General features: G+C 44.6%; 1 protein-coding gene and 3 pseudogenes across 1 annotated transcript; 1 reads left to right on the top strand and 3 right to left on the bottom strand.

Moving 5' to 3' along the window:
- Nucleotides 1–10937: 10937 nt before the first annotated feature.
- LOC148534823 (5S ribosomal RNA) lies at nt 10938–11056 on the bottom strand (annotated as a pseudogene).
- Nucleotides 11057–18681: 7625 nt separating this feature from the next.
- On the top strand, nt 18682–18800 carry LOC148534822 (5S ribosomal RNA; annotated as a pseudogene).
- An 8967-nt stretch (nt 18801–27767) lies between these two features.
- LOC148534821 (taste receptor type 2 member 4-like) lies at nt 27768–28948 on the bottom strand. The gene is made up of 2 exons (XM_088465684.1): nt 28881–28948; nt 27768–28662 (listed from the first exon to the last, which is right to left on the bottom strand). The coding sequence occupies exons 1-2, from the start codon at nt 28946–28948 to the stop codon at nt 27768–27770; spliced, it is 963 nt and encodes a 320-aa protein (XP_088321810.1).
- Nucleotides 28949–52096: 23148 nt separating this feature from the next.
- LOC148534820 (taste receptor type 2 member 40-like) lies at nt 52097–52990 on the bottom strand (annotated as a pseudogene).
- Nucleotides 52991–71397: the final 18407 nt, after the last annotated feature.

The raw sequence follows: 71397 nt of genomic DNA, 5'->3' as shown, positions 1-71397 counted from the left end.
TCCCTTTCTCCCTCCCTCCCTCCCTTCCTCTCTCCCTCCCTCTCTCTCTGCCTCTCTCTCTCTCTCTCTCACCCTCTCCCTTACTCTGACTCTCTCGTGTGTTTTCAGGGAAAATTACATGTTTTTTCCCCACAGTTCCAGAGACCGTACCCCCAGCTGGCCCCAACGAGAGTCTGCGTAAGTACAGAACTGTACACTACAGTACATTGTTCTCTCTCTCTCTCTTTCTTTCTCTGTCTCTTTCTCTCTTTTTTTCTCTCTATCTCCCTTTCTTTCTCTCCCTTTCTCTTTCCCTCTCTCTCCCTCTATCTTTCTCTTTCTCTCTCTCTCACTCCATCTCTCTCTTTGTTTCTCTCTCTCCCTCCATCTCCCCCCTCTCTCTCTTTTTCTCTCTCTTTTTCTCTCTCTTTTTTTCTCTCTTTCTCACTCTCTTTTTCTCTCTCTTTTTTTATCTCTTTCTCTCTCTTTTTCTCTCTCTCTCTTTTTTCTCTCTCTTTCTCTCTTTCTTTCTCTCCCTCCCTCTCTCCCCCTCTGTCTCTCAACCTCTCTCTCTCTCTCTCTCTATCTCCTTTTCTCTCTCTTTTTCTCTCTCTCTCTCTTTCTCTCTCTCACTCCCTCTCCACCTCTCTATTTTTTTATCTCTCTCTCTCTTTCTCTGCCTTTCTTACTCCCCCTTTCTCTCTCTTTCTCTATCCCTCTCTCCCCCTCTATCGTTCTCTTTTTCTCTCTCTCTCCCTCTCTCTATTTGTTTCTCTCCCTCCCTCTAGCCCCCCTCTACCCCCATCTGCCCCCGCTCTCCCCTCTCTCTCTCTTTTTCTCTCTCTTTTTTTCTCTCTCTTTCAGTCTCTCTCTTTCTCGCTCTCTCTTTTTTTATCTCTTTCTCTATCTCTTTTTCTCTCTTTCTTTTTTTCTCTCTCCCTCTCTCCCTCTATTTCTTTGTTTCTCCCTTTTTTCTCTCCCTCACTCTCCCTTTCTCTCTCTCCCTCCCTCTCCCCCCCTCTCTCTCTCTTTTTCAATCTCTCTCTCTCTATCTTTTTCTCTCTCTCTTTTTTTCTCTCTCTCCCTCCCTCCCTCTCCCACTCTATCTTTCTCTCTCTCTCTCTCTCTCTCTCTCTTTTTCTCTCTCTCTCCCTTTTTCTCCCTCCCTCCCTCTCTCCCTCTCTCTCTCTCCCCCTCCCTCTCTCTCTCACACCTCCCTCTTTCTCCCTCCCTCTCTCTCTGTCTTTCTCCCCCTCTCTCTGTCCCTCACTCTCCCCCTCTCTCTCTCTTCCTCCCTCTCTTCCTCTCTCTCTTTTTCTCTCTCTCTCTCTCTTTCTCTCTCTCTCTCTCCCTTTCTCTCTCTTTTTCTCCCTCTCTCCCTCCCTCCTCCCTCCCTCTCTCCATCCCTCTCTCCCTCTCTCCCTCCCTCTCTCCCTCCCTCCCACCCTCTCTCTCTCTCCCTCCCTCTCCCCCTCTCTCTTTTTCTCTCTCTCTCTTTTTCTCTCTCTCTCCCTTTCTCTCTCTTTTTCTTCCCCCCTCTCTCCCTCTCTGTCTCTCCCTCTCTCTCTCCCTCGTACCCTCCCTCTTTCTCCCTCCCTCTCTCTCTGTCTTTCTCCCCCTCTCTCTGTCCTTCCCTCTCCCCTTCTCTCTCTCCCTCCCTCTCCCCCTCTCACTCTTTTTCTCTCTCTCTCTCTTCCTTTGTCTCCCTTTCGCTCTCTTTTTCTCCCTCTCTCCCTCTCTCCCTCTCTCCCTCCCTCCCTCCCTCTCTCCCTCTCTCTCTCTCCCTCTCTCTTTCCCTCTCTCTCCCTCCCTCTCTTTCTCCCTCTCTCTTTCTCTCACTCTCTCATGTGTTTTTAGGCAAAATTACATGTTTTTTTCACCACAGTTCCAGAGACCGTATCCCCAGCCGGCCCCAGCGAGAGTCTGCGTAAGTACAGAACTGTACACTACAGTACATTGTTCTCGCTCTGTTTTTCTTTCTCTGTCTCTTTCTCTTTTTTTCCTCTCTCCCTTTCTCTCTCTCTCTCTTTGTTTCTCTCTCCCTCCCTCTCCCCCCTCTCTCTCCCTGTCTCTTTCTCTCTCTCTTTTTTTTCTCTCTCCCCCCTCTCTCTTTCTCTTTTTCTCTCTCTCTCTCCCTCTCTCTTTCTCTTTTCTCTCTCTCTCTCTCTCTTTCTTTTTCTCCCTCTTTTTGTGTTTGTTTTTGTTGTTATGGAGGCTCTGGTCAAGGTTTATACAGTTTATTTGTTTCCAAATGGTTTTGATGGAAACTGTTCTTTTTCCACAGTCCCACAATCTCCACCACCCGGCCCAGTGGCCTCTCCATGCCACATAAGTACAATACACCACATTGTTTTCTACAGCACTGTATCTCTCTCCTTTTTGTCCCTTGTCAATCTCTCTCTCAACCTCTCTCTTTATCTCTCTCCCTCTTGTTTTTTCTCTCTCTCTCTCTTTCTTTTTCTCCCTCTTTTTGTATTTGTTTTTGTTGTTATGGAGGCTCTGGTAAAGGTTTATACAGTTTATTTGTTTCCAAATGGTTTTGATGGAAACTGTTCTTTTTCCACAGTCCCACAATCACCACCACCTGGCCCCAGTGGCCTCTCTATGCCGCGTAAGTACAGTACACCACATTGTTTTCTACAGCACTGTATCTCTCTCCTTTTTGTCCCTTGTAAGTCTCTCTCCGTTCTTCTCTCTTTCTTTCTCTCTCCCTCTCTCTTTTTCTCTCTTTTGCTCTCCCTCTTTTTCTCTCTCCCTCTTTGTTTCTCTCTCTTTTTATCCCTCTCTCTCTGTACTTGTGTAACAGTAAGTAACTTAATTTTTTTCTCAACAGCATCACCAACTGAAGGGCCCCAGCCTTTTGATAATTTCAAAAGGTGGCTTGCCGCCCTGAGTAAGTACCATGCACTACTGTACTGTACATTGTGTTCTACTGTATTGCTCTCCTTTTACAGTGTCTCTCTCTTCCTCCTGTACTCCAAAGACCCATCTCCAACCTCTTCTCCTTACACCCTAATTCTTTCTGTACTTGTGTAACAGGAATATTGTTTTTTTTTCCCACAGTGCAGGAACATGGAAGGCCCCCCACTGCCCAGGAGCCAGAACCCAGGCCAAGCAGGCCTCACAGGCCGTGTAAGTACTGTACCCTACACAACTGTACATTGTCTTCTACTGTACTGTCTCTCTCTCCTTTTTTTTAATTTTCACAGTGTCTCTTTCTCTTCTGTACTACAAAGATGCATCTCCAACCTCTTCTCCTTACACACTTTGTGTTTTTATTTTTAAGAAAGGACATCACTCTAAAGGTGCCCATCCACTTAAAGATATGAAAACCACTGCACAATTACGACATTGTAATCGTGCAGTCGTTTGTCAGTATGGGATGAGCCTACTCTGAACAAGCAGTTGTTCAGTGCAGGGTCATCAATCATCTGCAAACATGCTTTGCACATATTGTACAGTAATAGTCATTAAATTGTGGGAGGTAACTGTACTGTATCTACTCCACACCTAAAGTATCCCTCTGTCTGCCAGCCTGAAGCTTCAGTCAGTATAATGACCTTTAGTGTAACAATGTTTAGACTGTACAGTACTTTTCCTGCATTGTACTGTAGCCATTGTACTGTTTTGTTTGTTTATGTACTGTACAGTACTTTGTTAGGAGCTACAGTGGCCAAACTATGTACAGTAGCACCATACTGTATAAAGGTAAATACAGCACTGTTAATGTGAATATATATTTTTTTCCAATACAGTCTTCCATCAGGGACCCCAATGGAGGCAGGGACCACACCTGACTCGAGGTACAGTAGAGTACAGTATTTACAGTAGTGTCAAGATTGTACAATATTGTATATTAGTGTTGTAATGCTGTACCCTTTTTTTTCTCCCTACAGAACAAATAATTTTTTTTTAGGCCTCTATCACCAGATGGCCCACCACTTGGTGGATTTATGTTTTAATTTTTTGTTTACTTTATTTTTGTTTATTTTTGACTTTTATTAAAATGTTTATTTATATACAGTACAACGTGTTTTGTCTTTTCTTGGTTCTGTGCATAAAGTACAGTATACTGTATTTAAATGTATTGATACTGTAGGAACAATATGGTAAGAAAATACAGTACAGTAAGTTACCAATACAGTACTTTTATTAATTGCACACAACTCTGAAGGGGTGAATTAATAAAGCTTGGAGAGAGATAAAATTGGAGAAACTGTAAATACAGTAGCACCAACCAATTACCGTAGCTACCATACTATAGTAACTGTCATTTTTCAAACACAGCCTGTAAAGTGACAGTTAGGATCTGATTGGTTGGTGCTATATATATCTACAATTTGATCTCTGTCTAAGCTTTAACTAAATAAATACATGACAACAGTAAAAATAAGAAAAAAGATGCCACAGGCAAATTTATGAATAAAAATGTATACTGTACATTATACAGTACTGCAGGGTTTCCCAGCCACGGTCCTCAAGGCACACTAACAGTCCATGTTTTAAGAATAGCCATACTTGAGCCTAGGTGACTTAATTAGTACCTCTCTTACTTTGATTGAATCATCTGTGCTTAAGCATGGATATCACTAATAACAGGACTGTTGGTGTGCCTTGAGGACCGCGGTTGGGAATCAGTGCAGTACTGTACATACATTACTCAGGGCCACAACTAGGGGGGGTGGCTAGATGTGCACCCGGAGCCAGAATGCAGGGGGTGAAAAAGGGATGACTCACGGTGGCTTGGGGGCTGGAGAGTCAGAAAACAGCCATCCAAAAATGGCCGCTGCCAAGGAGGAAACAGATGCTAGAGGTCCTTACTGGACCTCTAGTGTCTGTTAGGCCAGCAGAAGTGCTGGGAGAAGATGCTGAAAGCTGCATCTTCTCCCGTGAAACCCACTGGCAACGAGCATGAAATCCCCCTGGCAATGAGCAGGTAATTTTAAAGTAATTAGAAGGCTTACTGTGGGGCATACAATGGTGTCGGGCAAATACGGTATGTACAGTAAGTGGCACTTTGGTAATAGGCATTAGAGTGTGTGGCATAATGTGTAATGGGCATTATTGTGTGTGGAATAAGGTAAGTCACTATACCAGGGACGTTTGACTAGTGCACTGCCTTTTGGAGGAGCAAGAACAAAATCCAGGTACAGGAAGGGAAGGGGCGCAAAATTGCTACAGTACCTTGCACCGGGTGACAGATATCCTAGTTTCGGCCATGCATTATTTTTATTTTTTTTACAAAGTCTTTATTCAACAACTGTATTACACTATGACATTATTAGTGCATTTCTAAGAGGGGTGTGGTGCCTGCTGCCATGCAGGTGTACTTCCATAGCATGCATCTCACCATCAGCCCATATGTTGCTCATATCGCCTGGAATTCCAAGCTGGACATGGACATGACTACTGTACAGTACCTAGGAGGAAGGAGATGACGTGAGAACAGTCCTTCCTCAATGCCAACCGATATGCCCTACCGGACCGAGTACTACACAAAAAGATTAGTCTTTTAAGTTAAAATCATCACTGGCACTTTTGGCCTCAGATCCAGAGTTTCACCTATACCAGGTGCAGACTCTACCTCACACCAAAGTGCCAGGTCCACTGTACGCCCTGAAGAAAGGAGGATAGGCAGAGATGAACAGACAGTAAAAGACAGACACAGGTTCTCACTGGAGATGCTCTTGTTCTTCATCCTGCTCGATCCCACACACCCTGTACTGTAGGAGAGAGAATACACTGTGCAGGGCCCTTTCCTGCTCTAACAGTGTCACACTAATCCACTTCTCCACATTAATATATGCCCTAACTAACCAGCCTAACAAATTTATTAATAACGAATTTGTATTATAATTAAGCCTGGTGGTGAAATACTGTAAACAGTGCCCCTAGGCCCACAGCCCATATAACGATAAAAAAAATACATGAAACAAGATGGGATTTGGGTGCCCCAGATGGAGGTGAATGTCACCTGTCATTTTGAGGTCAAAAGTGAAAATAACTCCAAACCCCCCCTACTGTAGCAGCAGGTGGCCCTGGGTTTCCCAAAGAACAAACTGGCAGGGAGCTAGAAGTATCAGAAGATTCATCTGAATATGATAACAGAGCACTAACATTAGCAAAAATGCTTTTCTCACCTGATCCTGATGTCAAAGGGACTGCCGCTCCAACCATAGATGTACAGTAGAAGCCTGTCTCTCAATGCACGGTGCACTCACTACTGTACAGTACTGTATGTCTGCAACTATGGATGTGGATGTTGAAGCAGCCACTACTACTGTACTGTATATGAACCAAAGGAACCTGAAAACTTGAAAATCTGCATTACAAACAGCACATCAAGCACAGTAGCAGAAACTGGCAGCTGCAGCACGATATGTGATGATGCCAATGCATGCCTTGGAACAGGGGGCAATGTACTGTAAAGTAGGTGTACTGTAGGAGCCAGTGGAAAGGGTGGTTGAACCATTAGCTGCAGTCTTGCACACTGACTAGGCACATACTGTACAGTATTGAACCTGCTGTGCATAAGGGTTAAACAGTGTAGGGGCAGTGACATAATGCTGTGAGATTTGTCCTGGGCCATAAGGAAAGGAGGGGGTGCAAAACTGCTGATTAATCCCCACTAATTGTGGTTGCAATGACTGTTAGAGGTCTTGTGGTTTTGACCAAGTGGCGGGGAGGGGGAGCAGTGCGGTGGTGACGGGGCATGGCTTGGGAATAGGGTTAAATACTGTATGAACAGAGGTGTGTGACAGCAGAAATGCAAGGACAGGGGAGGGGAAGAGAGAAATTAATGAAATTAAAGAATGAAAGGAAAAGAGGAAAAGTATGAAGTACAGTAAATGAGGTACAGTAAAGGAATGGTATTGTAAATAAAGAGCTTATAAAAGAAATTAGGAGAATACTGTATACTGTATAATGTAGGGACAGAAAGCACAACCACAATACTGTACATACAGTACAGTATGGACACAGTGTACAGTACTTAGCAGTCTGGATCACAAACTGAAAAGAGGATGTTAAACCCCTCCTCCACATTACTAATTATATACAGTACAGTATAAGCTACATAGCAGTTGCTTGACCGTTTCTTTCGATGACAACTGGTAAGACACTATGGAGATGATCAATATAATTGTTACACTGGGCACGTGCCAATACTGTTCTCCAAAACTTCATTATCCCATCCAAAAGTTCCTGTTTAGTTGTTGGTTTCACATCAGACCTGATAAACCTCTTCAACTGGGCCCAGACCAATTCAATGGGATTCATGTCCGGTGACCTACAGGAAAGTAAAAAAAATCAAATATTCAGTCACAGTACTGTACTGTACTTTAATAAAAAGTGTACTAGAATAATTACTGCTCGGTACTGTACATACTTTATTGTACAATAAACAGTTAATACAGTACTATAGGACAATACTCACTCTGGTGGTGTGCGTTGCCAATTTATCCCTCTCTCTTCCATGAATTTCGCTGAAGCCGAATGTTTTGGATCATTATCCTGGTATAATCGATGTCCTGATGGAAAGCATTTTCTCACAAATGGCACCATACAGCAATCTACTATTTTTTCTTAGAAGAAGGTCTTATCCAAGATGCCTAAAGAGATGAGAAATTATTGTCAGTAACAAGCGTACACTGTACAGGACTGTAATTAATTTTTTCAACAAATATTACTGTACTGTACCTTCAAAAATATAGATCGGTCCTGCACCCCAACGAGATATACCTCCCCATACATGGACCTTTAACGGATGCTTCGGATGTGGTTTAAGTGAGTGATGTGCACGGTTCCGGAAGGACAGTCTTGAGAACCTCTCGAGAGAAACCGAAGTTTCATCTGTGAAAATTACGTCATTAAAATTCTCTCCACTCTCTATCCACCGTCGTGCTTGTTCAACTCTCTTTACTTTATTAACATCCCTTATCATGGGATTTATACTGTGGAATAAAAACAAGTTTTAGTTTACAGTTATGTAAAATCAGTGCATTATTAATGACAGTGTACTGAATAAAATAGTGCACTGTAGAGTGCATTTGTGCGTTTTTGTACACTATAGTATTTTATATACAGTACCTTGTAGGGCCAAAAGTCCATCCCAGTTCCTTACACATCCGTTTGATGCTGGAACAGGAGATGTCCAGGTCAAATTCTGCTTTTAGAATATGTTTTATTTGTAAAGCTGTACGCTCATCATCCTCACAAGTCAATTTGTGCACAATCTTTTTGACGCTCCAATGGTAGAACACATACAGAGCATATAGCAATTATTGGACAGTTAGTGTTGAAATTGGAACACAATACAGTAGCAATCTAGCAACATACAGTATAATAAAAAAAAGGTTGCTGTAAAGTACATACCATGTGCATTTAGAAGGAAATCTATATCTGGTCCGTGTTCTATCAAATGCATGATAGCGCACAGTCTGTAAACTAACAAGAACACCATACTCTTTCAGACAGGCCTGGATCTGTCGTGTTGTTTTGTGTTCTTTTTTCATGTTTGCAATTATCTTGCTGATGGCTTTGCTGATTTTTGCCATGTTTGATGACAAAATCTGTGGAGAGAACAAGAGAAATACGGTACAGTACTGTTACTGAGTATACCAACTGAGTACAATATACAGTACTTAATTTAATGTTCATTATCTTAAAAAATATATACTGTATAACACAGTACTGTACAGTCTTTTAGAACACAAGGGGGTATTACATTCTTACTGTACATCTGCCGTAACATACTGTACTATACTTTTTTAAACAAATATACTGTATACAGTAGTACTGTACAGTACTGTACTGTATATTGAGAAGTACCTGTACAATGTACTGTACAGTAAACTGGATACACAAATATGCGTCTAGGGCCGGGGACATTGTAGCAGCACATACTGTGTTAATGAGTTAATGGGTCAGTATGAAACAGCAATATTGTGACTCACAAGATGGGCGCTAACCATACACAAGATGGTTGCGAGGCAGTGGGGGGCTATGGAGTGTTCATCGGTATACAGGGTATGTGAAATGTGGCCTGCTAGTGTAGATACCCTGTAGAAACTCAGGGGTCCATTTACTAAGCAGTGTTAGGAGACATTGAAAAGTGATAAGGTAACAACCAATCAGCTCCCAACTGTAATTTTTCAAGCACAACCTTGAAAAATTACAGTTGGAAGGTGATTATTTGGTACAGTATGGTACCTACTCTCTTCACTGCCTCCGAACACTGCTTAGCGTACAGTGTGTATATAATATATATATATACACACATATATATATATATATATATATTAAGAAAGGGAGTTTATTGACTGTGGGCGACCAACCTGCTAGTAATGCATAGTGATATAAATAAATATATACAAAGTGCTAAGTGCAAACGTGCTTAAAAATCAACCTGAGCAAAGAATTAAAATCATAAAGTGCTTTATGCTTCAAGCAGCCTAAACAAATGAAGTGCTTAGTGCAATATATTTGCTTTTAACAGCATAAACCAATACAGTGAAAAGAGAAGGCTAATAGCATAAAAATAAATTTAATAGAATTTGACAAAAATAAAATGTACACAATAAAAATAGACACTGTGGTTCCTAATCAGGAGTGACCACCAGAGGCAATAAATAAGCGATAAAAAATAAAATCAATTTCAGAGGTAAAAGAAGAGTTTTAGCTTATCTGAAAAAATGGATTTGAGAGGGTCTGGATGTAAGTCTCAAGGGCAAATAGTAAGTCCCAACGCGTTTCGTCCGTTGACTTCTTCCTGGGGATGAAAGTTGAGGAATGGTGATCACCTATTTATACACCTTCTCCTCCTTCTATTGGGGACTAAGAACTTCCGGATCACAGTTCAAATGTGCATCCGGGTTAAATTACACGAGCTATAAACTGGCTCAGAACTTTAAAGGGGCACCTAATACCTAGGCGTCTTTAATATATAATAGCCATGGTGCTTAAAACCGCTTCCTAAAAGCCTTTTATTTCAGCCATTATGTTTTGGAATGGTTATATGCTCCGTCCTATCATACGTCTGCTTCCGCCAGGCTCTTGACATCATGTCCGGGCAGATGTCCCTCTCCGGGATTGGCTGGTGTGCGCGTCCTATCCTCCATTGGCCCTGCGTTATAACCGGTCATGTGCCTTGCCGCCAAGTGTCATCGCGCTACCGTCCTCCCGCTTGCATGATTGCATCATACGTCCATGTGACGTGGTCACGTGTACGGCTCCACACTTCCTCCGACCATGCTTCTTTATTGTGCAGTTCAATTCCTGCACATTCGCCAACACCTGTGGGAAAAAAAAGATAACTTCCGCCCTTAGTTGCCGTCACTCATGACCATTCAGTTTTGGTGCCTTTCAGTCATATTGGGACGGGTCTGGAAAAAAATAATAAAGGCAATGATAAATAAGCGGATCCATACACTTATGCATGGAGCTGTCCACCACTAATAAGAAATTTTTTATACTTATTGCAAATCATCATATATTATGAATCATTATTCTATATTCAAGCCATAAAGAATTAGATATGCAAGTTTAAAAAAGAACATTAGTAATTAGTAAAGCTGAAATACAGCCAATAGACGCCTAACAGTAGATTAAACTGAAACAGTTGATAATTTTAACCCTTCTTGTTTCAATTGGGAGGAGAATTAAACTAATGATAATAGGGTCAAGAAGTACATGTAAAGGCTAAAAGGGAAAGCTCCTCTTGTTAGAATTCACACGGTGTTTAATTTTCCAAGTATATAGAAAGATAAGTCTTTCTTTCTGGAATAAAGGTTTCTGATTAGTTGCTACATAAAGTCCTTTCTTTGCTTCTTCTTCTTTCTATTTTCTCACTCTTCTTCTCTTTTAGTCTGTTTCATTTTTTCATTTTCATGTGAGACTGGACTACGGTTTTCAGGTAAGTGCCTTCATGTGCTGGTAGAAGGAAAGCCTGGGAACTGTTAATACTACAACACCTGGCATTCTCAGGTGGTCCCCCATCCCGGTACTAACCAAGCCCAGTTGTGTATAGCTTCCAAGATCAGACGAGATTGGGCACATGCACACTGGTATGGTAGTAGATATTTACCCGGCTCCTCACCGTTACATCTTCACATAAAATGAAGGAAAACACACATCTACTACACCGGGTATTCCTTGGGGGTCTCCCTCCCAAGTACTAACCAGGCACAATTCAAATTACCCCATTTGGGCACCCATCTGCAGATGGGAAATGATGTTATAGTAGTAGAAGAAACCGATTTGGTACATCTCAGGACTTCTTCTTAGAGGAATGGTGCAATCTCATAGTAGTCATTGAAACCTTTGGGGACCATTGTATCAAGAGTGAAAATCCAGTACATCTCACATTTAGACAGGAGGTTTCCTAGGTCACCCCCTCTTTCACTCAACTTGACATGTTCAATGGCCTTGAAGTTCAGGTCTTCCGGATTGGAATTGTGTTTTTCAGAGAAATGTTTAGACACCGCATGGCCTTCCACTTTATTCTTGATATTCCTAATATGCTCTTGGACACGTATTTTTAATGTTCTTTTGGTTTTGCCAACATATTTTAGTCCGCAAGTGCACTCCAACAAATAGATGACAGATGTGGAATTACAGTTCATAAAACTTTTTATAGGGAACTCTTTAGAACCTGCTGAATTTAAAAAAGATTTACGCGTGGGATTTAGATATTTGCATATATTGCACCTTCCACACTTATAGCAACCCTTGCAGCTTAAAGTGCCATCCCCCCTTTGCTTATCATTTTTGCGCAAAAGGCTGGGTGCTAATATATCTTTTAAGTTTCTTGTCTTTCTAAAAACAATCTGTGGTTTCGGTGGAAGAATCTCCTTTAAAACAGGGTCCATAAGGAGAATGTTCCAGTTTTTTCTAAAAGATCTCTTTATTTTGTTGTCATGTCCATTGAACGTAGTAATGAATGGAACCATATCAGTCTTGGACTTCTTCCCCTTGTACTCCAACAAGTTGTTTCTATCCAAAGATTTGGTTTTGTTTAAGGCTTTTGCGAGGATCTCCTCAGGATAATCTTTATCTCTAAATCTGTCCGCATATTGTTCCAGTTGTTCATGGCATATTTTTTGGTCACTACAATTGCGTTTGATTCTGTAAAATTGGGAAAAGGGGATGTTCTCCTTCCAGCTATTTAGATGACAACTTTTAAAATGCAAGTAACTATTGGCATCGACATGTTTAATAAAATTCTTAGTGGAGATTTCACCTTCATCTCCTGTTAAAACCAAATCTAAAAATTCAACAGATTTATGGTTAAAATTAGAGGTGAATTTTAAATTCATGTTGTTGTTTGAAACCAGAGATAAAAACTGATTAAAAACTTCTTCTTGCCCTTGCCAAATAATTAAAATGTCATCTATATATCTTTTGTAAAAGATGATATTATCTCTGTAGGGATTGTTACTATAAATATAGTTTTTTTCCCAACATCCCATAAACAGATTCGCGAAACTAGGAGCAAAAGTAGTTCCCATTGCCGTGCCACAGATTTGTTTATAAAATTGGTCTAAAAATTTAAAATAATTATGGTTCAGTATAAAATACATGAGGTCACATAAAAACTCCTTGTGCAGGTGGTCCACATTTCCATCCATCTCTAAAAATTCTCTTGTAGCATTAATACCTTTAGTGTGTTCAATACAGGTATATAATGATTGTACATCAATTGTGACCCAATTATATTCATCTCTCCATTGTACCTCTTTCAAAGACTGTAATACATTGGTCGTGTCTTTCAAATACGAATCCAGCTCTTTCACATATTTCTGTAGAAAAATGTCAACATATTTTGAAAGGTGTGATGTGAGGGACTCTATCCCAGCTATAATCGGTCTACCCGGTGGCTTCTCCAGTGACTTATGTATTTTCGGTAGGAAATAAAAAATGGGGGTAATGGGGTTGTTTTTCATTTGGAATTGAATTTCCTTCTTAGTGATAATTTTATTGTGTAGTCCATAGACCAAGAGTGGTCTTAATTCGTCCGTATATTCTTCTACTGGATCTCTCTCTAGTTTTACATATGACACTGTATCACTAAGGAGTCTATTTGATTCCTCAATATAATAGGATTGGTCCATGATCACCAACCCCCCTCCTTTATCAGCAGGTTTAATAACAATATTTTGGTTGTTCCTCAATGCTTTCAAAGCTTTCTTCTCTTGACAATTCAAATTTTGTTTCTTAATTTTTCCTACCTCTTGCTCACTTAAGTCCTTTTTCACCATCTCATGAAATACATTGATATGACTGCCCTTAGATTCAACAGGGTAATAGGTGAACTTCCCCTTCAGCCCAGATTTTGATGCATTCTCATTCCAGTTTCAAATTGGTGCATCCTCTTTCTTTAAAAAATGTCTCTTCAGAGTTAAGTTTCGAACAAATTTATTGAGGTCTGTGAATACGTCAAACTTCTTCATAGTGGTAGTGGGTGCAAAAGACAGTCCTTTACTAAGTAAGGAAATTTCAGGTTTCTGCAAAACATGTTGTGAGAGGTTTAAGATACCTTTATCCTTTGGATCTATTGGAGGGTTCTCCTTTTTAGGTTTCTTCCTCCTGTTGCCCCGCTTTCCTCTTCTTCTCTGTACCTTCTTTTTAATGGTGACGCTGGATGAGTAATCTCTCTGAGTACAGTTTTTCTGTTGCTGGATGGGTGGTCCTGTCCCGGTGATAAAAAAAGTTCACCATCACTGTTGGAATCTGTTCGTTGGAGTGTAGAAAATCTATTCTTCAAATAACTGGTTGCCTCCAAGGGATGAGACTTCTCCTCCTGTAGTCTCCTATAGCTCTTCTTCCTTCTGGGGGGTACTGTTCGCCAGCTAGGTTTTTCCCAAGAGTCTGCTCTTGGTCCATTCCTTTCATTACTTTTAAACTTGCTCCAATTCTTAATTAGATTCATCTCATAGTCTTTCTTGTCCCTGATGAATTTCTTTTCCTTGCTCTTCATCACACCCTCTTCAACTCTTTCAATCTTTTTTAGGAGCACTTTCTCATTCTCCTTATACTCATCATTATCCTTAACTTCTTCCATTTTAACCTCCATAACTTTAATTTCTTGTTCTAAAGAGTTCAGTATGGTTTTCTTCTCTTCAATAATCAATCGCATCAAATCTATGGAACATCTATGTAGAATGTCCTCCCAATTTTTCATAAAATCTGGTTTGTCCAGACCAAAAGTGGGATTCTTTAATAATCTAAGTCCTCAAGGCACATGACCGGTTATGACGCAGGACCAATGGAGGATAGGACGCGCACACCAGCCAATCCCGGAGTGGGACATCTGACCGGACGTGATGTCAAGAGCCTGGTGGAAGCAGACGTATGATAGGACGGAGCATATAACCATTCCAAAACATAATGGCTGAAATAAAAGGCTTTAAGGAAGCGGTTTTAAGCGCCATGGCTATTATATATTAAAGACGCCTAGGTATTAGGTGCCCCTTTAAAGTTCTGAGCCAGTTTATAGCTCGTGTAATTTAACCCGGATGCACATTTGAACTGTGACCCGGAAGTTCTTAGTCCCCAATAGAAGGAGGAGAAGGTGTATAAATAGGTGATCACCATTCCTCAACTTTCATCCCCAGGAAGAAGTCAACGGACAAAACGCGTTGGGAATTACTATTTGCCCTTGAGACTTACATCCAGACCCTCTCAAATCCATTTTTTCAGATAAGCTAAAACTCTTCTTTTACCTCTGAAATTGATTTTATTTTTTATCGCTTATTTATTGCCTCTGGTGGTCACTCCTGATTAGGAACCACAGTGTCTATTTTTATTGTGTACATTTTATTTTTGTCAAATTCTATTAAATTTATTTTTATGCTATTAGCCTTCTCTTTTCACTGTATTGGTTTATGCTGTTAAAAGCAAATATATTGCACTAAGCACTTCATTTGTTTAGGCTGCTTGAAGCACAAAGCACTTTATGATTTTAATTCTTTGCTCAGGTTGATTTTTAAGCATGTTTGCACTTAGCACTTTGTATATATTTATTTATATCACTATGCATTACTAGCAGGTTGGTCGCCCACAGTCAATAAACTCCCTTTCTTAATTTGATTGGTAGTGTATTCACCAACACTACAAACTATTGACATAGGAGCTGACGCCCTAGGTTTAAGCCTTGGCTTTTACCTGCATTTGCATAATACACCAGCAGTTTATATATTGGTTTAAGGTTCTGGCGCCGAATTCATTTATTATTTGCGTAATTGTCTATTTGGTGGTCTTGAATTAAGGCTGACAGCACAAAACCAATTTATTGTATTTTTCATTGTTGTATACACACACAACAGACACCTTTTTTTTAACAATATGTTTAGAAATAGAGACTGTTTGAGCAAAAGAAGTGACTATTGTCAGAGGGTATTTAATGAAAATGTAGTTCCCAGTGAGAACTTTCCCACTAAAAATATTGATAATATGTTTTGGGACCTTGAGAAACTGATCACTAAGGAAATCAAAGCATGGTGGGACATAAAGGGACTGGAACATTATATTTCAGTAAATAGGGTCCCTAGAGGACTTAGATTATTAAAGAATCCCACTTTTGGTCTGGACAAACCAGATTTTATGAAAAATTGGGAGGACATTCTACATAGATGTTCCATAGATTTGATGCGATTGATTATTGAAGAGAAGAAAACCATACTGAACTCTTTAGAACAAGAAATTAAAGTTATGGAGGTTAAAATGGAAGAAGTTAAGGATAATGATGAGTATAAGGAGAATGAGAAAGTGCTCCTAAAAAAGATTGAAAGAGTTGAAGAGGGTGTGATGAAGAGCAAGGAAAAGAAATTCATCAGGGACAAGAAAGACTATGAGATGAATCTAATTAAGAATTGGAGCAAGTTTAAAAGGAATGAAAGGAATGGACCAAGAGCAGACTCTTGGGAAAAACCTAGCTGGCGAACAGTACCCCCCAGAAGGAGGAATAGCTATAGGAGACTACAGGAGGAGAAGTCTCATCCCTTGGAGGCAACCAGTTATATGAAGAATAGATTTTCTACACTCCAATGAACAGATTCCAACAGTGATGGTGAACTTTTTTTATCACCGGGACAGGACCACCCATCCAGCAACAGAAAAACTGTACTCAGAGAGATTACTCATCCAGCGTCACCATTAAAACGAAGGTACAGAGAAGAAGAGGAAAGCGGGGCAACAGGAGGAAGAAACCTAAAAAGGAGAACCCTCCAATAGATCCAAAGGATAAAGGTATCTTCAACCTCTCACAACATGTTTTACAGAAACCTGAAATTTCCTTACTTAGTAAAGGACTGTCTTTTGCACCCACTACCACTATGAAGAAGTTTGACGTATTCACAGACCTCAATAAATTTGTTCGAAACTTAACTCTGAAGAGACATTTTTTAAAGAAAGAGGATGCACCAATTTGAAACTGGAATGAGAATGCATCAAAATCTGGGCTGAAGGGGAAGTCCACCTATTACCCTGTTGAATCTAAGGGCAGTCATATCAATGTATTTCATGAGATAGTGAAAAAGGACTTATGTGAGCAAGAGGTAGGAAAAATTAAGAAACAAAATTTGAATTGTCAAGAGAAGAAAGCTTTGAAAGCATTGAGGAACAACCAAAATATTGTTATTAAACCTGCTGATAAAGGAGGGGGGTTGGTGATCATGGATCAATCCTATTATATTGAGGAAGCAAATAGACTCCTTAGTGATACAGTGTCTTATGTAAAACTATAGAGAGATCCAGTAGAAGAATATACAGACGAATTAAGACCACTCTTGGTCTATGGACTACACAATAAAATTATCACTAAGGAGGAATTTCAATTCCTAATGAAAAACAACCCCATTACCCCCATTTTTTATTTCCTACCGAAAATACATAAGTCACTGGAGAAGCCACCGGGTAGACCGATTATAGCTGGGATAGAGTCCCTCACATCACACCTTTCGAAATATGTTGACATTTTTCTACAGAAATATGTGAAAGAGCTGGATTCGTATTTGAAAGACACGACCAATGTATTACAGTCTTTGAAAGAGGTACAATGGAGAGATGAATATAATTGGGTCACAATTGATGTACAATCATTATATACCTGTATTGAACACACTAAAGGTATTAATGCTACAAGAGAATTTTTAGAGATGGATGGAAATGTGGACCACCTGCACAAGGAGTTTTTATGTGACCTCATGTATTTTATACTGAACCATAATTATTTTAAATTTTTAGACCAATTTTATAAACAAATCTGTGGCACGGCAATGGGAACTACTTTTGCTCCTAGTTTCGTGAATCTGTTTATGGGATGTTGGGAAAAAAACTATATTTATAGTAACAATCCCTACAGAGATAATATCATCTTTTACAAAAGATATATAGCTGACATTTTAATTATTTGGCAAGGGCAAGAAGAAGTTTTTAATCAGTTTTTATCTCTGGTTTCAAACAATAACATGAATTTAAAATTCACCTCTAATTTTAACCATAAATCTGTTGAATTTTTAGATTTGGTTTTAACAGGAGACGAAGGTGAAATCTCCACTAAGAATTTTATTAAACATGTCGATGCCAATAGTTACTTGCATTTTAAAAGTTGTCATCTAAATAGCTGGAAGGAGAACATCCCCTTTTCCCAATTTTACAGAATCAAACGCAATTGTAGTGACCAAAAAATATGCCATGAACAACTGGAACAATATGCGGACAGATTTAGAGATAAAGATTATCCTGAGGAGATCCTCGCAAAAGCCTTAAACAAAACCAAATCTTTGGATAGAAACAACTTGTTGGAGTACAAGGGGAAGAAGTCCAAGACTGATATGGTTCCATTCATTACTACATTCAATGGACATGACAACAAAATAAAGAGATCTTTTAGAAAAAACTGGAACATTCTCCTTATGGACCCTGTTTTAAAGGAGATTCTTCCACCGAAACCACAGATTGTTTTTAGAAAGACAAGAAACTTAAAAGATATATTAGCACCCAGCCTTTTGCGCAAAAATGATAAGCAAAGGGGGGATGGCACTTTAAGCTGCAAGGGTAGCTATAAGTGTGGAAGGTGCAATATATGCAAATATCTAAATCCCACGCGTAAATCTTTTTTAAATTCAGCAGGTTCTAAAGAGTTCCCCATAAAAAGTTTTATGAACTGTAATTCCACATCTGTCATCTATTTGTTGGAGTGCACTTGCGGACTAAAATATGTTGGCAAAACCAAAAGAACATTAAAAATACGTGTCCAAGAGCATATTAGGAATATCAAGAATAAAGTGGAAGGCCATGCGGTGTCTAAACATTTCTCTGAAAAACACAATTCCAATCCGGAAGACCTGAACTTCAAGGCCATTGAACACGTCAAGTTGAGTGAAAGAGGGGGTGACCTAGGAAACCTCCTGTCTAAACGTGAGATGTACTGGATTTTCACTCTTGAAACAATGGTCCCCAAAGGTTTCAATGACTACTATGAGATCGCACCATTCCTCTAAGAAGAAGTCCTGAGATGTACCAAATCGGTTTCTTCTACTAATATAACATCATTTCCCATCTGCAGATGGGTGCCCAAATGGGGTAATTTGAATTGTGCCTGGTTAGTACTTGGGAGGGGGACCCCCAAGGAATACCAGGTGTAGTAGATGTGTGTTTTCCTTCATTTTATGTGAAGATGTAACGGTGAGGAGCCGGGTAAATATCTACTACCATACCAGTGTGCATGTGCCCAATCTCGTCTGATCTTGGAAGCTATACACAACTGGGCTTGGTTAGTACCGGGATGGGGGACCACCTGAGAATACCAGGTGTTGTAGTATTAACAGTTCCCAGGCTTTCCTTCTACCAGCACATGAAGGCACTTACCTGAAAACCGTAGTCCAGTCTCACATGAAAATGAAAAGATGAAACAGACTAAAAGAGAAGAAGAGTGAGAAAATAGAAAGAAGAAGAAGCAAAGAAAGGACTTTATGTATCAACTAATCAGAAACCTTTATTCCAGAAAGAAAGTCTTATCTTTCTATATACTTGGAAAATTAAACACCATGTGAATTCTAACAAGAGGAGCTTTACCTTTTAGCCTTTACATGTACTTCTTGAACCTATTATCATTAGTTTAATTCTCCTCCCAATTGAAACAAGAAGGGTTAAAATTATCAACTGTTTCAGTTTAATCTACTGTTAGGCGTCTATTGGCTGTATTTCAGCCTTACTAATTACTAATGTTCTCTTTTAAACTTGCATATCTAATTCTTTATGGCTTGAATATAGAATAATGATTCATAATATATGATGATTTGCAATAAGTATAAAAAATTTCTTATTAGTGGTGGACAGCTCCATGCATAAGTGTATGGATCCGCTTATTTATCATTGCCTTTATTATTTTTTTCCAGACCCGTCCCAATATGACTGAAAGGCACCAAAACTGAATGGTCAGCAGTGACGGCAACTAAGGGCGGAAGTTATCTATTTTTTCCCACAGGTGTTGGAGAATGTGCAGGAATTGAACCGCACAACAAAGAAACATGGTCGGAGGAAGTGTGGAGCCGTACACGTGACCACGTCACATGGACGTATGACGCAATCACGCAAGCGGGAGGACGGTAGCGCGATGACACTTGGCGGCAAGGCACATGACCGGTTATGACGCAGGGCCAATGGAGGATAGGACGCGCACACCAGCCAATCCCGGAGTGGGACATCTGACCGGACGTGATGTCAAGAGCCTGGCGGAAGCAGACGTATGATAGGACGGAGCATATAACCATTCCAAAACATAATGGCTGAAATAAAAGGCTTTAAGGAAGCGGTTTTAAGCACCATGGCTATTATATATTAAAGACGCCTAGGTATTAGGTGCCCCTTTAAAGTTCTGAGCCAGTTTATAGCTCGTGTAATTTAACCCGGATGCACATTTGAACTGTGACCCGGAAGTTCTTAGTCCCCAATAGAAGGAGGAGACGGTGTATAAATAGGTGATCACAATTCCTCAACTTTCATCCCCAGGAAGAAGTCAACGGACGAAACGCGTTGGGACCTTACTATTTGCCCTTGAGACTTACATCCAGACCCTCTCAAATCCATTTTTTCAGATAAGCTAAAACTCTTCTTTTACCTCTGAAATTGATTTTATTTTTTATCGCTTATTTATTGCCTCTGGTGGTCACTCCTGATTAGGAACCACAGTGTCTATTTTTATTGTGTACATTTTATTTTTGTCAAATTCTATTAAATTTATTTTTATGCTATTAGCCTTCTCTTTTCACTGTATTGGTTTATGCTGTTAAAAGCAAATAAATTGCACTAAGCACTTCATTTGTTTAGGCTGCTTGAAGCATAAAGCACTTTATGATTTTAATTCTTTGCTCAGGTTGATTTTTAAGCACGTTTGCACTTAGCACTTTGTATAGATTTATTTATATCACTATGCATTACTAGCAGGTTGGTCGCCCACAGTCAATAAACTCCCTTTCTTAATTTGTTTGGTAGTGTATTCACCAACACTACAAACTATTGACATAGGAGCCGACGCCCTAGGTTTAAGCCTTGGCTTTTACCTGCATTTGCATAATACACCAGCAGTTTATATATTGGTTTACGGTTCTGGCGCTGAAATCATTTATTATTTGCATATATATATATATATATATATACACACACACACACACAGTATATAAATATATGTGAAATGTGGCCTGCTCAATGGAAATTAAGGGGCATGTACAGTATCAAAGCTTGATGTGAGATAAAATAGTGAGATACAGTATATACAGTATAACCAGCTAGTAAATTTAATTTTGCAGGCTGTGTTTAATAAATGATAGTTTTGAGCTAATTAGTGATATACAGTTTATTTCCCAATTTAATCTCACATCAAGCTTTCATACAGTACATACAGTATGCCCCTTAATATGCAAAGATGCATCTACCATATGAAGGAGACAAACAGGACAATAAACACAACAATATTGCGACAGAAACTAAGATGGCCGCTGAGCAAAACAAGATGGCGGCAGGGACAGGATGGTCACTCACGGAAGACTAAAAGGGGGCAGCGGGCGGCTAGGAATTGATCAATGGTATATGGTGTGTTTGATAGAAACTCGATACGCAAATAAGCGACTGCGGGGACGGAGCATACAGAGGCAGCGGGATATTAAACACAGCAATATTGCGGCTGAAACTAAGATGGCCGCTGAGCAAAACAAGATGGGGGGGGAATTGATCAATTCCTAGCTGCCCACAGCCCCATTTTAGTCTCCCGTGAGTGACTGTCCTGTCCCGCCGCCATCCTGTACAGTATATCATTAGGGAGTGTTTTTTAGACACCTGTATTATTTATCATATTTATTATCTTGTGCCTCTATACAATCTCACAATATTGGTTAGGGCTTTAACAACAGTTGGCACTGTAATCTCCTATATTTACCTGTATATACTGTATAACACACACACATAGTGTTAGGAGACAGTGAAAAGAGATACTGTAAGGTACAGTACTTTACCAACCAATCAGCTCCCAAATGTAATCATTCAAATGCAACGTTGAAAAATTACAGTTGGGAACTGATCGGTTGGTGCAGTACTGTACCTTACAGTACCGTACCTCTTTTCACTGTCTCCTAACACTGCTTAGTACTGTGTACAGTACTGTACTGTATGTACTGTATTTGATTGAATCTATGGTATATTTACTGTTGAAAAAAAACACTCATAACAACTTTTAAACAAAAGCTGAAAGTAAAGTACGGTACAGTATTGTCTTTATCCGGCATTTGAAGTACAGGTTTTATTGATGCTCCTGCTTTGTACCCTTTTTGGCACAGACAAACAAATTACTGGGCATACAGTACTGTAGCACTTTTAGCCATTGATTTGCAGATGGACACGAGCATTTATTCTGTGTGAAAGGGTCAACATACTGTACAGTACTGTACATCGAAATTACCAGGTCTCCGACCCAGGTTAAATGTAAGGTCAAAGTGACCCTTTCACACAGTAAAAATCTGTTGATCAGCAAATTACTGCACCAAGTACAGTAAAGTGCTTTACTGTAAATGCTACAGTACTGTAATTTGCTTTTCTGTGTGATAGGGTAATTACTGGAGTTGTATAGAGTACAGTAGCAGCACATTCTTGAAAGTGCAGTATGAGTACAGTAATTGTTTACAGTGTTGTAATGTGAAACATTTACTGTATACAGTACATGTGTTTCCACTATTTTACTTAACATTGTCTTTAGTGTCTTTATACTTGTGTATTTCAGAGTGCACCGAACCGTCAAAATGGTGAAGAGCAAAGGTTTTTACAACAACAGAAACTCATCTTGCCCACTTCCAATGACCAAAAGGTTGAGTGCACTAGTCCCACAACTGTCTACAAGCAAACCTTCCAAGAAGAAAACAGGTAAGGAAAATGTACAGGTACCTATTCTAGTCAAGGCAAGGAAGAATGCAAAGCCGAAGAACAACGGTTTGCAACTGGACATAGGAGAAAATGGACCAGGAAAAGTGGAGCAACCCATGAACGTCCATAACCAGGAGGAAACACCAGTGATTTATGGACCTGAAGAATTGGACACATTTGAGCCTCTTGTTGAAGATGTATCCCACTCACCAACTCGTCGAAAACTGTCATTCCAAGAAGATAATGCATGCACATGTAGCTGTGCTAGGATGGTGAGAGACCTCGTGGGAAAAGTTGGTCATCTGGAAGTGAAAATTGACAACTTGAAAGAAGAGCTGAAGGAAGGCCTGAAGGACACCATTGCAGAAGCAATGAAAGAAGCAATTTCGCAAAGTAAAGAAGAATGGCAAGAGGCCGCTGCCCAGAGTACCAGGAAGAGACATGACCAGGCAATCCAGTATGAAATGGTCACACTGGATGAATATGAGCCTGAGGATAACGACGACGATTTCAACTTGGAGACCCATCCTTCCACTTGCTAGACATGGACACTACAGTGGCATCAGAGCACTTGGACCAGTGCCATCATGCAGCCTGCCTCAGTGGGAGAGTACACCAGTGGCATCATATCACCTGCCTGAACGGTCAGTTGAAGAATCGAGGATCAACAATGCAAGCATGCCTGTAGTTTCACCAGGAACGCCTGTCATGTCGAGCACCCCAGCACCACTGACTGTATTTGGAACACCCTTACCGGATATACCACTGGCTCTGATCAATATTGACAAGGACAATGAAATTTACAGGGCTGCCAATTGTGAGATGCATCGATATGCGCAAGCAATATTTCAAGAACACGTGCCCTACGACCTCTATTGCAATTGGACCAAGTGGGTGAACTTTGATGGCAGTAGGAAGAAAGTGCCAATCCCCAACAATTTAAGAGAAGATATCCTCTCAAGATGCCGGACAAGATTCAGGATTGGCAAAGAAGAACTTACCCGGATAAAGGACACGTTGAATGGGGTGCTGCGCATGCCAAGGAAACATGGAGGACAGTCACACATACAAGTACAGATCTTCAAATCAACAAACACGACTTGAAGGGACTTGTCAGAAGACAGGAAGACCCGGCGCCACCGCTGGCCAGGACATGGCAGCTGCAGAAGAAAGAAGCAGAGGACAGGAGAGGACTAAAGGGGTGGAAAGCAAAAGAGCTAAAGAAGTTCCCCCTAAAAGCCTCTTCCACCATAACAGATAGGCCCTATGTGAGGCCAACGGAACATTAAACCCAACCTACAGTAGATGAAAAGGTCTGAAGAGAGGAAGACCCGTGTGAAGAAAGAAGTGGAGGACAGGAGAGGACTACAGGGGTGGAAAGCAAAAGAGATAAAGAAGTCCCCCCCACTCAAAGCCTCTTCCACCATAACAGGTAGGCCTTCTTAGAGGCCAGTACATTAATACTGTAGTTTGTTAGGCTGGTGAGATACAGTAGGGCTGATTTTTATGTTACAGTAGATTAGTGTGACACACTAATAGAGCAGGAAAGGGGCTTGCATGGCATATCATCTCTCCTACAGGGACCTCTGTGTGGGATTGAGCGGGACGAAGAAAAAGAGTATCTCCGGTGAGTACTGTATGTACATGTGTGTCTGTCTTTTACTGTCTGTTCATCTCTGCCTATCCTCCTTTCTTCAGGGCATACAGTGGACCTTGCACTCCGATGCAAGGTAGAGTATGCACCTGGTATAGGTGAAACTCTGGATCTGAGGCCAAAAGTGCCAGTGATGATTTTAACTTAAAAGCCAAATTTTTTTGTGTAGTCCTCGGTCTGCTAGGGCGTATCAGTTCTCACGTCATCTCCTTCCTCCTAGGTACTGTACAGTAGTCATGTCTGTGTCCAGCTTGGAACTCCAGGACATGCTAGTGGCAGAAGAATGAAGCGGGAGACAGTAGAGGACTACAGGGGTGGAAAGCAACAGAGCTAAAGAAGTTCTCCCCCATCAAAGCCTCTTCCACCATAACAGGTAGGCACTCTGTGAGGCCAGTACATTAATACTGTAGTTTGTTAGGCTGGTGAGATACAGTAGGGCTGATATTTATGTTACAGTAGATTAGTGTGACACACTATTAGAGCAGGAAAGGGGCTTGCATGGCATATTCTCTCTCCTACAGGGACCTCTGTGTGGGATTGAGCGGGACGAAGAAAAAGAGTATCTCCGGTGAGTACTGTATGTACCATACCTGCATGTCTGTCTTTTACTGTCTGTTCATCTCTGCCTATCCTCCTTTCTTCAGGGCATACAGTGGACCTTGCACTCCGATGCAAGGTAGAGTATGCACCTGGTATAGGTGAAACTCTGGATCTGAGGCCAAAAGTGCCAGTGATGATTTTAACTTAAAAGCCTAATCTTTTTGTGTAGTCCTCTGTCTGGTAGGGCATATCGGTTGGCATTGAGGAAGGACTGTTCTCACGTCATCTCCTTCCTCCTAGGTACTGTACAGTAGTCATGTCCGTGTCCAGTTTGGAACTCCAGGACGTGCCAGTGGCAGAAGAAAGAAGCGGGGACAGTAGAGGACTATGGGGGTGGAAAGCAAAAGAGATAAAGAAGTCCCCCCCTCAAAGCCTCTTCCACCATAACAGGTAGGCCCTCTGTGAGGCCAGTACATTAATACTGTAGTTTGTTAGGCTGGTGAGATACAGTAGGGCTGATATTTATGTTACAGTAGATTAGTGTGACACACTATTAGAGCAGGAAAGGGGCTTGCATGGCATATTCTCTCTCCTACAGGGACCTCTGTGTGGGATTGAGCGGGACGAAGAAAAAGAGTATCTCCGGTGAGTACTGTATGTACCATACCTGCATGTCTGTCTTTTACTGTCTGTTCATCTCTGCCTATCCTCCTTTCTTCAGGGCATACAGTGGACCTTGCACTCCGATGCAAGGTAGAGTATGCACCTGGTATAGGTGAAACTCTGGATCTGAGGCCAAAAGTGCCAGTGATGATTTTAACTTAAAAGCCTAATCTTTTTGTGTAGTCCTCAGTCTGGTAGGGCGTATCGGTCGGCATTTAGGAAGAACTGTTCTCACGTCATCTCCTTCCTCCTAGGTGCTGTACAGTAGTCATGTCCGTGTCCAGTTTGGAACTCCAGGATGTGCCAGCGGCAGAAGAAAGAAGTGGGGGACAGTAGAGGACTACGGGGGTGGAGAGCTAAAGAAGCTCCCCCCCATCAAAGCCTCTTCCACCATAACAGGTAGGCCCTCTGTGAGGCCAAAGGTACTGTACTGTAAATTAATACTGTAGTTTTACTGTTGAGGACTATGGGGATGGAAAGCTAAAGAAGTTCCCCACCCCTCTGTACAGTATGTTACTGTAGGTTAAATAGAAATTGTCATTAATTTATAAAATTGGTGTTTGTACTGTATGTAATTTAGTCTTTAAGTGTGCCTGAGACCCAACATGTGCATCTGTCATTAAAAAGGTACAAAAAGTCAATTACACACAGATGCAGGGGCGTATCTTCCTATTGGCCAGGATTTCACTCACCAGGGGCGCGCCGGCCGATGGGGGTTGCCGCCCACTGTCATATACTGTACAGTATCCCTGTTGCCCATCCCAGTGATTTCACAGCTGCCCGGCACTTACAGTAGTATACAGTACAGTAGACATACAGTACTGTACACACTGAGGGTCGTTTTCAATTTAGGAGACTATTTTTTTTTTTTTAGCCGATCTCGTCTTTTCACTCCAAGGGGTCTATTTACTGTACTAAGCAGTGTTAGGAGACAGAGTGAAAAGTGATAAAAAAGTGATAAGGTGTCAGCCAATCAGCTCCCAACTGTAATTTTTCAAACACAGCCTGTGAGATGACAGTTGGGAGCAGATTGGTTGGTAGCTATCTGGATTGGATTGCTGGGTCACTTGACCCAAGTTATTTTTCAAGGACCCTTTTACACTGAGCTGCCACCCGGGTAGACCCACCAAAATTTGTAACTTGTATTAAGCAGGAACTGAGTACGGTATCTTAGTACTGTATAATTGTTATGGTACATTAACACAGTATCCTGTAGCCTTTTACCAAGCAGAGTCTAATGGTTCCTCTTATACACTTAAATGTATTTATTTATTGCATTTTACTTATATCAAACCAGTATATTCAGTTGCGCTTTATAATTGGCAACAAAACAGTAATAAAACAAGACTGGGTAATAACAGACAGACAGAGAGGTAGGAGGACCCTGCTCGCATCCTTACAGCATATGGGGAAATAAGCATTTGATACATGAGAATAAGGGCTACATAGTAACAGAAACAGAACTTCATTAAATGAGTCACAATCGGACACTTCTCTGTTTTTGTTCAAATATCTACATTCCTTGAATAACAAAACTTACTAATATTAGCTTTCCAACTCTTCCTGTTTACTTACATGTTGTAACCAAATAAAGATGATAGATAGATAGATAGATAGATAGATAGATAGATAGATAGATAGATATGACATAGATAGACAGATAGATAGATAGATAGATAGATATGACATAGATAGATAGATAGATAGATAGATAGATAGATATGAGATAGATAGATAGATGATAGATGATAGATATGAGATAGATAGATAGATAGATAGATAGATAGATAGATAGATAGATAGATAGATAGATAGATAGATAGATATGAGATAGATATGAGATAGATAATTAGATAGATATCAGATAGATAGATAGATAGATAGATAGATAGATAGATAGATAGATAGATAGATATGAGATAGATAGATAGATAGATAGATATGAGATAGATAGATAGATATGTGATAGATAGATTGATTGATAGATAGATAGATAGATAGATAGATAGATAGATAGATAGATAGATATGACAGATAGATAGATAGATAGATAGATAGATAGATAGATAGATAGATAGATAGATAGATAGATAGATAGATAGATAGATAGATAGATATGACATAGATAGATAGATAGATAGATAGATAGATAGATTCATGATAGATAGATAGATAGATAGATAGATAGATAGATAGATAGATAGATAGATAGATAGATATGAGATAGATAGATAGATAGATAGATAGATATGAGATAGATAGATAGACAGACAGATAGATAGATATGAAATAGATAGATAGATAGATAGATAGATAGATAGATAGATAGATACTATTTATACAGATACATTTTGTGAACAGTAAAGAAAATTAAATATAATTTGTTTTAAGTAGAAATAAAATGTAAAAGAAATAACAGACATTTAATTAAGTTACATTATAGCTGTTATCATGCTATACTATAGGTTAGGAATAGGATGACTGCTGTGCAGATTATCTACAACACATGAACCAGTGTAGTTTATGGCATTTGGTCATGTGGATTTCTGGTTCCTGCACAGCGCAGAGCAGTAAGAAGAGAGCGCTTCAGTCTGGCATTGCTGGCTATTAATATAAGAGAGTGCAGGCTTGGGTAGGCAGATGAACACGTGCTGCATATTACAACATAGGATGGATTTTCTGTGTAATTTAAAAACATAATGTTTGCAGCTATAAAATACAGAGTATAAAAGAACAGAAAAGAGATCAAATTTCTAATGGCACTTATGTGAGCGTCTAGTTGGATATTAGTGAATCCTGAATATTTGCTGCTCATGTTCCTGGTGTGTTTCAGGAGCGATACAATCAGAAGACAAATGGCCGCACAGAATATGAGGAACGGTACGAGGGATCCTGTGAAAAAGATGATGAGCACATTCGCAAAATTGGGATCCACAGTTGTATTTCCAATTCTAGAGCTATTACTGTCATAGGTAGAATTCATGTAGAGTACTGGGTACATGAGCCATATGTTGGGCAGACTGGAAAGAAAAGACACCAGCAATGAGGTCAGGAGCAGCCAGGGGACCATCCTGGAGATGTTCATCTTAAGTCTCATGAATAATCTGTTGCTGTAATTTGTGATCTTCGCGCAGTAGAAGACGCAGAGCATGGTGCCCCACCACAGGCCGCACAATATCACAAATATGAGTGCAGTGAAATAATATTCCGAAATATTCTTATTTGGAATGATTGATTGAGTAACAATTGTCGCAACAGTAAGCCTAAGAAAAGTCATTAGAAGAATGAACCTCACCACTCCCAGGCTGGTCATAATAATGTCAATGGTTTGAAGAGTTTTCCCCTTCAGCCACCAAATGAAGGATTGTATCACAATAAACGCATTGAGAAGAAATCCGGTAAAAACCAAAGAACACCTGATGGTTAATAACAAGATAATTGTTGCAACACTCATATTTTCTTCACAGGTTAATGCTGTATTGTCAGAGCATCTGACTCCTTCATAACCATCTAGTGATGTCTGGATTATTGTGCAGACTGTCTGAGGTGTGACATTAAATATAGGACTGTTTACTTTATGTTTTACATGACATTTGACTACAAATCTACAAATAGCTCATTCAGTGTTCATTACATTTGAATGCGGCAGGAGTCCTCCTGTCCTCCCGGCTCCTCGTTAATGTTGTAGAAACATAGATACATTTTTGAGGACTATTGACAAGATGAAACTTACAGTATTAAACCATGTTAGGGGCAGCAGGGTGGCATAGTGGTTAGCAATACTGCCTTACAGCCCTGAGGTCAAGAGAACAATTCTTCCCCAGGCCCTATATTTGTGGAGTCTGTACATTCTCCACTGTCCTGTCACTGCACATGTAGGGAGCACAATGTAAAGCATGGCGAGAAAGGCTGAGCCAGGTGTAGGGCAGGGAGAGGAAGGAGCAGGATAGGGGAGGATAAAGGGAAAAGTGAGATACATGAGGTGATGGACAGGGAAGAAGTCAGAGCAGAAGTACTGGAAGGCAGGGCAAGAGTCACACAGTCACACCATCAGGTTGGAGTAATGCATCAATGGCATCACTAGGGTGGGGCAGGGAGTGTGTGCCCTATGAGCCACACTGTCATGTTACAGGCTGTGCTAAAAAAAAAAGCTACAGTTAGAAGCTGATTGGTTGGTACTTTATCTCTCTCCACTTTATCTCTCTCCAAGATTTGATAAATCTCCCCCATGATGAGAATGTGGCCCTTGTGTCAGCCATATTTCTTTGCTACAATATGACCAGACTTTAGGCAGGCATACAGCGACTACATCTTCCAGTTATGGATTTCTGTAGTTCAGGCTGTGAACACTGTAGGGGAGGGGGCCCTTGAAGTATTTTGAGGCACATTGCAGGAAGTGCTTCTCACATATCAAGAAATGGGTCAAGGCAAAGGTGGCCCAGCCCTTGTCATGGACAACATGGACGGTGAGAATCCTGCCTCCAGAAATCATGGCTCGGAAACACCTTCTCCTCTCCACAACCTGGTGAGTGTTGTCAAAACCAGATGATTAGCTGAGACCAAATCGTGCAAATTAATATATGGTGATGCCATTTTGTGTCGCCTCTAGCGATGCCATTTTGCGTCGCCTCTAGCGATGCCATTTTGTGTCACCTCTAGCGATGCCATTTTGCGTCCTCAGTACGATACCATTGTGTACGATGCTATATTTGGTGCACATACAAAAACATACAAGGCGCACAACATACAAGGCGCACAACGCATAGTTGCGCTGTACAGCAGATAAGCACAAAACACATAGACGCACAACGCATACTAGAGAATTTATGCAATATTCTCACACTCACACATGCAATCACTTATAATAAGGTTCCCAAGCATTAAGGTTAATATTAGAGGTTTTATTAGCAAATATGTTGTTAAATGTAATGTATATGATATTTAAGATACATAAGCTAGTAGACATGTCATGTTTGGTACCATTCTAAATCACTGTTTATTTGCAGATCTCCAGTTCTATCGGCAAGGAGATCGCTTCATGCATCTGCAAGTTATGAATTATAGGAAATTAGTGGTTTGAACATATATCTGTAGTGTCTTTTGACTAGTTTAAACCAATTCTTTGGCGGGAAAACCATACAAAGCAACATCTGAAGAACTGGGACATACCCTTAGTGACGCTGTATGAACTGTCCTATGACCTGCATCGTACCAGAATGTCCAGGAGCAAGACCCAATGGAAATCTGTCAATTAGTTTCTTTGTTCTGTAAGGTATATAACCTGTGTACTGATTATAGTATACAGCCAATCTTCTTGGATGACCACAGGCTTCTGGATAGACGACTGTATACTGGGACCAGTGCGCATGAGTATGTATCGGCTTGTACCTTTGTATTTACTTGCTTTTTGCGCTAATTGTCTAGATCACAGTGCGTTATACTTTTCATTGAACAATATAACTTTTTGTGCTTTGGAACCACAATTGGATTGGAAAGCAATTATTTATTATCGACTTGTAGCGCTAAATAGTGACATTTGGGTATAGAGATATAAGGGTATCAATAGTGTCCATTTAAAAATATATTTAAGGTGCAATGTTTGTTTGACTGCATTTGCTACACAGGCGGAAGTGCCAGGGAAGTAAACTGAAAACATGTGCCACATTTATTGTAAATTAAAAACAATAAACTGGGCTTTTAAATTTATATACATCAGGTGTCATCTAGGCGAATGGCCACATAGGAGGAGGTGATGGCATAATCATAATCCACGCCGGTGAGTACATCTACATATGTCAGAAACAAAACACATTAATGTTGTTTAATACCAGAACCTACACAGTCTCCATTAAGAAATTCTGTGCAGGACCTTCTGCTATTGGGCACTTTCATTAGCCACTAATAGAGTACCTGGGCACCCACATTCTGCAATTTAAAACAATTACATGATAGACCATATGCACTACGGAGGTGGCAGTTCTATGGTTCTATAAACTGCCTTTCGGCAGATAATGTGTGAAACCCATAAATCTCTTAACCAACACTTAACTAAGATAAAAACACAGACCAAGTACAGTATATGAAATTCAGATATAATGGTCAGCTTTATTTATTTTACAATAATGAGTATGGTGGCAGAGGAAAAAATGGCAAACAACCTGACACCCACTTGACTTAGGCAAAAGGTGTAAACATTCACTATGGACCAACTATCCCAATTCAAGTGTAAGAGTGATATAAATACTTGCAAGGGCCAACTATCCCTTTTCAGCACGTGAGGCGGTATCCAACACCTATGCCAATGCACTATTTGGGCCCACTCCATCGTGAAGTGCCGCTGACCCCAGTAGGGTGAAATCAGCCTAACCAGTGCATTGAAGGGGGATGCACCGCTGATACTGCAGCAAGATGGATGCTTTATAGACTGATGTTATTTCCCACCACGCATTTCTCCAATTACGGAAACAGGCCCGCCAACATACTACCTAACTCGCTAAACCTCCTAACACTGAACAAATACTCTCAATAAACAAAAAAATTCCCCTCTTCCGTGAGGTGAACCCCTCCCTGCGAAAAAGATGGGCATCCTGGATTAACGGGTGATGCACCACCAAGCCTCCCATGTCCAAAACTCACCTAGCCACCCATTTATTCACCTTCTTCCTGGCCTTGTCCACCCCGACACCATTATACCTACACCTCCAGGAAAGTCTGGCAATAATGTCGGACTACACTAAAACACAATTAGGCCAAAGCCTCACCCCCCAACTCACGTACAATAGCATGCCGCAACTCAAGAAATGTTCGCTGACACAAATCATTCCCACCTAGATGAATCACTAAAGTGCTAGGAGACCCAAACGCCTCCCATGATGTCTGTAGACAGGGCAACAAGGCCTCCCAACACCAGGGCAACAAGGCATCTAAGTCCCAAACACCTAACACTATTCCAATGTGGGAATACAGAGGCAAAGCGGGATTGACCAGCCCAAAATATAAAAGAGTGGCCGACAAGCCAAATGGGCTTGGAGTCCAGGGAACCACCTTTAATACACAGAAAATATATATTACGAGTACCTATAGAGCTCTCACAGAGGGAGGTGCGGGGAGGAAAGGGGGGAGGAGGACTTGACTCGAGGTAAAAACCTACAAAAAACCTGCTGGATCTTTTAGTTTTGAACTATCAGATTCTCGTTTGTTTATTAGTCAATCATTGTCCAAAGCAGGGCAAAAAACGGCAAAATCTCTCATGACCCCCAGATAAAAGGTGATGAGTTGACTGGAGAACTGAAGTCGACAAACAAATAGCACATCAAGTTTCCACATGTATGTATCTCCAAAAGGTGTTGGACTTCCATCTTCTGGATCTCCTGTGGGGAAAAACCTGAAGAAGCTGCAAAAGTTGCTGCACCAATTCCAAAGGAATGGGTGCCAAACTCCAAGGTGGAAAGCCCTATATGCCGGATGCAACGATTAAAAACCAACTGAAAGTGAAATTTAGTGAGAGCGGAATCATCCACATGCATAAGCCATGGCCCCGCAAGCGGAGGGTGGCATCTAACATAAAGGGAAGTTAGGTGTACCGGACAAATCCTCTCCTCCAGAAAGGATCCCAAGGACACCCAGTGACCCCTGCCCATCTGGTCGGTCTTGGATTGTCGAATCTGGCAGAGCACAGTGTCACGAAGGATAATGTGAGCGCAGCAGTGGGGGAGGAGTGGAACGTGAAGGTGCAACCAACTCGCTGAAGCGAAATGCCCCATGGAAAGCCATCGCAAAAGCGAGCCGGAGTAGCATTGTTTCGAAGGGGGACGAACAAACAATTTGCAAACAATCTATTAAAAGTAATAATAGGTCAGGGCCAGGGCCGGCCGGCCCATTACACAAAGTACGCAGCCGTGTATGGCGCCAAGCTGTAAAGGCACCATCAGGGCCGGTGCAACCCACTCAGCACTGCAGGGAGGTGCCAAGCTGGAGAGGCGCTCTCCCCGCAGCTACTGCTGGGACAATTGTTGCTGCTGCCGGCTGTATGACAGGCAGCCGCATACTGCAGGGAAGCTCTTTACACAGTGCCACTGTGTCTTTCCCCCGTTCCTTTCCCCCTGGCCGGGTCCCCGCTTCCCCCCCCTCCCCACTGTGTTGCACCACCTGACCTGTCAAATTGAATGTTTGGGTCAGGAGAGCAGCCATCTGATGCACATGGCCCCACCCCTAGTAGCGTGTCATCCTCATGAGAGAAGCAGCCTGCCAGTCAGTGGCCCGTCTGCAGAGGAGCACTGAGCTACAAGTTCCTTCCTCCTCCAGAGACAGCTTTCATGCAGAGCAGTCAGCGTCCGGTTGCTGGAAAACAGACATCCAACTTGGGCAGCAGAGCGTATTCTGAGCTAAGCCTGAAGGTGTGGGTGGAGTGGTGCTTGTTGCTCCGCCCACAACACACCCACAGTATGGAGACACTCTGATCTTTTCTCAGCTCAGCAGCACTGCTGATCTTCTGCACCCTGCTACAGTGAGGTGAGGTGAGGGGGAGTGATCTGTGTGTGTGAAGGGAGGGGAGCTCTGTTTAGGGGAGGAGCTGTGTGTGTGGGGTTGGGTATGTATAAGGAGGGGAGATCTGTGTGTGTGAAGTGGGGGATCTGAGTAAGGGGGGAGGAAAGCTGTGTGTGTGAGGGGGTGGCTGAGTGAGGAAAGCTGTGTGTGTATCTGTGTGAGGGGGTAGCTGAGTGGGGAAGGGGAAAGCTACGGGTGTGTGAGGGGGTGGCTGAGTGAGGAAAGCTGTATGTGTGTGTGAGGGGGTGGCTGAGTGAGGAAAGTTGTGTGTGTGAGGGTGTAGCTGAGTGGGGAAGGGGAGAGCTGTGGGTGGGTCAGAGTGAGATCTGTGAATGTGTAAGAGGGGAGAGCAGTTTTTAGGGCAGATGAGCTGAGGCAGGGCCAGCAACAGAAATCTCAAGGCCCAGCACACTCATGTTTTTGGGCCCCCCTCATCATCTTCCAGTAGGAACAGTACATGCAGGTTGGTCACCCAGCCCCTGTGTCTCACAGTCCCAGTCCCTGTTCCTCACATCCCCAGTGTCTCACAGCCCCAGTCCCTCTGCCTCACAGCCCCAGTGTCTCACAGCCCCAGTGTCTCACAGCCCCAGAGTCAGTGTCTCACAACTCCAGTCCGTGTCTCACAGCTCCAGCCCTATGCTTTCATCTCCATCCCACCTGCCAATTCATCTCCCACTTCCCCAACCACCGCCTGAGCCGTGTCTCCCTAGCCCCTATAACCACCGCCCGAGTGTGGAAAGCCATGCTGAGATCAAGTGGCTGATCCCAGCATTGGCACAGGCAGAGGGGATGTGTCCTCTGTGGGACACATCCGTTGCCGGCGCTGGGACAGTGATGTCCCCGACATTGGTGCAGATGCCGCGGGCACCTGGTAAAGGGACCGCCTGGTCCCTTTCATCAGTGCCAGCGGTACAGTGGCACCGGGAGAAGCTTGGCTCCGGACGCAAGCTCAGCGGAGCTTGGCGCCCGGCAGCCAAGAAGCGGCAGGTAGCCAGCACTGGGACAGAGTACCTGTTCCCAGCGTCGGTCAAGAGTCGGGGGTGGCACTCCATACCTGGCTCAGGGTGCGGGCTTACTGTAGCCCGCCACCCGGCAGCCTGATTACAGCAGTGGGTGTTTGGCTCTGGCCAGCAGCCAATAGGAGGCAGATGTGACGAGCCAATCACGGCTTGCCACATCATAGCCCCGCCCACTCGCGCTGTCTTGTATTAGATGGCGCTGAGCGGGAAAAGGCAGTTCGGCGGCAGAGAGGGAGGAGAGAAGACCTCCCGGAGAGCAGAAGATCGTCGTGTCAACCGGGGCAGAAGACGCCACTGTCAAGAAAGAAGACAGGCAGCGCCGGCTGGAAGAGGAGAGGAAGAGGCAGCGCCGCTGGTCAGGACGGGCCAGCGGCCGAAGAATGCGACTGAGGACCAGAGAGGACTGCGGGGGAGGGAAGTAAAAGAGCTCCACGAAGTTCCCCCATCGCAGTCTCTTCCAATGGAGCAGGTAGGCCCTCCATGAGGCCTACCATATACCCCCTCCCTAGACCACCAGGGTTGTCAGGCGCTAGGCCCGTGGGGCATTGTCGGGCACTAGGCTCATGGGTAAATAGTCGGGCACAAGACCCGGGCTCAGTAGCGGGCATTAGGCCCCGTAAAAGGATTTCCCCTTAATTAGGTGTAAGTGCCCTGGGTACTAGGCCCAGGTCACTATTCAATAAAGTAGGTGGGCACCAGGCCCGTGGCCATAAACCAGGCCTAGGCCTGTACCCATACAAGAGAGCATTAGGCCCTATATAGCAAGCCCCACAGTTAGGCAGGCCCATAGGCCTGAGCCCCATATAAAGTGGCGCTGGGCACTAGGCCCAGGCCTCTACCAGAGCCCATCATTAGGCAGCCCCGCATAGAGGTGTGAGAAGTGGTGGAGAGCTGTCCGGCTCCCACCAATGAGGTAGTGTTTTTCCAGTCACTGAGAAGAGGAGCTGGCCAGCTCTGGATAGGTAGGAAGCAGGCATTTAAAGGGACAGCACAGTGTTTTGCTCTTGTGTACTTATAGTCTGTGAGTGGTGTTCCATGTAGGGTAAAAGTTTAGTTATTGTTATACATGTCACACTACACACACTGTAGGTTGAGGGCTATGCCGTTTTAGTATGTGTAGTTTTGTGACATAGGTTTAGGCCCTGCACGGCTGTGTTGTGTATCTCCTTACAGGGACCTGTAGGTGAGTGAGCGGACGAAGAGCAAGAGTGGACATGGTGAGAAATATCTGTGTGTACTGTCTCTCCCTGTTTGTTTGTCACTACCTATCCTTCCTTCCTTCTGGGTGGAAGGTGAACCTTGCAACCCGGTGCAAGGACGGATCTTCACCTGGTGCGTGAGTACCGATAGGTGAAAATTCGGGATCTGAGGCCAAAAGTGCCAATGATGATCTTCACTTAAAACCTGAATTTATCCCTCGGTTCGGTAGGGCGTGTCAGTCGACATGAGGAGGGACGGTACTCACATAGTCTCCTTCCTCCTAGGTCATCATGTCTGTGTTCTGTTTGGGAGTTCCAGGACCGTCTGTTCAACACATGGCCTGAAGGTGAGAGGGTGCAACGCAAGGTAAGGAACTGAAGTACACCTGCACGGCAGCAGGCACTGCACCGCACCCCTCTTACACGAGCACCACCTCTCACCTGCAGCCTGCTCCTGTTCCCTGTCGGCTCGGACCCGGCTCTTCTCTGAGTGATCCAGCAGCATAACATCATTCGCGCTGCACCGGGTCAAAACTAAACTTAATTTTTCCAGGCTGCTGGCAGATGGCCTCCCTCTCCTCTGTCTATGTGCCCTGCTGAATACAGCAGAGCTAGGGGGACACATGAACTGTGCTCCTGAGAATCCTGTGGAGCCATGGCCCTTCGAAATCTTGGAGCCCGGTACATGTGTCCCCTTTGTCCCCCCCTGTCGCCGGGCCTAGCTGTGGGGGAAAGCTGTGGGGAGGGGGTACTGAGTGAGGTGGGAGCATTGTGTGTTTGAGGGGAGGAGAGCTATGTGAGAATTTTTATGCTGTATGTATTTAAATATACATTATTTATGGAGCCCCTTTGCGGTATTTTCATGGGGCCCTGTTGAGTCGCAAGCAATAACAAAGGGGGAGGAGGAGGCAGTCCCCTCCCATTATTACCCTCAGGCAGGGGGTGATTGGCTGTTTAAGCCACCGGGAAGATTCCCTGTGGGCCGATATGCTCTTGGGGCCATCTCGTCTGTCGGACGTTAACTCTTTTGTTTATCATTTTGTCCCGTCCCAGCCCCCCCCCACAGACAGCCCATGCACCACCTGACTAAGTGCAAAGCTGTATGTGGAAGAACAGGGAAACTATTTTTTGTATGTCGGGCATTAGATGCCAGTGTCAGAGTCAGAGCCACGCTGATAGCCCGCCTTGTGCTGCTGCCTGCAGCTGTGTTGCATGTGTAATGACATACATATGTCATGTGAGCGCTGTGCCCACCCTCTCACTGACACCGACTGCCGTCACCCTCTCCCTGACACCAACTTCCGTCACCCTCTCCCTGACACCAACTGGCGTCACCCTTTCCTTGACACCGACTCCCGCACCCTCTCCCTGACACCGACTTCTGCCACCCTCTCCCTGACACCGACTGCCGTCACCCTCTACCTGTCACCGACTGCCGCCACCCTCTCCCTGACACCGACTGCCGTCACCCTCTCCCTGACACCGACTGCCAGTGGCGGGATGGGCCGGGGGGCAGGGTGCCATCTGCTCCCCGGGCCGGTACAATTCTCATGTTCCAGGGCTGCCAGGCTGCGGCAGGATGCGATGCTCCTGTTCCTGTGGCCGTGCTGCTGTCCAGAGGAGACATCAGATCCGATTAAAATAACAGGGGCTAAAAGAAAATGGCTGCCCCCATATCAGGCTACAAAAAAATGGCCACTGTGGACCAATGGGGAGCCAGGTTTCCCTACCCAGAATTCCAAGAGGCTGGAGAATGTGCGAAGGGGCGTGGCTTATCGGGGGAGTTGGGAAGAGCCTAAAAGGAGTTGAGTGGCACCCATGGAGGAGAGAGGGCAGAGTATGAGAGTGCCTGCCTCCTGTCTTCACCCATACCAGGTAAGTGGAAGGTGGAGTGGGGCATATATATATATATATATATATATATATATATAAACTAGATATATCTATATATATATCTCTCTCCCTCTATATATATATATATATACACATATATATATATATATAATTTATATTAGTGTGTCACAGTGGCATAAAGTTTGCGTTGCTTTGTTATTTAAAATGTGTGTGCTGACTAAGTGTGCCTGTATGTGTGTGTCTGTGTGTGTGAGAGCATGTATGTACATCGTACTTGCCTACCCTCCCGATTTGGTCGGGAGCCTCCCGAAAATTGGGTGCCGCTCCCGACCTCCCGGGAAGGTAGGCAAGTCTCCCGGCAGCTGCCGACCCCTCCTGCCCCCCACCGCAATTACAAGAAGCTCCCCGGCAGCAGGGGGCCTGTGACGCGATTCACGCCGAATCGCATCATTTTGGCCCCGTCCCCCTGCTTCACACTGCATGTAATATCGGCAGTGCAGTGTGGGCCAAAATTACGTGATCGCGTGGCTCCGCCCCCCGCTCCGCCCGCAAACTCTTGTAGTCTGGCCGGCCCCGCCCCCATTTGCTGGCTACGCCCCCCCAGTCAAACCGATCTGGCTGCTCCCTCCCTGAAGGGGCAGCCAGATAGTCGGCAAGCATGATGTACATACATATATATAGTTGAAGTGGAATCTTGAAGTGGGGGTATGGAAATATCAGGGGGGCTTTACTTAGGTGGGCCCAAATCCTGAGCCCCCTGATACTTCCATACCCCCACTTCCTCCTACCCACAGCACACCTTCCCTCACAGTCACAGCACAGCACACCACACACCATAGCTCATAGCATACTTCACACCGCCCACGTCACCCTGCTCTGCTCTGGTGTCCGCGCTCTCTTCCCTGTACCCTTCACCAATCTTTGTCCTAGATGGCACTGGCATTTTGAATTCAGTTCCGGCTGTGAGCAAATGACGGCTCACGGACCAGCAGCCAATCAATGGGCGGCCATGTGACCGCTCCTGATTGGCTGCCGGTCTGCTAAACGTGATTGGCTGGCGGCCGGAGCCAAATTTAGACTTGCAGCTGCTTGGTGACCGGTGCTGATACAATGATAGTCCCAGCGCCGGCCTCCCTTGATTGGCTGCTGCTCCACGAGCCATGATTGATTCGCGGCCGAAATCAAATTTAAACGAGCAGAGAGCAGCCGCTTGTCGACTGGCGCTGGGACAGTGACAGTCCCAGTGCCGGGCGGGTGCCGAAGTGAAGTGATGGCATGACATACCATTTCATACCGGCACACTTCAAGCACTGTAATAAAAAAAAAATATATATATATATAGATAAGAGGTCGAAAACAAGCGCCTTAAGCTGGCCACACACTAGACCAGAGGTTTTCAACCACGGTCCTCAAGGCACACTAACAGTCCAGGTTTTAAGGATAGCCACACTTAAACACAGGTGTCATAATTAGTACCTCAGCTATTTTGATTTAATTATCTGTGCTCAAGCATGGATATCACTAAAACCTGGACTGTTAGTGTGCCTTGAGGACCGTGGTTGGGAAACCCTGCACTAGACTAACTTTCATCCAACCAGCCAACTAGTTGATTGGTTGGAATGAAAATCTGGTAAGGAATGGGAGTAAATGATGATCAGCAATTTGCTCCTAAATGCCAGAAAACAGATGAAAATGGTCGGTCAGAGAAGTTTGTTAAATGTTTGATCTAAACAATTTGTTCAAACAACAGTTTCTGTCCATTTTCCGGCGTTTGGGAGCAAATTGCTGATTGTCATTTGCTTTCATTCCTTACCAGATTTTCATTCCAACCAATCAACTAGTTGGTCTAGTGTGTGGCCAGCTTTATAGTGTAATGGTGGGTACACACTACACGCTATGCTCCCTGAGCGATATCGTGTAGTGTGTCCCCGGCAGGCTGTGCTCAATGTCATTCATGACATTGAGCACAGCCGCTGAACGATATCATTAACGATATCGTTCAGCGCCGGGCTCTCTCCCCCATTCCCTGACATGCAGCAACCTGACGAGGTCGTCAGGTTGGCCTGCATGTCAGCCCAGTGAACGATGATGACGAACGACCCGCGGGAACGCGCATCATCGTTCATCTTTTTGGGGTTAAAAATGGACGATAAAGTGGACGACTGAATGATAACGATATCGTTATCGTTCAGTCATCCACTTTATCGCCCAGTGTGTACGCACCTTTATGTATTCAATGTCATTGAAAAAAAAAAGGAATTATTATGTGTACCACATAGGATCAAAAATCAGGCATGTAGTAGTTTAATTTGTCATCAGGCCGTGGTGCACACTCCCAACATTATTGTCACGCCCATTTTTTAAATTGCATTTGCCAGTAGAAAAGCCGGGCCACTTGCTTTGGTTTGCCCCCCAGGCTGAAAGTTGCCAGCCAGCCCCTGCCGACTGCCGTCACCCTCTCCCTGACACCAACTGCTGTCACCCTCTCCCTGTCGTCATTGTCTCCCTGTCATCCACTGCTGTCACTCTCTCCCTGTTACCAACAGCTGGCGCTCTCACCCTCTCCTTGTCGTCACCCTCTCACTGTCACCCACTGCTGTCACTCTCTCCCTGTTACCAACTGCTGTCACTCTCACTCTGCTCTCACCCTCTCCCTGTCACCAATTGCTGTCATCCTCTACCTTTCATCAATCATTGCTGTCACCCTCACCCACTGCTGTCACTCTCTCCGTTACCAACAACTGGCGCTCTCACCCTCTCCCTGTCGTCACCCTCTCACTGTCACCCACTGCTGTCACCCTCTCCCTGTTACCAACAGCTGGCGCTCTCACCCTCTCCCTGTCGTCACCCTCTCACTGTCACCCACTGCTGTCACCCTCTCCCTGTTACCAACTGCTGTCACTCTCACTCTGCTCTCACTCTCTCCCTGTCACCAATTGCTGTCATCCTCTACCTTTCATCAATCATTGCTGTCACCCTCACCCACTGCTGTCACCCTCTCCCTGTCACCCAGTGCTATCACCCTCTCCCTGTTATCACCTCTTTCCCCTAGACCCTCTCCCTATCGTCATCCTCTCCGTCATCACCCTCTCCCTGTCACCCACTGATGTCACTCTCTCCCTGCTGTCACCCTCTCCCTGTCACCTATTTCTGTCACCCTTTCCCTGTCGTCACCCAGTGCTGTTACCCTCTCCCCGTCACCCAGTGCCGTTACCCTCTCCCTGAATATGTATCTTTGGGTATAACTGTATCTTAGCACCCAGGGTGGTCCTGCTGTATAAAGACTTCATACATTTTCATGTGGGGGCCTATGTGTGTGTTTAATTATTTTCATGTGGGGCCTGTTTTTTTTTGCGAACATAGAAACATAATTATTCTCACGTGGGGTCTAATGTCTTTTTTTCTTTTCTTTATGGGTAGCCTATGGGGGGTATTCAATTAGCTGCAGGGTTTCCCCATGACTAATTACCATCAAAAATCCACGCTGCACGGGGAAAGGCTGTTCAATTAAATATCCTTTTTCTCACACTGGAAAATCGGGATTATTTCAACAGGGGTTGCCGAAATCTATATCCACTTACCAAAAAAATTAGGCTCGGGCCGGTCCTGGTCAGGACCAATAGGACGTCACCGGTCATCTGTCGCCAGACGCAAGCACTATCAACCTCTAAGGGTTTTTTGATACAAAAAAACACCCTGCCAAGTGCACAAATAAAGAAATGCCGGCAAGCCTCTGGGCCACATAAGCCCATGACTTGCCGTCATTAAACAAACTCCACACAAACTCAAGCATAAGCACACACAGCGAGGTACCTGCTGATCTCCGATCCTGCAGGAAAGATTCCCACTGTTGCCATAGACTGAAGTGCAAGACCCTCCATGCTGGTACGATAATCTGCCAACAATGAGATGGACAAGGGTCACCCAGCAAGGCAGCTGAAGGAGCCAAGGACCAAAACTTAACCCAGTCAAGTCTGGCTAGGGCATCTGCACTAGAGTTGTCAACACCAGGCACATTGACTGGCTGTAAATACAATGTTAAGCTGTAAGGCACGCAGCACCAGGCAGGCTAAGAGCTGCAGCACCGGAAGAGACGAGGATAGCTGGTTGTTGATCGCTTGCACAAGGTTATCGCACCAGTACATCACAGATTAATCATGCAACTGAAACCCCACTGCTCAAGAGCCACAACGATGGGAATGAGTTCAAGAAGGAACAAGTTTTTTGTCAAGCCTGACAGCACCCACTCCTCCATCCACTCCGAGAAACACCAAGCCCGATTCAAAAAGGCACCAAATCCAGATGAGCCGGCAGCATCTGTGAAGAGCTGCAGGCAAGCATTTGGCTGGGGAACTGAAGGCCATGTGCGCATCCCATTGAAATCCAACAAAAAGGACTACCAAACTGCTAGGTCTAACTTTAGCTTCGCAGAGAGATGTAAAAAATTATGCAGCAAGCACAAACCCACTAGAGATCACTGCAACTTACGGCAAAATACCCTCCCCATAGGGATAACCTTACAAGCAAAGTTCAGCAAACCCAACAAGGTTTGACCCTGTCTCAGTGTGACCTTCCCTGATGCTAGCACAAGAAGGATGGCATCCTGAAAACGTTTAACTTTTTCCCGCGGCTGTCGACAACAGACCATGGAGGTATCAATCTCAATATCCAAGAAAACTAAGCTTGTAGTCGGGCCCTCTGTCTTGTTGTGTGCAATTGGAACTCCAAATTCCATGTAGAGAACCTGCAGTGAAAATAAGAGGCGAGCGCAATGATCTGAACCCTATACCCACTTCGCCAAAGCCTGTGGCCACCCACCAATGTAGAAAAGAACTAAAGTGCTCAAAGAAGGCACGAGAAACCAAGCAACCCATAGAGAGACACTTGTCTAAGTAGTATCCATCAGCCAGCCTAAAGCCCATGAAACTGACAAAATCCAGATGCAAGTGCAAAAGACGAAATGCGGACTCGATATCCACTAGGGAACCAGGACCAGAAGTGCAAATTAGAGCAAGTGCAGAGTCAAAGGACTGATCGCGCACGCAACAGACCTCTTCTACAATTGCATCATTGACAGATTCCCCAGTGGGGTGTGACAAGTATTGTATAAGCCGGTAACTACCCGGGGTCTTCTTGGGCACAATACCAACAGGGGAAATAATAAGGCCCAGCATGGAAGGTTTGTCAATAGGCCCAGTCATCCACCCTAGACCAACCTCCTTCATTACCTTATCCTTGACAACTTGAGGGAGAGCATAGGCAGAACGCAGGTTCCTGGGGTACCCTAAATGCACTGGCCCGGAAATCAGAAGCCAAAACCCATCAGCAACCCCCCCACGGAAAAATTTGCCATCACCTCGTAAAGGATACCAGTTAAACCACTTGGACATGGCATCCCAACATACCGAAGACACCACTTTACTTAGAGGCCCTGAGCCTAGGCCTTTGGGGGCAAGCACTGAAGCAGCAGCTGGGGACCCACCTTTACTTCTGGGGCAATCCTTATTGGGGTGAGCTACGTTGCATCTAATGCAGATGTGGTGAAAACGACAACGGCCTACCATTGCGCAGTTTCCTTTATTGAAAGCATAGCACTTCCCTTTTGCCTGAGAAGGACCAGGTGCCCTCAGGGGCAATAGGGATAAGGACTGAGCCTGACACCGCGGTGTTGGGTCAGACGAGCCCCAGGTGGGTTGGGAAACTTCCATCCAAACTTCAACATCCTTACATCCCAAATCCAACTACTCTATCTTGTTTCCTGTGAAACTCCTCATCATATTGACGACAGACTGAACCCCAAGACGACTTGATAAGACCATGTATTAAGTGGAGATAATGAATAACAATAAGATATTTGTCTGGTCTTGTCTTCAGGTAGCAGACAGAAAAAACACAAAAACCAGGCAACCAATTGGTATAGGACTTATAAGCCTCCACCCCAATGACTCCTTTCACTTTCCACAAATATTTCCTAACTGTTGCACAAGGGGCCCCAACTGCACCCGCACAGCTGATGCCGCAAGCACAGATGAGGACACACCAGATGACCCTGTACCCACCACTGCCACAAGCAGCCCAGCAATGGCCCCAGTATCCAGGGCAAAAGCACTTTCAGATGCATGCATATTAGAAATACAGGTGGTCTGGCCAGCTGCAATAACACTACCGAGTAGAGAGGGGGCCATGGGAGAACCCATGTGTTGAAGTCTACCTTTTATCAGGTGTTCCATTGTTGCATATAGTAATAAAGTCCAATCCAGTATACTTAAGAATTTGTCATTTTATGAATTAATTAAATAAATAGATCTAGCCCTTATCTGGGAGAACATGTCTCTCAGGGTTGATGCAGCAAACAACACCCATTGACATTGTTACAGAGTACTTATACCCTCTATTACAGTTTTCAGGTACTACGTCCCCTGTACACCCACTGACATTATCAGATAGACAAAGTTTGCTCTTATGGTCTTTTCCTGTGCTTGGCAGTTAAAGAGAAAAAGATTCCTCTATGAGATGATCATGGCTCAGTATCTCTATATTTGGTGTGACTCTTTCACTAAATTTGCCTCGGACACAATTATACATAAATGGACAAGCTCTTGTACACACTTTCAGATAAACAGTTTCCCTTGGAAGCACCTTACCTAATTTCTCCATTTAAATGTGAGTTTAAAATGGATGTGCAAAGGCATATTGCATTTCATGAACTGTTTCATTATAAAGCATACAGCATATGCAAATATGGAATTATGTAAATATGTTTCTTGTAAATTAGTCTTCCACACATGGCAGTATGCAGACCCTCCTTAACATGATTTCTGGCTACCTGTCCCCTCCCCTAGACTGGAAATATGGCCGCTGGCTCCTCCCCTCTGCTGCGATGGAGTGTGCTGGTGTCATGACAGGCTCTCGGCTCACTCTATTATGTGGCCTCTTAGTCCCCCGGTAATCCCAGATGCGTGGCTGGGAGACCACAAATTTGGCGCATGGGCGACTCAGCAAGGGGACTGACATAAGCCACACCTGCCTCATCTGAGTGCTGGGAGGAGAGGCGCAGCTGCACTGCTGGGACAGTGTGAGTGGGAGGCAGCGGGAGAACCATGGGATGGATGAGTGCCAGCCCCAGGGGCATATTTATAATGGGTGCAGGGTGTGAACTGCACACAGGCCCCTGGGCCCAGGGGGCCCCGCACTGCACACCTTGCACCCATATTATATTTACCTATCCGGAGTGCCATGTCGGCGCTGGTATTTGCACTTTAAAAACAGCTGTAAAATGGCCGACACGGCCACTTTCCCATCTTTTGCACATGCGCAGTACAGGGAAAATGGCCACACTCTAGTGACCAGAGTCTATAAGTGTGATTTTAATATTCCTATTGACATTCCCACAGAATCCTCTGCAGCTAAACTCCTTACCCTCACCTCTTCATTTGGTCTTGCCCAATGGACCTCCTCACCCTCCCATGTGAGTGGGCACTCACTTGACCTGGTCTTTATGCACCGTTGTGATATTTCTGATTACTCCAATTGCCCATTCCCCCTCTCTGACCATCACCTTCTCTCTTTTAACCTATCCCTCTCTCCTTCCCCTCCTCTAACTCCTAAGGCTACCATTACTAAGCGTAATATTGAGGCTATTGACACTGTTGCTTTTTCCTCCCTGCTGGACTCTCTTCTCTCCCCTATCATTTCTCTCTCCTGTCCTGAACAAGCTACTTCCCTGTACAATTCCTCCCTTATTTCTGCTCTTGATTCTGTTGCTCCAGCAATAACTACTCACCCTCGCAGATCCACACCACAACCCTGGCATTCCAAATGCACCAGATACCTAAAAAAGTGTTCAAGAATTGCAGAGCATCAGTGGAGAAAGTCACGCTCTAAGGCTGACTTCCTCCATTTCAAATTTATTCTCTCTTCCTACAGTGCTGCCCTGTCTCTCTCCAAACAAACATATTTCAAGAACCTCATCTCCTCCCAGTCCTCAAACCCCCGGCATCTCTTTGCCACTTTCAACTCCCTACTCTGCCCTTCCCCTCCTTGCCTTCCCTCCTCGCTCTCTGCCCTCGACTTTGCCACCTACTTTACATCTAAAATTTACTCAATACGTGAGGACATCATATCCCATCAGACCATCAGCACTCCTCCCCCTCCTTGCCCTTACCACCCCTCCCCTTCTGCCTCACCAACTCTGACATCCTTCTCCCCTGCTTCTGGAGAGGAAGTCATGGCCCTCATCCGGTCCTCCCCTCCTTCCACCTCCCCTCTTGACCCTATCCCTTCCCGTCTCCTCTCCCACCTGTCTCCTTCTGCCTGTTCCCATCTGGCTCACCTCCTTAATCTCTCCCTATCATATGGCACTGTCCCTTCTGCATTCAAACATGCTCTTGTCTCCCCCAGTCTTAAAAAACCTACCCTTGATCCTAACATACTTTCCAACTATCGACCCATCTCTCTTCTCCCTTTTGCTTCCAAACTCCTTGAGCGTATTGTCTACAACCGCCTTACCACCTTTCTTTCCTCCCACTCCCTCCTTGACTCATTTCAATCTGGCTTCCGATCTCTCCACTCTACTGAAACTGCCCTCACAAAAGTCAGCAACGACCTCCTTGCTGCCATATCCAAGGGCCACTACTCTCTGCTCATTCTCCTTGACCTCTCTGCTGCATTTGACACTGTCGACCACCCTCTCCTCCTGCAAATCCTTTACTCTCTCGGTCTACGTGACACTGCCCTCTCCTGGCTTTCCTCCTACCTCTCTGATCGTTCCTTCGCTGTGTCCTCTCATGACTCCTCTTCCCCTCCACTTCCACTAACAGTAGGAGTTCCCCAAGGTTCTGTTCTTGGACCTTTCCTTTTCTCCCTATATACATCCTCTTTAGGTGAACTCATTAACTCCATTGACCTCCAATATCATCTGTATGCAGATGATACTCAAATTTACCTTTCCACCCCTGAACTCATCCCTGAGCTCCTTACCCGTATCTCCAACTGTCTCTCTGCTGTCTCTTCATGGATGTCCCAGTGCTTTCTTAAACTTAACATGTCTAAGACTGAGCTGATCATCTTCCCACCCTCTTCCACTACATCACTTTCCACAATTTCATTATCTATTGATGGCACAACTATTTCCTCTAGCCCCAAAGTGCGCTGTCTTGGAGTTATCCTAGACTCCTCCCTCTCCTTTAAACTGCACATTCAGCACCTCTCGCAGTCCTGCCGTTTCACCTAAAAAATATCTCCAGGATTAGACCCTTCCTCACCCAGGATGCCACTAAAACCCTCATCCACTCACTGGTCATATCCAGATTGGACTACTGTAACCTTCTCCTAGCTGGTCTCCCAGTCTCTCACCTCTCTCCACTACAATCTGTTCTCAATGCTGCTGCTCGGCTCATCTTCCTCTCCAGACGTTCTACATCTGCTTCCCCTCTCCTTCAAGCCCTACACTGGCTCCCCTTCCCCTTCAGATGCCAATTTAAGGTTCTTGCATTCGCCTACAAAGCCCTCACCAAATCCTCTCCCACATACATTTCTGACCTTCTCTCCCTTCACACTCCCGCCCGCCCACTTCGCTCAACTAATGCATGCCGCCTCTCTTGCCAACTGATTACTTCCTCCCACTCCCGCATCCGAGATTTTGCCCGTGCTGCTCCCTACCTTTGGAATGCTCTCCCTCTCCCTATCAGACTCTTCACCTCTCTACAAATCTTCAAACGGGCTCTCAAGACTCACTTCTTCATCAAGGCCTTCCAGCACTCATCCTAACCCACCTCATGCTCTTTCCTCCCTATCTTCCCCTTATGTGTCACGCCTGTCTGTCTGCCCCTCCCCTTAGAATGTAAGCTCTCACGAGCAGGAACCTCTTCCCTCATGTGCTTCTCCTTACATTTTCTTCTACTCTCTACTCCCCATAAGGGCACCTAACACGTGACTGATAACTCCCTGCTGCTTATTGTGAGGGCTGTAATTGCTATTGCAGCAATGTATATAAATTGTGTCCTTGTCCTGCACTGTAATGTACTGTAAGTTACTTGTTTCTTGTTCACCTATTAGTTCTATGTACTATGTAAGGTGCTGCGGAACACTTGTGGCGCCATATAAATAAAGGATAATAATAATAATAATAAAGTGTGGCGCTGGCCGTGCAACTCTCAGTGTGCTGCCAGCTGAAAAGGAGGGGGCCTGCGATGGACACTGCACACGGGCCTCCTCCTCTCTACAAATGCCCCTACCCAGCAGCATCAGCCAGCCGGGCGGGTGGGGACAGAATGAGCGCACTGGGCATGAGACATAAATGCAGAGCAGGAGAAGGGATAGAAAGGAGAAGAAACTGAAAGAGCAGGAAAAGAAAGAATAGGTCAAAGGACGAATAGGATGAGGGACAAGATGAATTTAAAATAGAGAGAGACAGGAGAAGTAAAAATAGAATATATCAAAGACCAGAGCTCTATATCCTGCGACTGTACAGCTTGCAGATCAAATTCAAAGGCAGTGTACCATTACAGACCTACCCACACTCCAGCTAACCACTCCCCTCAACATAAAAAAACACTCTCCAATCCCTGACCCAATGCTGAAGCCCATCATAATACTAAACACTGCCCGCCCAACTTTATTAACCCAATGCATTCCTGCATAGGGGTTTATGTGCCCTCTGATCTATCCAAACCTTGGTTATCTAAGTATCAATAGCTGAGCCACTGTAAGAGACATACCCACTTCTGACCAGACAAGACAGCTGTCCCGACACTAAAATCCAAATGGATGTGACAATATTTCTTCTTTGCTTTTCTTAGATATCCTTTTGGATCTTACTGTAGCAGTTCATATGGTGGATCATAGGATTCTAATTGAGCACCTGAAAAATTTCAGTGGACTAAATGGCACAGTCCTTAGCGGGTTAAAATAATTTTTTATCAGCAGGTCACAGAGACTGTATAGTATTCTGGAAAACAGTATACTCACTGTCACCAGCGTCACTGCCATGCAATGTTCCACAGGGTTCTATACTATCTCCCATGCTATTTGCAGCATATGTGCTACCACTGGGTGAAATAATCAGACATCATGGCCTAGTCAACCACTGCTATGCAGATGATACTCAACTGTACCTGTCCCATACGTACCGACTTTAATTAAATCCTTTCCGGGAGCAGCTTGCTAAAGGTCGGTTGTGGGGGCTGGGCCAGACTCTTGACATAATTAGGATCCACCCCTTTCCCGGGAAAGCCCGCAATATGTGGGTCTGTGTGGAGGGGGCGGGGCAAAATGACGCAATTAGCAGACCAACAAATTCCCCATTAAATCTCCCCATCCTGTCCATTAGGAAGTGGGCAGGATGCAGGAAATCTGCCTACACTTCTGGGGGTTCGGGTGGGGGGATGTGGCCTGATCACGGGAGGCATGGCCGCGCCCCCTTACAAAAAAGAAAAACAAAAAACATATTTGCTGCGCATTGGGGAGGGGGTTGTTGTGATCCCCTCAGCCATAGACAAATCAAGGGAGGGTACAATCAGTGTGAATACTCCCCACAGGCAGAGGAGAGGAGACTGCTTCTGTTCCCACTGCAGCCCAGCACACAGCAGCGTGTGCTGTGCTGCTGACAGGAGGAAGGGAGGGTGGCGTTGGATCCGTTGGACTCCTCCAGCAAGCACCGGGCCTGGGTAATTAGTACCTACTCCCACCCATCAGCAAACCTGATCAGATCATAAGAATGCTTACAGAAATAGAAGGGGATAGAGGCAGCAGTAATCTGCAGACTGAGAGTTACATATATAGTGGGAGGAGCAGAGTCCCCAGCACAGCACAGAGTATATCAGGAAATGAGGGATGTGTCAGTGAGGACAGGGCTGCATGTGACAGGGGCAGTGACATTATGTGAGGAGGGGAATGGAGGCAGCAGGAAGCCACAGACTGAGAGTTATATAGTGGGAGGAGCAGGGTCCCCAGCAGCACAGAGTATATCAGGAGATAAGTGATGTGTTAGTGAAGACAGGGTTACATGTAACAATGGTAGTAAATGATGTGAGAAGGGTATTGAAGGCAGAGGGAAGCCACAGACTGCAAGTTATATACTGGAAAGAGCAGGGTGCCCCAGCAGCACAGAGTATATCAGGAGATGAGTGATGGGAAGGGTTACATGTATCAATGGTAGTACATGATGTGAGGAGGCGAGTGATGTGTTAAGCTGGGTACACACTGAGATGATGTCGGCACAAAATGTAGTTTCTGGTCAAATCGGAATGACATATCTGTCGCATTGCTCAATGGGTATGGCCAATATGCGTTCTACCGTGGTCGCATGTGGCATCGTTCGGTCGGCTGTGCTGTACGTCTAACCGGATGATATTGCATGCGGCCTCATTGCAGGTAATGAAGAGCGGAACGAGGGATCGTTCCATCATTCATTACCTCTTAATGTGTACACACGGTACGATATGTCGGCCCATCGGGTTGATATATCGTAGCGGTATACATCACTCAGTGTGTACCCGGCTTCGGTAATGACTGGGTTATATGTAGCAATGGTAGTACATGATATGAGGAGGGGATTGAGGTGGATGGGTAGCTCCACTCAGACAGAAGAAGGAGCAGGTTCACACCAATAGCACAGAGTAGACACGTGAGGCTCTGATAATGCTGATGCTGGAAGATTGTGCTTTATATTATATAGTATACAGTATATCCAACTTGTTTCAATATCTTGGGATAACTTGTTTATTAACCAATCATGTTTAAATAAACAATATATGGAGGTCATATAAAACAGCAAAGGTAAAAACTCATTAGATACTATGCATTATGGCATGGCTGGTGTCACCATTTATCTTTTAGTCCATATTTGAATATTTAATTCAAATTGCCTTTAAATAATTGCTGTAATTTGAAGTGTCTGTCCAACATGTATGAAGATGCCAATTCTTATTCTATCTCCTTCTCAGATATTTAACCTAAAATGCAATTATTGTACAAGAAGGAATAATAAACACAATCCCGTCCCCATCAGCTGCTCCTTACATTTATGCCTGAGACTACTTGTGTCATTAGACACTTGGGAACGTGTTCCGGGTTCCATCTAACTGTTATCAGCCATTGTCAGTCCTGAACCGTCCTGTAAGTCTGATTCCGGAACTGTTGCATGTTGTCTATTTATCTCATGTCCTTTTGCTGTTGATAATGGTAGAAAGTAAATGGTACAGTAGTCCAAAATAGTCTGTAACAGTATTATATCGCTGCACTTTTTCACATAGATATCTGTTAAGTTTTCTGAATATTACAAGAATACCTTCAAGTGATACATATTGTGATAACCAGTTTGTGCAATGACGTTGTTTGTGCTACAGTATTCAATTGCTTAACAATATTTCTTATAATAGGTGTCAGTTAGATTCAAAGAAGACACTTTGTTTCAGGTAAGCAAGTTCTAGGTAACCGTGTCAGTGATAAAAATTATTAAGAATAGAAATATTTTTGTAATACAACATTATCCTGGGCTGAAATTTTTTTTAACTAAATGTCTCAACCTATAATGTTGTAGCATTCAGATCCTCATAGCTCATATTGGGATACGTTCAGTGACCCAACACCAGCGCCGGAATCCCGACACCTGTCAGAATCCCAGCGCCGGCATCCCAAACACCAGCATACTGACCACCGGCATCCCGAAGATAAGTAGCGGGGTTAGGGGGAGGGTTATGGGTTAAGCACTAGGGGGAGAGTTAGGTTTGGACACTGGGGAGGGGGAGGTTAAGTTTAGGCACTGGGGGGAGGTTAGGTTCAGGCACCGGGGAGGGAGGGTTAAGGTCAGGGTAGGGAGAGGAGGAGGGTTAGGATACCTACCGACAGGTGTCGGTATCCTAACCCTGTCGGGTTGGCAGCGTTGGGATTTTGACTGCCAGGATCCTGAACGCCAGCATTCCATACCCATCCCGCTCACATTATATAAATCTGCTACTTATTCAGTGACATTGATAGTTTGAGATCTGCAGAACATTAACCTCATTCAACTAGACAGAGATATGGATTTACATAAATAGATATACAGGCTTACATATAAGTAGATCTACAGAATGACATAAATATAGATAAAGGCTCTTATATAACTGAGAAGTACTGTAGTATAACATGGCTGTTGTTGTACTGACTGACGTTTATGTTAAAGTCAATGTTTGCCGACCATTTACTGTACAGAGAGGAACCAGTACAGATCCCTTCATAAAATGTGTTCATTAAGAATTATTTTTCTTACAGCAGCTCAGATTTCCTTTGCTGGTTAATAACACAATGGAGTGCAGACTTGGGTAGGAAATACAGCAAATACGGCAGATTGAATGGTATACCGGATGTTTTACATAAAAGGTTAAAGGAATTAAGTTGGACGCTATAAAAAAGAGGACATAGAAGAAGAGAAAAGATGTCATGTTTATAATGGCCCTTCTGTGGGCGACAAGCTGAGATTTTGTGAACCCTGAATCTTTGCTGCTCATATTCCTGGTGTGTTTCAGGAGTGACCCAATCAGAAGGGAAACGGCTGAACAGAATATGAGGAACGGTACGAGGGATCCTGCAGTGTTGAGGATTAGCAAATTAATTTCATTTATTTCCAAAGTTATGTTTCCATCATTAGTAGCATTAGTGACTTGGGTAGAATTCATGTAGTGCACCGAGTACACGAGCCATACGTTAGGCAGGCTGGAAAGAAAAGACACCAGCAGTGACATCAGGAGCAGCCAGGGGACCATCCTGGAGATGTTCATCTTAAGTCTCATGAACAATCTGTTGCTGTAGTTAGTGATCTTCGCGCAGTAGAAGACGCAGAGCACGGTGCCCCACCACAGGCTGCAGAACTGCACAAATGCGAGTGCAGTGACAATATATTCGTAATAATTATTATCTGGAACTGCAAACTCAACATTACTCATGAAATAAAGAGGGACACAAAACAGGAGAAAAAGAGTCCTCACCATCCCAAGGCTGATCATGATAATGTCAATGGTTTGAAGAGTTTGACCTTTTCACCACCAAATTGAGGTTTTTATCACCATAAATGTATTGAGCAATAATCCGATGATTATCAGAATCCAGGTTGCTGTTGAAAAAAAAATAAAGGTTGCGTAATCCATTTTTTCTTTTGCAGAATCGTGCACTTATGTTCAGGGAATTCGGGTTCTAGATAAGCATCCAGTACTGTATTTATTCCTTAGTCTGGCACAGACAGACAGCACAGGCAGCCCTGTGTCACCTTAAGATTACTGAGCTAAAATGACATATAGAACTGCTTGGTATATGTTTTGCATGATATTTGGCTGCTGATCTCTAAGCAATTAAACCACCCATATGGTTGGAAATGATGTGTGTGCAGGTGTTGATATTGCAGAGTTATGTAGGCGCACACCAGCAGATGACTGAAACTGTGAACAGCCCAGTTACCTAACCAGTGGTGTTGGAATATTGATAGATAGCAGGTACAGCAGTACTCAGTTAGAGTGCACACTGCTGATGGAACAGAGGGCCTGATTCAGAGCCGCTCGTAAGCGGCCGCTCGTTCGTTCCGAGCGATGTTCGCACATCTGCGCGTGCGTATGGGTCGTAATGCGCATGCGCCAACCAGTCAGTGCGGTTGGAAATCGTGTGTTCGCAAAATAGCCAGTGCCTGCTAATTTGAGTGACAGGATGAGGCGTTTGTGGGTGGTAACAGGGGAAGGTGCTTGAAATGGGGAGTGGAGATCCGAACGCAGGCGTGCCAAATGGTCAAAACGGGCGTTTTAAGGGTGTGCATAATTAACAAGGCAGCGTCATCGACCACGTCACTTGGTTGTCTCTTAGCCTGAACTGTTCTCATGATTGCGGTAGGAAAATCCTACTACAAGCACTGCGGGCAGTTCAGACGCCTTTCGATGTACTCGATTAATCTAATAAATAGCAGAGATGACGTATGATGCGAACGGCCAGGGGGCGTCTTTACAAAATAGTGAGCGCATATCGCTCGCTCAGACATAGAGGCATCAACAGACCGCAAAGAGCGAGCGCTCTAGTTAAATATCCAGCCCCTTTTTCTGAACGAGCGAGCGCAAATAGCGTCGGCTCTGAATCAGGCCCAGAGCTTGCACAGAGCAGGTCCATACAGCTCTCCAGCTGGCAGGTAGCGGTGCAGGATGCTGCAGCTTTAAATGCCGGTATTATCTAATATAGGATTTCTGTCTCCCACTTTGTCCCTCTACACAGTAAAAACAATATGGCTCCTGCACATGCTCAGTAGTGATCTCAGAGGCCATTGCAGAACAGGGCATGAAGTAACAGGAAGACTGGAGTCTGCACAGTAACAGACCCCTCTTTCAACACAGATTACATATTAATGCCATCAGTCCCATTACTGATAAGCAGTTACATTGATTTCTTATGCTGTGACATGTAGAAACAAAATATCATTTTAGGTAATGTTATTGAATAATATGAATGTGTGTATTATAAAATTAATTAACTTATTTGATTACTGCAAAGTAAAGTGTTAATCTTGATATATGGTTTTAGCTTTATCTATGGCAACATAGCTCAGACAACATGCAGTTTTAGCTATCTTGCCTGTGTGAATCTCATCTATTTTGTTTTGCTGAACAGTGGGGATACATGGGGGGGTTGTATACTTGCCATATATAAACATTGTGATTATGGAACTGGTGCTCTGAATTAAGATGGATAATTTCTTGAAAACATATTTCAACTTAATATCACAAATAGATTGTTAGAGGTGATCATTATGATGATGTTCCTTACTAATAACCTTAATATTCTCAGTTTAATTATATCCCTTGTATGTTGGCAGTAATGTTTATTCTGCTGCTAGGTGGGCATTTAAAGGCTGGCGCAGACTTGACTGCACACCCATTTGCAGATCATATCTTGGGTAAATTTCTACTGCAAAATTGGAAAAAACTTTGGGATGCACCGGTGAATAAATTGTTACTTAAACCATTGACAGTTGGAGAAAATTCAAAACAATTTTATTATACACTTCATAAAAACATACAGTAGCAAATCAAAATAAAAATGTATTGATAAATTAGTGAAAATAAAAAAAACACATGCGATAAGAATAAGCTCATACAAATGTAATTAATGAGTACCACACTCACATTTTTTTCTCATTGCTACAATAGTAAACTGAGTGAGTTTATAGCTCTTATTCTGGAAATGGTGTATCCCTTTGCTTGTTTAAAAGTATACAATGTCCCAACATACTGTATAACAATATGTCTACTAATAACAAAATCATTGTTAAAGTAACAAATACTTTAGCCAGCAATAAAATATGCTAGAATTCATAGAAATGGATCTATACATTCCAATTCATTCTTCAGTATAGTGTAATAATAGAAATCAGGCTGAATGGCGGCCAATGGGTGGTTATAACAGCACAGTACCTTTGTTTAAAGTCCACACTAATATTCAGCTCTCCTCTATTAGCTGTGTAGAGTGTCTGGCACTGTATAAAGCTGCCCAATGATCATACAGCATTAAAGGTCTCAAGGTAACTGTGGTCACAGTAGTAAATGGCGGTATAGTTGGCCATAAAAAGCTGCAAATAATACTGCGCTGTGTATAGTTTGATCAGTGGGGTGAGTGGCCACACAGTACTAGTGGAAGTCCAGAATGGCAGCAGTCGTATTATACATGGCAGCCAAAGCAGCCACCGAGACTATTGAGCAGTGATATGAATGAAAGCTTAGCACTCACATTTGGGTGTTGTGCTGCTATAAAGGATATTAGATACTACATCTCGCTGTCCAAACTAGGTGCTGAGGACCAGGGCCATAGAGAACTGGCCTGGGCCTAGGGAAAGGGGTGTGGCCTAATCATGGGAGGCATAGCCACACCCACTTAGAAAAATATATTTTTGCAGCAGCCTGCGCGATGGGGAGGGGGTCCCTGTGAGCCCCTCAGCCTGGTGCAAATCCAGGGGTCGGCCACGATCAGTGTGATCACTTTCAGCAGCAGCAAGCAGTCTCCCACTGCAGCCCAGATCACAGCATCGTGTGCTGGGCTGCTGACAGGTAAGAGGAAGGGGCCGGCATCAGACGGACCCAAGCCCAGGTAAGTATCCTCTCCCCCACCTCTCGGCGCCCTTGCTGAGTACTAACACTATCACATTTCACTCCTGTGGGACATTTTGAAGCCGCACATGCCCATAAGTGAGGGTGACAGGGTGCATGCCCAAAATATTCTTCTAAGGGTACCCACAAGTATTGGGGCACACCCAATCTCTCAGTAGTCAGCTGCCCTGGAATACACATACACATTTTTATTGCATTTACACTTATGACCAAAGAGGCAGAACTGGGGTGTGACCCAGCATCCTCAATTAGGCACAGTTCAGTGAGGGAGTGTTCACACAAATACGGGCTTTGCAGAGAGGGATGTGTGTTATAATATACCTGAGGGCATCTTATAGGAAGGACAGGTGCACTTCAGCACTGGTGATGATTATGACTGGTAGTAAACTTTGCATGTGTGCAGATCCAGTCACATCTTGAGACAACATATTTCTGTGTATGGTTCTTTTAAGAGACATACACCTCATTTACTTAGAATGCTATAACGGGTCCTTCTGATTATTGAGTATAGTCAGATTTATTATGGGTGTGCAGAAGCCAGTGGCTGTGTCCTTGGATGGAGCTTCACTGGACCCAGCAGCGCTATATCCCCAGACATCCTGAGTAATCTGAGGGTTACTCAGATGTCCGATGGACACGCAGTTGATCCAAAGCTGCGTCTTCGGACACATCATCGGATCAGAGAAGCCGGCAGTGGTGTCTTCTCACTTAAAACACCTCCTGCAGTTTTTACATATTTTAGCACAGCTCTGCATGCAAAGATACCGCGTACAACTCTGAGTCAGGCCCACAGTCCATAAACCTCAGTGTTTGATCTGTTGTCATGGATATGTAAATGATATGCAGCATAATATTAGCAAAATTATGATGTAGACAGAAGTTTGAGAAGTGCAGCAAAGTATTTGCAGGTGCTTTCTTCCTATACAAGTCTGTGTGTTAATAAATAAATGAAAACATCAAAAAATGAGATTGATGAGTTGGAAGAGGTTGTGATGGGTGCTGAAATGAATCATTCTGATATACTGTTTACACTTAACAGATGCAAAATGTCATCAGTGGGTTGGGTATGGGATGCCGGCGTTCGGGATTCCGGCAGTCAAAAACCACGATGCCGGTATCCCAGCAGGGTTGAAATGCAGACACTTGTTGGTCAGTATTCTAACCCTCCCCATCTCCCTACCCTAACCCTCCCTCCCCAGTGCCTGACCCTAACCTGCCCCCCTGCCTAAACCTAACCTCCGATCACCTAAACCTAACCTCCCCACTTAGTGCCTAACCCTCCCCCTAGTGCCTAACCCTAACCCTCCCCCTAGTGCCTAACCCTAACCCTCCCCCTAGTGCCTAACTTTAACCCTCCCCCTAGTGCCTAACCCTCCCCCTAGTGCCTAACACTCCCCCTAGTGCCTAACCCTAACCCTCCCCCTAGTGCCTAACCCTAACCCTCCCCCTAGTGCCTAACTTTAACCCTCCCCCTAGTGCCTAACCCTCCCCCTAGTGCCTAACCCTAACCCTGCCCCCTAGTGCCTAACCCTCCCCCTAGTGCCTAACCCTAACCCTCCCCCTAGTGCCTAACCCTAACCCTCCCCCTAGTGCCTAACCCTAACCCTCCCCCTAGTGCCTAACTTTAACCCTCCCCCTAGTGCCTAACCCTCCCCCTAGTGCCTAACCCTAACCCTGCCCCCTAGTGCCTAACCCTCCCCCTAGTGCCTAACCCTAACCCTCCCCCTAGTGCCTAACCCTAACCCTCCCCCTAGTGCCTAACCCTAACCCTCCCCCTAGTGCCTAACCCTAACCCTCCCCCTAGTGCCTAACTTTAACCCTCCCCCTAGTGCCTAACCCTAACCCTCCCCCTAGTGCCTAACCCTCCCCCTAGTGCCTAACCCTAACCCTCCCCCTAGTGCCTAACCCTCCCCCTAGTGCCTAACTTTAACCCTCCCCCTAGTGCCTAACCCTCCCCCTAGTGCCTAACCCTAACCCTGCCCCCTAGTGCCTAACCCTTCCCCTAGTGCCTAACCCTAACCCTCCCCCTAGTGCCTAACCCTAACCCTCCCCCTAGTGCCTAACCCTAACCCTCCCCCTAGTGCCTAACCCTAACCCTCCCTCTAGTGCCTAACCCTAACCCTGCCTCCTAGTGCCTAACCCTCCCCCTAGTGCCTAACCCTAACCCTCCCCCTAGTGCCTAACCCTCCCCCTAGTGCCTAACCCTGCCCCCTAGTGCCTAACCCTAACCCTCCCTCTAGTGCCTAACCCCACTACTTACCGTCGGTATACCGGCGCCGGGATTCTGGCAGGTATCGGGATTCTAAGCGCCAGCATCCCAAATGTTGGTTTTTTAACCTGATCCCTCATCAATGTATCAGAACCACTGCAGTGTTATGTACACACCAAAGGCTGGCATAGCACAATTGTCAATGAACAGCTGTTGTTTAGTTATATGTCTTACAGCCTATGTCTGTTGTCCACCAGTAGAGATTCCTTTATAAAATGTGTCAATCAGGGTTTATTTTTCTTGAGCAGAACAGATCAGCAACAAAGGAGCATTTCAGATTTCCGATGCTGACTGTTAACGTAACTGAGTGGAGGCTTGTATAGGAAGGACAACAAATACCACAATGGCGATGATATAATGCTAACTGCAAGCTTAAAGCAAACAAGTTTGAACCTACAAAAAAAGAAGACATAAAAGAAAAGAAAAGATGTCATATTAATACTGTAATTGTAATTATGTGGACAACAAGCTGAGATGTTGTGAACCTTAGATTGTGATTATGTTATTGTGCTCATATTCCTGGTGTGTTTCAGGAGTGACCCAATCAGGAGAGAAATAGCTGCACAGAATATGAGGAACGGAACGAGGGATCCTGCAAAGAGGACGACTATTACCTTAATTTTAGATATTTTAAAGCTATTTATCGATCATAATGACTTTGGTGCAGAAAGCCGTATATTTATTATGAATCTTATCTATTGTAACAATCGCTACGATGAAAGTTTCATCATCCATATTTTCTTTTAGAAACATGCGCTCTTGTTGGAGAATCTGAGGACCTGATTCAGAGCCAGCCGCTATTTGCGGACACTCGTTCAGAAAAAAAGGGGCCGGATATTTAAATTGAGCGCTCGCTCTTTGCGGTCTGTTGACGCCTCTATGTCTGAGCGAGCATCCGAAACATGCGCTCGCTATTTTGTAAAGATGCCCCTTGGCCGCTCGCATCATACGTCATCTCCGCTATTTATTAGATTAATCGAGTACATCGAAAGGCGTCTGAACTGCTCGCAATTCTTGTGGTTGGATTTTCCTACCGCTATCACTGCGAGCAGTTCAGGCTAAAAGACAACCAAATGACGTGGTCAATGACGCTGCTTTGTTAATTATGCGCACCCATTAAACGCCGTTTTGTCCATTTGGCACGCCTGCGTTCTGATCTCCACTCCCCGTTTTCAACACCTTCCCCTGTTACCACCCACATACGCCTCATTCTGTCACTCAAATTAGCAGGCCCTCGCTGTTTTACGAGCAAACGATTTCCGACCGCAATGACTGGTTGGCTCATGTGCATTACGACCCATACGCATGCGCAGATGTGCGAACATCACTCTGAGTGAACGAGCGGCCGCTTACGAGCGGCTCTGAGTCAGGCCCTGAGTTATTTATAACCAACCAGTGCCAGATGTCGCACTTATTTATTCAGTATGAAACAAGCTGTTCTGTGACATGTAAATGATACTGATCTAGTATTATATATAGAATAGTTTGCTGTAGGTTTTGCATCACATTTGGATACCAATCTCCAAGTAACTAAATCATACAGCCGGGATTTCAATGAAACCAGTTGTATCATTTATAAGCAGTGTGACATTTTGCTCTGGATATTGTGACAAGGATCACATACACTGGGCCATACACCAGGCCAAAACGGTAGGGTGATTATTTTCCACAAGTCAAGTCTTTCATGTGGTACAATGGCAGTTCACAGCAGCTTACAGCAAAACACTTGTTGTTCTGGCAAACAAAGTTGGTACAGACTCCAACGGCTCCTAACGTAGCCCCACAGCCCCTAGCCTATCACCTGGGCAGCTTGTCCACCATCAGGAGCATTATCCCTGTGCACAGACATTTTTAAAGCTAGCTAATAGGTGCTACTAATCAGCTTAGCTGCAGTTCATCTCTGACCTTAAAGAAAACCTGGACTGGAGCCATGTTCAACTGCTGTTCCACATTTAAACCAGTGAAATCCTGCTTTCCCTGGCACAATATGTATAACCTCCTGATATTTGTGAGGAGTAGCAATGAAATGTAACTGTGGAGGAATCTCATTTCAGAAGAAATATATTTAAATTTTAAATAAATAATCCTGTGTATTGTTAGTATAGTTTATGGTAAAATAAACTAGACTGTGAATTATTAAACATAATATGTGTAACATTAAACAGACATAACTAAATCATTCAGATTACACTTTAATGATATCTCTGTCAATATAACGTAAAAAATACCCACGAAATACAATTTAAGGAATTATAGGAATAGAGAATATGTATTATACTGTACACTCCTCAAATGACAACTGAGAAAACCATAATTATTGTTCCTTTATCTCTTCCTCAGTGCACTAATAAAATAAAAATCATATAACAATATGCTAATCCAAATAGTAAAAGCAGAATGGTTTCCACCCATATAGTAAATTAGCTGATGTACCCGGTATCACCTGTGCAGACCTTAGATATTTACTGTTTCCATTTCCATCTCACCACTCCAATAACACATTAATCCTTCACCTCTATAGTAATGTATAATTGCTATAGTAACACATTACCCTCACTCTCACCTATAGTAACTTATTCCCTTCCCTCACCTCTGGAGTAATACATTCCCCTCCTTAACCTCTGTAGTAACACATTACCCCTGCTCACACCTGTAGTAACACATTCCCCTCCCTCCCCCATGTTATAACACATTTTCTTCCCCTCCAATCATCCCGTAGTAACACATTTGACATTCCCCTCCCTCACCTGTGTAGTAACACATTTTCCTCTTTTACCTGTTTAGTAACACATTCCCCTCCCTCACCTCTGTAGTAACACACCCCCCTCACCTCTGTAGTAACACATTCCCCTCCCTCACTATTCAAATAGGGGAGCCGCACCAACTGCCAGTGATGTTTGGCAGCACTTGGGGTGACAGTTGGTGTTTGAGTATGAACTGTGCTGTAGCCACGATGAGCCAGCCAGGTCATTGCACAGGGGGAGGAAACATTTTAGCCCTATATAAAGATCGTGAAAGGATTTGTATAGGAACTGCGCTTAACCAATTAGTGGATATTTAAATCATCCCATACACAGACAATTTAAATCATAATTGACATAATTTATTAAAATATACCTATCTAATGTTCCATGTTTGTCCCAGCAAAAATAAATAAAAAATAATACACAATTAAAAGAGAGTAAATATTTTGCAATGACTGCAATAATAAATGTAGCCTTTAAATATCCAATTCTCTGCTGAAAAAACACTGCTGTTTTTCCAACTTATAATAATGTAAGAGTCTGCTGATGAATTGTAGAAATGTCCGTGTTATAAATATGTAAAGATACAGTTTCTCACCCTGATGTCTGCACCGTAATTCCGCTGTAATCCTTTAGTAGCCCATTGGAGATGGGACATGCAGACAAGGCAGCTTATCCGGATGGTAGTGTCCGATCATGGTCACTGGACCCTCAGCTTCCAACAGCAGTCCCAGCGCTCACGTTGTGTCCGCACAGCGAGACCGACATCTCTGCCGTACATGAGACTGCGGGTGCGGGGGGGGGCTAGGGAGCCTATAGCTGGTCAATTGGAAAATCCCGGCAATGTCCAATATGAGTCCTCAGACCATCATCTATCTGCCGCGGTATCCTCGCTCACGCTGTGTCCACACAGCGAGGCCAGCGTCTATGACATGCGAGGAGCTGCAAATGCAGAGAAGGACAATTGTGCAGTTGAAGCAATCCCAGGAGTGAAGAGAGACTTTAACCACAGTCACCCAAATGAAGTGGCTGTGGTAGTTGGTTTACAGCGGTGTTTGCAGATGGTAGCTGGATCCCTGCTGTTTGAGATAGTGGCAGATTCTCCTTCTAACAAATTTCTTCACCCTTAGGTAAGTTCCTCATCCTCTGACGAATTTGGGTGACTGTGGCTACAGTCTCTAATCTCTTCAGTGTTTTGGTTCTTTTCTGTTTTGGTTTTTGTTAAAATCATGTAATTTGGACCTGCTTATATGCAATCCAATAATGAGATTTGGTTTTTATATCCATGTTCTAAACCCACAGCAGACTCGAGCCGGCAATCGGTTCTACTCGGAACCCCAGAAGTCATCAGAGCCGGGATTCAGTTTGACTCAGGACCCCAAATTTTGATGTGTTTGGTTTTCAGCAAACCAAACCACAATCTCTACTATTTATATGTGGCTATTGGATATCCCTCTTTTAAGAATGTTATGCATGGGTTGAAGTTTTAAATAATTTTTCTTATATACTGTATTCTTTTTTAATGGTCTCATCCAGAATACTATGGAGTATCGATAGAGCTTTTACTTCAAATAGAGCTTATGTCATTTGTTTTGAAAGATTCCCTGAGTACACAGCAAAAAGGCCAGTAGTTGGAAGTTATGCTGATCCTTGTAGTGCCATATTGAAAGGATCTTGGGGTGCCTCCAGGTAAGTTAGCGCTCAATTTAGAAATACAAAAATCTATGACCCAAAGTAGGTGCTATTATTGTAACCCTAATAAGGGATTAAATAGATATACAGTATTTTATACCAGGTGGAAGGGGTCATGTAGGAGATTAGTCTGTCAGCGGCATTTATAAGCCAGACTGACCCAGAGGTTGGACAGGAAGCTGGAGCAGAGACAGCAGCAGTGGGTGGCTCACAGTGGTGTCACGCCATTGCCCGTAACCAGAGCAGGAGAGCTCCAGAGGTGTCAGGAGGAGGTGAGGCAAAGTGACAGGTGCAGACTATCATACCAGTGGCGTAACTAGGGCAGGGCGGGCGGGGTGCGTGCCCTGGGCACCGTTGGACCGGAGGCGCAGGGGGGGGGTGCCGCGGGCCATGGTACCGGCCCGCCCGCCCTAGTTAGCCAGTGTAGCGCCGACCGCAATGAGTGCGGTCAGCGCTACACATTTACACAGGACCGGCGCTAGGCTTCCAGCGCGGTCCTGTGCTGCATGCCTGAGCCCGTTCCCTCCCCCTGAGCGCTTGCCCAATAGCGCCAGGAGGCGGGCTCAGGCTGTGCATAACACACGCATCGCCGCCAGCGCTGGCGGCGATGCGTATGTTAAACAGCAGCCAATGGGAGTCAGATAGACTCTCATTGACTGCTGCAGCACCCACTTCAAGAGCTGGACTTCCGTCCGGCTCCTGCAGTGGGTAATGGGACTAACGTCATGACGTCTGTCCCATAATGCTGAGCGCGCCAGCCCGGGCGGGAGCGGCGTTGCGATCAGGACCAGGAGCAGAAATTCAGGTAAGTATATTTTTATATATATATATATTTTTTTTTTTTTAAACCTATCTGCACAATGGGGGAGGGGGGTAGCTACTACTGGGGGGACCTCTACTGGGGGGACCTGTACTGGGGGAGGGGTGGCTACTACTGGGGGGACATCTACTGGGGGAGGGGTGGCTACTACTGGGGGACCTATACTGGGGGAGGGGTGGCTACTACTGGTGGGACCTCTACTGGGGGAGGGGTGGCTACTACTGGGGGTGCCATTGGGAGGACCTACTCTACAGGGGACTACTACTTGGGGGGGAACTACCACTGGGGGCATTATAAAAGGGGCCTACTACAAGAGGCACTGCACTCGGGGGACCACTACTGGGGGCATAATAGGAAGGGCCACTACAGGGGGCACTGGATAGGGGGGATCACTACAGGGTGCCTGCATAAGGGGACCACTACTGGGAAAACTGCATGGGGGGGTCTACTGCTGGAGGCACTATATAAAGGGCACTGCATAGGGGGGCTACTACTGGGGGCACCATATAAAGGGCACTGCATAAGGGGGAACACTACGTGGGGCACTGCATTTGGGGGGCCACTACTGGGGGTACTGAGTAAGGGGAACTAATTGGGGGCTGTATAAGGGGGACCACTACTGGGGATACTGTATAAGGGGCACTACTATGGGCCTGCAAAAGAGGGACCACAACTGCATACTGGGGGTACTGTATAAGGGGTACTACTGGGGTTAAGGTGCATATGGATAGGAATGTTCAGCGTGAAAATAAAGGGGTGTGTCATGTTGACACGCCCCATTTTTAAGTGACCACGCCAATTTTTAGGCGCGCACAGCTTGGGATGTTGGGGTGGGGGGAAGCTCCCTTTTCAAATTTTCCCTGGGCTCCAAATACCCTAGTTACACCATTGTATCATACAACCACCCTGCAGCCCTACTGGTTCTAGTTAGCAACTGGGAGGATACAGTAGCTGCCACTGACATATAACATTTCCCTACAGTTGTCTATTAGTTATATAGGCAATATAATAGGGAACACATACTCCTTATGTAATGGAGCCATTGTAACTCTAGGATTAATGTTACAGAAATCCCACTTTGCGCAGACATAGGAAAGAGCTGAAAGGGCAGAAAAACCTGAATAGAGTTTGTCATTTGTTTTGAAAAATTCCCCCAGCACACAGCAAACAGGCCAGTAGTTGGAGGGTGTACTGGTCCTTGTAGCGCCATATTGAAAGGATCTTAGGGTGGCTCAGGTAAGTTACAGTTCAATTTAGAAATACATACATTTATGACCCAAAGTAGGTGCTATTATTGTAACCCCAATAAGGGATTAAGGCCCTCATTCAGAGCCGTACGCTCTGAGCAGAGCGCACGCTCTGAATGAGGGCCGGCCTAGATGAAAATGGAGCGTCCTCCTGGACGCTCGTATAGCTGTGGGTCACCACCCACAGGCTATACGAGCGTGCATTTTGATGGCCGCGATGGTCGTGACCATCGCGACCATCGAAACTGCGAGCCGGAGCCTGCGGTTGAGGTTTTCAACCACAAGCTCCGGAGTGATTTTGGCTCTATCAGAGCCAAAATCACTCCCACTGACATCACTAGTGATGTCAGTGGCCGGCTTCTGACGGGAGGCGTTCCCGTGGGAACGCCCCCGTCAGGGAGGCAAGCCCCCGGCACGCCCACCAAAGGGGACGTGCTGTCAATCAACATCGACAGCACGCCCCCTTTGATCAGACACAACGAGCGAAGGACTTTCCTTCGCTCGTCGCGTCTGGCGCATGCGCACGACGGAGCTCCCTCCGTCGTGCGCATGCTCAGTCCAGAACATCGACCCACTTGCGAGCGGACAGCCACTCGCGAGTGGGTCTGAATCAGGCCCTAACCTTGCGTCTCTATCAGCTGGCCTGACAGGCGCCACAAAGCTGTTCTCACTCACCTCTCCGCCGCAAGGGGGCGCAGTACCTTCCTATCTCTAGCTGCTGTTTGAAACCCCCCTAGTCAGTTTTCCCGCCGCCTGCATGGAGTGTAGTAATGACCTTCCTGGCCTCTCAGGTTCATTGCACCCGAACTCATCCGACTTTTGAAGGTACGTATTTCTTTTTTTTTTCTCATAATTTTTGTGTATTTTGCTCATTTTATGAATGAAAATTACAAAGGTTGTGGGTATTTTGCGGAAATATGTAGGTTTGTTCAGGGTGGCCTCTTAGGCACACTGCGCCACTTACAATTTAGTATTTTTTGTTTTACTTGCTTTAAGGTTAATAAATATGGTTTTGTGAACCAGATTTCCATATATTCTCTCTTTGTACATCCTAATGAAGGTCACTGATCACTTTAAAAGAGTTAGAATTGAGTTAATTAACTGCGCCTGAACCTGGGAGTCCCAGAGGTGCGCCTGACGCAGGGTTAAATAGATATATATACACAATGACATGAGTGAAGTATAATATATGTATAATTCATGTATTCATGAGGTAAAAAGTAAATATTTAAAAGGTTATCTATACAATTAAATGTAATTCATTTCTGTACAATTCATGGGGTAAAAATTATATATATTTCATGTATTTACCTTATGTATGAGGTAATTTATGTATATAATTATATATTTTCATGTATTTGCAGAGTAGTTTATATGGTACTCCCTCTTATGGTAAAAATTTGCCCCAGTGTATAGGGTACACATCCATACCTCCCAACATGACCCTCTCCATAAGGGACACAATGCTCTGGTCCTGGACTTCCCTGGTAATTTATGATTGGTGGAGGCTCCAGGGGCGGGGCTGCAGTACAGTCCAAAATTCAATTAGGGGAGTCACACCAACTGCCAGTGAGTCCCAGCCAGTGATGTTGGGCAGTATGTGAAATGACAGTTGGTGTCGCTCCCCTATTTGACTTTTGAACTGGGCTGCAGCCCCGCCTCTTACCAGGGAAGTCCAGGACCAGAGCATTATGTTCCTCCTGGAGAGGGTCATGTTGGGAGGTATGCACATACACTATAGAAGAAGGGGCGGAGTGATACAGCTGGGAGTGATCTGATCCTGTCAGGGAAAGAGGGTCCGGTTACAGAGTGATATATAACAGCTGTTAGCACAGCTGACAGGCAGACTGCTGTATCCTCCCTCCAGTGTTCACACCCCCTGTGTCCTGAACAGCCACTTAGCTATAGACATCGGGCTGATAACAGGCTGCCAGGCGCAGGGGGCGGGAAGCCGGGGAGGGAAGCTGGTGTCATAGTAGGAGATGTGAAACACTTACCAGGGGGATGACAAGTGAACCCAGCAGGCAGGAGCTGTGGTGAGTACTGTAGACTGAGGTGGAGCCAGTGTGGGCTGTGTGAGGAGTGCAGGAGCCTCAGTCCCATCAAACTGTCAGCGGCAATTTCTAAGCCAGACTGCCCCGGAGGGCGGACAGGAGGCAGGAGCAGAGACGGCAGCAGTGGGTGGCTCACAGTGGTGTCACACCATTACCCGTAACCAGAGCAGGGGAGCTCCAGAGGTGTCAAGAGGTTGAGAAACAATGTGAAAGGGGAGATAGGGTGCACCCTATCACAGGGCCGTAACTAGGGTAGTGCCATGGCACAGGGCACCGCAGGGTAGAGGGCACTGTTCGGGCAGGTCAATTTTCCTGTTTATAATCATTCTCACTTGTAGCTTCCTCCTCTTTTATCCCCAGCATCTCCTGGCCTCCCCTATCTCCTCCCTGGCCCTTCCCCATGAGGCCATGGCCCTCTCTCAGGTGCACTATATTATGTCCCTATTTATCCCCAGTATCTCCTCGCCTCCCCTATCTCTTCCCTGACCCTTCCCCATGAGGCCATGGCCCTCTCTCAGGTGCACTATATTATGTCCCTATTTATCCCCAGTATCTCCTCGCCTCCCCTATCTCTTCCCTGACCCTTCCCCATGAGGCCATGGCCCTCTCTCAGGTGCACTATATTATGTCCCTATTTATCCCCAGTATCTCCTGGCCTCCCCTATCTCTTCCCTGGCCCTTCCCCATGAGGCCATGGCCCTCTCTCAGGTGCACTATATTATGCCCCTAATTATCCCCAGCATCTCCTGGCCTCCCCTATCTCTTCCCTGGCCCTTCCCCATGAGGCCATGGCCCTCTCTCAGGTGCACTATATTATGTCCCTATTTATCCCCAGCATCAACTGGCCTCCCCCATCTCTTCCCTGGCCCTTCCCCATGAGGCCATGGCCCTCTCTCAGGTCTCAGGTGCACTATATTATGTCCCTATTCATCCCCAGCATCTCCTGGCCTCCCCTATCTCTTCCCTGACCCTTCCCCATGAGGCCGTGGCCCTCTCTCAGGTGCACTATATTATGTCCCTATTTATCCCCAGCATCTCCTGGCCTCCCCTATCTCTTCCCTGGCCCTTCCCCACAAGGCCATGGCCCTTTGTCAGGTGCATCTTATGTCGCTATTTAAGAAATGGGGGGTGGGGTGCAATTCTCTCTCTGGCACAGTGCCCCAAAATGTCTAGTTACGGCTCTGCCTTATCATATAACCACCCTGCAGCCCTACTGATTCTAGTTAGCAACTGGGAGGATGCAGTAGCTGCCACTGACATATGGAATATCCCTACAGTAGTCTATTAGTCATAGAAGCAACAAATGGGAATACAGAGTCCTTATGTAATGATGCCATTGAAAAATCTGAATGTTGGGAACTGTTAGAAGCCGTTAGGAGGTGATGAGTAAGTTTAAGTGAACTGGCATATATTTATGGCATACATCAGTAGGGTCAGTTGTATACTTGATCTTCATAAGTGGCTGCTCAGCTTGGGGAGTATAGGAAGTGGCTGCTCAGCTTGCTTAATAGGAAATAGACTGTACCCAATTCAGTGATTTCAGTTTGCCTTGTCACCTACTGTCAGTGACAGTAAACAATAATAGCGCCAATCGTCTAACCCGGACCAATGAGATACAAGACAGGTAAATAAATTAAAATTTATTGCGTATAATAAAAGGAATCGGTTAACTTGTACTCAGATACAAATCTTGAATATGTGACATGTAAAAAGTGCATAAATGCATATTCCAATATAAATACTAGTAAATGGCATAATAAGAAAAACTTTCTGAACTGATGACACAAATTATTAGAACTGCAAACTAAACAGCGCAGATTATAGAGATGAAAAAATTAGGGACAATAGACAGACCTGGTTCTATATATTTAATAATTGTAATTGAAATTAACACATTGGTTCAAAAGGAATGAATTGATATCTCTAGATGAGGAAGTCCAGAACAATTGTCAGTGTCAGGGAAAGAATATTCAAAGTAGCATGCTGCATATCAACCTATCATGCAGGTAACAAACGGGGTGCACCCTGAGCTCTGTTGAATTGGCTATATGAATGTTACCCCCCTAGACAATGGATCCAAATGCAATGTGTAGAGAGCGCTCCAGAATCTTCTATGGATAACTCCTGGTTGATATAGTGACGGATAGATATATAGTCACAATGGCCAGCTGATATATGTAGCCTTTGGACCCATAGAATATGTAATGTCTGCTCACCTGATAGGACTGCCCCACCTGGAAAACCTCAGTGATGTCTCCCTCAGTCAGGAAAAATTCCTGATTTGGCGCCGGTATGGAGCGGCAGCCCGTGCTGACAGATGGAGTGGCAGCAGCTGGAAGCCGGTCTTCATTGTCAAACAGAGGCCGGCAGCTGGTGCTTCTCCCTTCAGATCTCCAGATCTTCTCCAAGGAGATGGCAGCACCCTGGGAGGCTCCGCACTGCTTCCCACAGTCAGGAGCGGACATGGAGTGGCACTCCTGACTGTGAGAAGCAGTGCGGAGCCTCCCCGGGTCCTGCCGTCTCCTTGGAGAAGATCTGGAGATCTGAAGGGAGAAGCACCAACTGCCGGCCTCTGTTGTCCCTAATTTTTCATATCTATAATCTGCGCTGTTTAGTTTGCAGTTCTAATAATTTGTGTCATCATTTCAGAAAGTTTTTCTTATTATGCCATGTACTAATTGTATTTATATTGGACTATGCATTTATGCACTTTTTACATGTCACATATTCAAGACTTGTATCTGAGTACAAGTTAACAAATTCCTTCTATTATACGCAATAAATTTAAATTTATTTACCTGTCTTGTATCTCATTGGTCCGGGTTAGATGATTGGCGCTATTATTGTTTACTGCTCTTTCCAAGATTTATGGGTGCCATTGGACCCCTATAATAGCAGCCTGACATTTTCAGCTGTGAACTTGGAGGGCACCCTATTTATTCATCACTGTCAGTGACAGGCCACCAGAGAACAGCCAGCGATGGCAGTGAGCCTGGCCTGCACCACACGGCCAGTGGCAGCAGGAGCAGGGACATGCAGTCAGGGGAGACAGAGCTTCCCCTGTGATACTCCCAGGGGCGCTTAGAGGGGGTACAAATTACCCGGGTCTGGGTTTGCTGGAGGGGCCCGGCAGGGGCCCGGGTCCGGTACCGCTCCCCCCCCTCTTTCATTACAGGAGCCCAGCACACACTGCTATGAAGCAGCCACAGCAGTCTCTTATGCCTATGGGGGGCACGATCAGCTTTGCGGTGCTGCAAAACTTGTTTTATTTCCCTGGAAGGGGGCGTGGCCACGTCTCCCCCTTTTCTCTCGGCGGGCCTGGATACTCCTTGTCAGACTGCAGAGTTTTGACTATAAAAATGATTAGAATAATGATATTTATAACTTATAAATATCTTCTTTGTATTATTCTGATCATTTTTATAGGCAAAACTCACCAAATTGCAGCACTCCCAGGGAGAGATGAGGCAGTAAAGAGCTTAGCTTCTCTTGTGTGAGCGGGGTCTGTGCTACGGGGAATCTTTGTGTGGGGGGAGGGGACATCTGTGCATGTGGGACAGGTACATATATGTGTGTGTAAATCTGGCTCTGATACTAGCCAGTGCTTCTCCATCCATTGACCTCACTGCACGTCCCTTAGCAGGAGTGTATAGGAGACCTGGAAGGCACATTGGGCCTCATTCAGACCCGGTCACAAGCGCTGAGCGCACGCAACCGGGTCAATGTTTGCCCACTGGGCATGCGCACTTCGGAGCCGGCTCCGACATGCGCATGTCAGTGGGGAGCTTCCTGGGGCTTGCGGGTGCCGAGACCCAACCTTAGGGTCTCGTTGCAAGCCCCAATGGTCGCGATGGTCCTGACCATCGCGACCATCACCCTCATCGCTCACTAGAGCTATTAACTAGCGACCAGGAGGCTGCACTTCAAGATGCAAGCGGCCGCCCTCAATCAGAGCGACCGCTTGCATCTAACGACCGGGTCTGAATGTCAGCAATGGGATTTAATTCTGGCAGCAGTCAGAGAGGGCTTATTTATTATACAATTTCCCTGCATTCCAATTAATTGTCAAAGAGAAGGAAGAGCTGGGGAACTATATTTAGTGCAGAGGACTTATGATGGGTACATACACACTGGTAGATATATTGGCCGATCAATTGATCAGCCAATATATTGTGTGCCCGTCGGCCAGTGTGTACCAGCGATATGTCTGTAAACGACGTCTTCACAGACATATTGCGTCAGCTGTGCTGCACATACTGTATATCTGCTATCGTGCTGTGTGTACAGCCAATCAGCCAAACACCTGTACACTTGCAGCGGGAGCCCCAGCCAGATAATAGATGATGGTTGATGATGGTTGAACAACCATCATCTGCAGATATATCTTTTAGGTGTAGACACTGAGGGCCTGCTTCACTACGGTACGCAATATTGCGTACGCACGCAGTTTCATTGTGATTGTAAACTAATCCATTGCAAACGCAATGCCACCGCAGCACTAAATAAGGACGCCCACTTCACCTACACGCAGATCCATAATGTGAAACAAGACTGTGAAACATCGGTACAATCGAGTAATATCGGACCCATATG

Source organism: Taudactylus pleione, unplaced genomic scaffold, assembly GCF_031769625.1.
Source record: "Taudactylus pleione unplaced genomic scaffold, aTauple2 ptg000063l, whole genome shotgun sequence".
Classification (NCBI taxonomy): Eukaryota; Metazoa; Chordata; class Amphibia; order Anura; family Myobatrachidae; genus Taudactylus; species Taudactylus pleione.
The sequence above is the reverse complement of the archived record's forward strand: the minus strand, read 5'-3'. Positions and strand labels throughout refer to the sequence as shown.

Bases quoted from the DNA above. Each gene is read 5' to 3' on its own strand.
- LOC148534821 (XM_088465684.1), bottom strand. From the start codon at position 28,948: ATGTATCTATGTTTCTACAACATTAACGAGGAGCCGGGAGGACAGGAG. The intron at 28,663-28,880 runs GTAATGAACACT...ATTAACCATCAG, and splicing joins GACTCCTGCCGCATTCAAAT to GTGTTCTTTGGTTTTTACCG.